Genomic DNA, 72,089 nt, shown 5'->3' on the forward strand with positions numbered 1-72,089 from the left:
CCAGTGGGTCCTGATAGATTCTCATCCTAGTGGGTCCTAGTGCTAAAAGTTTGAGAAGCACCTAGAACATCTCCAGCAGATGACAGATGTCATCTACTCTGATAGATGACAAAGTGCTGTGGAAAGAATTGTAAGATTCTAGGACAAGCTACCTACTCCTTGGTCTTCAAGGGCTATGGACACACATGCAGCAGTCTTTGGATAAGTCTATGGACTTATCCATATCCAAGTCTATGGACTTATCCATCCATAGACTTTGGATAAGTCTATGGACTTATCTATGGACAGCAGTCCCTTTGCATAAAGGTAGATCTGACCTTATCTGGATAATTATATAGCAGTTGAATTATGGGCGAAATGGATTTATCACTCTGTTTATGTATTTTTTAAACCTTTAGATAATTATGGCTGTTTATGCATTACTTTAGCTTTAGTGTGTGAAGGAATACGAATTCTGAATTTTCGTAAGCTGGCTATACATGCATAAAGCCTTTGGGGCACTGCCAACAGCTTCCAGCAAAATGCTTTAGAAGCGAAAGAGATAAGACTGGCGCTCTCAAAGGGAACATTCTGTTTCCTTTCACATTCTTCTTGCCCTTGCCTGCAACACATTCATCTTTTTGGGTATTTTCCCCCTGCAATATCTCAACAAGATCTCTAAGAAAGATAGTGTGCCATTCCTAAGATACTTTAAAAAAAATACAAGGTACTAAGCTTTGGTAAAATGTAGAAAGAATCAGAGGATTTCATTAATCAAATTACCATGTAAAACTTATTTAAAAAAAAAAAAAAATCTTCATCTTCCTGATTTATTGTATACAATTCCACTAATGTGTGAGCCCATTACAAGCAAAGGTATGAGAAACAGTTTATCTTTGTTGTCTTATTTATATATGCACAGGCATGTAATTCCAGAATACATCAACTTGGATGATAGCCATATATGTTAATGCCTCATTGAATGACAGTACTCTTAATGTGATTCATTATAGTGCAGGAATGTAAGTGTTTAATTCTTCTGTACAAAGGGTCTTACGAAACAAAACCGAATAGGATCCTCATCCCCAAACCCTCCATTTCTTTTGTCTAGAAAGAAAAAAAGGAAAAAAAAACAACCACTTTTGTTTGCTTTACAAACCAACCAAACAATTGGACAAAAACAATAAATCCTCATTCAATGTCTTTGCAATGGACTTTGCCTCTTGTAAATTGTCTTTTTAATCAAGTTGACACAATCGTTAAGTGGCCTGTCTCTGTCATAAAGCATCTGAGTAGTCCTGCATTTTTCATTTAAAAAGTTCTCTGACCCCAAGCACCAAAGTCAAGGAAGAAGGAAGCAGGAAATAGGGAAACTGATACAAGTTTCTTCATTTCTTTCCCTTGTATAATGAGCATGTGCTCACCTGCCCAGAACAAGAAATGTTTCCCAATATTATTCCATAAAGCACTATAGTTTTTTAAAAGAGTTTCTCCATTTTCCTTACGCCCCAATCCTATTGGGAACTTAAGGCAGTGGATTTTGTGATCTGATGCTATAAGTCCCAACATGACACTGCAAAACATGCCATGATGTTGTGCTGCCAGACTGCTGGCACAAATGGCCAGAGGTCCCGCATGCATGCCAACAGCTCTTCCAGGCCATAACAGAGCAGGCAATGTGATGGCAGAAGCAGGTCATACACAGATCTGAGAGGAGTGAGAGCTGAACGAATTGGGGAGTTGAGTGGGAGGGGGGTCAGGTCTGAAGGTTGGTGGGTTTCTATGGTAACCATGCACACTGGTATCCTATTCCCTTTCTCCAGCTCAACACATCCCTAGACCTTTCATCTTAGCAGTAGTGAACAAGTCTATATGACTACCCTTCAGGTATTTGGAGAGTTATGTCGTGTTCTGCCTCATTCTTCTTTTCTGCATATCAGATACATACTCAGTTTCTTTCTTCACAGGTCTTGTTGCTCAGGCCCTTAACCATCTCATAAGCCCCCTGCTAAACCCATTCCAACTTGTCTGCATCCTTCTTAAAGAATTGGTCCCACAATTGGTCACAGGACTGCAGTACGTTATCCGGTTGATGCATTTTCTGGAAGCTAAATAACATCCATGGTTGAATAATGTGCTACTGTGGATGTATTTCAGTTTCCAAGAAAAGCATCAGCAAGCATCAGCAAGCATCAGCATCAGCAAGCTAAACAACATACTACAATACTGAGTCCAGTTCCGGTGCCACACTTTAAGAAGGATGTCAACAACTCCATCCCTCTGTTCCCTTTGTCAAGAAGAAACCTGGTGCATATTGAGATCTTCTAGGTAGCAGTATATATGGCAATTTAATAGCCTTGTCAGTTCCCAGTACCAGGGATGTGCTTGAGTCACTGAGCCTGAGTCCTGAGCCGAGTTTGTCATGAACAGGTTAAAATCTAGGCACAGATCTGAAACAATTTGGAAGTTGCAATGGTTTCTCTGTAGCTGTGAGAAAGGAGGCAATTAGCTGAGGAGAAGGGAAAGTGTTATCTGTCCTTCAGTGGCCAGGGAGGATAGGTAGCCAATCAGAAGGTAGAAAGTTCTCTTGATAAGAGGGTGCTCTTATCAATAGAAGATCTGCTGCAGCTGCGTGATTCCAGTCTGGGAGGGGCTGGAACAAGGATCTGTAGCATATAGCCCCCTCCAGAAGTTTCCAGTCATCGAGCACTCTGGTTATCTAGTTCAGAAGTTATTATCATAAAGGGATAAAAAGAGGACTTCAAGGGGTGTGGTGTGTCTTGGGTTCGGCCCTGCCTGATGCTTGTGTTTGGCCCTATTGTCCATCATGGGTTTCTGGCCTACCAGGTAACTCAGGAGCTAAACTGTTCTTCATTGGTTCTTCAGACTGACCCAGGTGAGAGATAATTACGGTTAAATATAGTTAGCTTTGTTATTTTAAAATGATGTATTTCCAGATGTCTGTACCTCTTGCAAATTGCTATCTTAACAAAGGGTCCAATCCTATCCAATTTTCTAGTGCTGGTGTAGTGGTGCCAAAGGGGCATGTGCTGCATCCTGTGGTGGGGAGGTAGTCACAGAGGCCTCCTCAAGGTAAGGGAACATTTGTTCTCTTACCTCAGGGCTGCATTGCAGCTGCACCAGTACTGAAAAGTTGGATAGGTTTGGGCCCTTAGTCTGTATAACCTTATTCTACTTAATAAATTAAAATAGCTTTTATAATAATAATAATAATAATAATAATAATAATAATACAGGTATTTCTATACCGCCTTTCTTGGTCCTCAGATTTCTCCTTAGACTTTATTCAAGGCGGTTTACATAGGCAGGCAATTTAAATCCCCATAGGGATTTTTACAATTTGAAAGAAGGTTTCTATCTTTCAAGAAACCACAACATTCAGATGTTTCTTTCTTGATCTGGTCACACATCCTGGCCTCCATCCTCCCACGCTCAGACCAGATAGCTCGGCTCAGCTTGTCAGCTGCTTCAAGGTCGCACAGTGCCGGTGGCCTCGAACTGGTGACCTTCAGATGTTATCTTCAGGCAAATGGAGGCTCTACCCTAAGTCTGAGTAATTGTGCTACTAGGAACATGGGTCAGAACCTAGCCTAGCAACTTCGTCAAGCTACTAAGAAATGCACATTGCAGTCTAGAGCCTTGGGGGCTGGGTTCCAAGAGAGAAATGGAGCCCAGCACCTGCAAAGGCCAGAGCAAGCCTGGAGAGTTCTAGCATCCCTGAACTGGGGCACTGGCTGAATCAGGGTGATGGCGGTTCTACCAAGATTGGCTTAAAAATCTAATTGGACGACATCCTCTGGGCTGCTTAGAGATAAGAAGCAGAGCAAGAGGTGGCAAAAATGCCTAAAAGGGTTGGGTGTCTGGGAGGCTGCGATCCTTTTTTACCACAGAGTCCTGCGTCAGCAACCCCATGATTTGACTCAACATGCAAGTTATAGCGTGTAGCCATTGAGATTTGACCCACGGGAAATTTAGAGTCTTTCAAGTCGAACCATGAGTCATTTTGAGAAACAAGTTGAGTGCAGCAAAAAAAAAAATCTTTAAGCCTTCTCCTCTCAAACCCTGTCCTGTCCCCGCTTCCTGGAACCAAAACCTACCCTCTCACCAAGTCAGCCGCTGCAGATGGTCTAAATGCTAGCTTCTACATAGCCCATAAGGTCTTCGGCGCAATGCAAAAGCGACAAAAGAAGAAGTAAGCCAGGACACACACACACAACATAGGGACCTGGGATAGAACTTGAGTCATTTCGAGTCCCAACTCTTTTTTAGAGTCACTAGCCCTGACTTTTGAGTCTGATCAGTGACGTCCTCGACTCAAGTTGCCAAAAAACATGCATCTGCATGACTCGAATAGAGTGTCTATCCCTGCCAATATCTGTGTGGTGCCTGAATCAAAGTCAAGGATCAACAGACAACACAATGGTCCATATTTAGCCATGCTCTCAAGTAAGGATACATTTATCACTATGTATCTGTCTTTTTCTAGTGATGCACAATAGTAGAATGTCACACAATGTATTAAAGTCAACATGCCAGCCCTTCTTTTCATTACTAATAATGGTCCAAAGATAACCTCCAATATCTGAAGCTTGTATTCAGCAGTAGCCAGCAGTATTCAGCAGTAGCTGAATACAAGCAAAACGACAGCAGGTTCTTTGGGCAGTAGCATGAAACTCAATTTTCTTCATGGCCTATTTTCAGGAATGTAAAGAGGAGCTATTGCATAAAGGGCTTTGTATTTGCAGGCTAAAATGCTTCAATTTTTCTCTAGAGAGCAAACAAGGTAGAATTTGGCTTGGATATTTGACAATGACAGTAAAAAGGCTTTTCTGAAGTGTTGGAGAATGAACAACCAAGAAAAAAATAAAAAACCAATACACAGACATCGTGGAAATATCCCCAGCGTCTCAGAGATATATGTACTGTATAGGGAAGCCGTTTTCTATAGCTATTAAATTGATGCATTGCAACACTGAGAACAATAAAAATGGGTATTCCCGCTGTAAGAAGATTAATTAACTTTCCTGCCCAGCATATGAGCTACCTTGGACAGCGTGAGAACCATTTGCAATGATTTAGCACTGGGAATGAGATCATTAAACAGCAAAATGTAGCCAACACCATAGATATTACCGTTGTACTCAGAATAACAAAGCTTTGCTTGGGCAATACAGTATGCTCTGCCCCTCTACCAAACTTCCAGCAAACAGCTTGTCAATCAGGATGTCAATCAATCCCCTTCTGCTCCCTGGAGCTCTTTCAAAAGGAGAACATAGAGAATTCTCAAGCAGGAACTGTTACACAGAACATGCTGTGGCAAATTCATCTGAGTAAGTACATACAAATGAAAAGCCTTGTTCATGCAGTTATGTCAGTCAGTTGCAAGGATGTGCAAAGCCTGTCCTTCATTCTTAGAACTTCCTGCCTCATAATCTCATATATCCATGGAACCTTCACAGAGGTTGCCTTTAGGAACCATGGGCATAAACCAGATATATATTCAGAGGTGGTACAATGGAATGTGGACTACATGCATCACTTTCATTGAGATGAATTGTTGGGTGCATATTCAACAGTACATCCAATGCGCAATTCAATGCAGATTTTGGTTTCCTACTACACTGCTTTCATTGTGGTGTGTTTTCATACATATTTGGATGCACACCTGAATGTGTATTTCATAGAAGATACCCAACTACTTGCTCAAGAATTTTCACACCCAGCTACAACTTTTTCCCCTGCTTGATTAGCTTGTTTGCATTGAATGTGTGCATTCTACCAGTCGTATTTTGTTTTTCCTGATATAAAGTAACAGCCCAATCCTAACTAACATTCTGTCACCAATACAGCCATGCCAACAAAGTGCTCACTGATCCTGAGATGGGGGGGGGGGCATCACAAAAATCTCCACAAGGTAAACAAACTGTTGTTCCCTTACCACTGGGTTGCATTGCAGCTGCATTGGTGCAGAAAAGTTGGTTAGGATTGGGCTGTAAATTATATAGAACTGGACATAAGGAAGATTCCAGATCAGTGGTTCTCACATTTTTTGCATCAAGAGCCACTTTTTAGGATGAGAATCTGACAGAACCCACCAAAAGTGATGTCATAACCAGAAGTGACATCATCAAGCAGGAAAATTTTTGACAATCCTAGGCTGCAATCCTGCCCACACATACCCAAGAGTAAGCCCCATTGACAATCATTGTTAAAAGCATATACATAGTAGCCTGTTAAAAGTACGGATCTGTAATATTTCCCCAAATGCAGTCACATAGCATAGTAGCATCAAATCTAAAATATTTTTTTAAAAAATATTGAAATGAATGGGGACCCACCTGAAATTGGTTTGTGACCACCTAGTGGGTCCTGACCCACAGTCTGAGAAACACTATTCCAGATAATTGTTCATAACAAAGCTACAATATCCAGAAATCAAATCAGAGCATCCCTAGTCAATTTGATTGCATATGGTTATCAATTTTATTTGGATAAAGCAGCCATCCATATTAAACTTTCCCAGAGGAAGTAGCGCTGTACTGGAGCTTTTTGCTGTGGAAGAACAAGGCTTATTTCTCAAGGCATCCCAGTTAATGATTATGGTTTTCCCATAGCACTAACATGTTGCAAGTTTAAAAGGAAAAAAAAAAAAATCCTGCAGAGCTTCAAATAAAAGACAGAAGATTTAAACAATTAAATACATAGGCAGAAAATAGTTTTCAGTTCTCCATACAGGACTGTATGAACTGTGACAATTTAATTAGTTATTCCACTTGATACACTAGAACTCTACGCAGCAGTCAAATTATTGAAGAGGAAAAACAATCAACTGCCAGGTTAAGTGTCCACAGTACTGCATAGCCTAATAAATGAATGCTTGGTTTGGTCTGTTGCAGTGAAATAAAAATATACTTTTGGAAAGCAATAAAGTGCCCTCTTTGCCTTACAGCCAGAGTAACAGAAATATAAAGGCTTGAAGAGAGTCTTGCATCGACAACAAATATAATTATAGGAAGGGGCTTTGATTAAAATAAAAAAAAAGATGAGCAACAAGATCTGAAAATACTGATATTTTCAGTTTTAAGTTTTAGCACTTCTCATACTTGCCATCGATGAAACATGGATTAAGATCATGCAATGAATCTTAATTTTATCTTGTAGATGGAAAATCACCTCTCAGTATGACATGGAGTCATAGCCCGGTAGAACAGCACAAGCTTTGCATAAAGAAGGTCTCAGGTAGGCCTTCTGAAGTAGAAAACTTCCTGTCTGAAACTTCAAAGAGCCAGCGCCAGTCAGTGTCAACAATACTGAGCTAGACAGACCAATGATCTGACTCGGGAAAAGACACTTTCTTACATTTCTAAATAACCCATCAGCTCTTAAATGAATGCATTGTTACCAGCCAAAATCTGCCAAGAATAAAAATAAAATGCAAACACTTTAAAGCAGAACATTGCACTTATTCCAAATTAAATTCAAATTATTATAGAATGAGCCTAGACATGCCCACACAGAATTTAGCCCTATTGAGTTCATTGGACCTTACTCTTAGGAATGAGTTTATATCACTGCAACTCAGCTAGTTCTGATGTCATTGCTAAGGTACATGCCACAGTGTTTTCCATGAACCGTGTAATGATAATACCCACACGAGACATTTATCTATCCATATCAAGGCTGAAGCTTCTTCTGATCCCGACACTGATGGGGCAATTCTTGGCATTTGGAGATCCACAGGGTTTGGGATTTAAGCAGTAATATTTACAGATATCTAAATAGACAAGCAGGTAGCTACAGAACCATATTTTGGCAGTAATTTTGAGCACAAGAAGGGTTTTGGAAAGGAGCATATACAAGTACCACAACCATAAGAGACTACAATACGGAGGAAATGATTAGAAACAAATGAGGTTCTTTCTATTCACCAAGCAAATATGAATATTTGCTTATGAATATTTAACCTGACACTGAAAACCTTGGCAAACATTCACAGAATTAGACTAATAATTCCAAACTTGTAATTAGTCAGCTCAGAAAGTGACAATTCATTTCAGGGCACTTAACACTGAAGTAATTGGGAACATCATGGCAAATACCAGTTCAATGCATTCCACATATTGCATATTCTAATTATAGGTAGCTACTATATATATATATATATATATATATATATATATATATATATATATATATATATATATATATATATATATTACTCCAGCACTTTAGTCTCAAACACACTGAATTTGGTATAAGCCCAGTCGATTTCAACAGAACCTATTTCCAAAAAAAGTGTGCTCAAGATTATAACCAAAACCAGATAGCCAGATGCTAACTAATGTTATGAAAGACCCAACTTACTTTATTATACCATCTACCTCAGTGTTTCTCAAACAGTGGGTCAGGACCCACTAGGTGGGTTGCAAACCAATTTCAGGTGGGTCCCCATTCATTTCAATACAGTCATTTACCACTTAATAACAGGGATCAAGAGCGCAATCCCTGTCGTCAAGCAGCACTTGATGCAATCCGAACCCTCCACAGAGAAGGGGATGCTCTGCTCCCCTCCCCTCTGGAGGGTCGTCTGAGCTTCCCAGAGGCAGTGTGCATCCATACACTGCCTCTGCAGAGCTCAGCCTGAGGGAAATTGTGTCTCTTGTGTGATTTCCGTTTTCACAGAGGAAAGCTAAAATTGCCAGAGAGACACAATTTCCCTCAGTCTGAGCCTCTGGGAGGCTCAGAAAACCCTCCGGAGGGGAGAGGAGCAGAGTTCCCCTTGCTTTTGGAGGGTTGGGGTGTGCGCTCCCAATGACCAAGTAACCACACGTGGTCGTGAGTTATGGAATCCTAGCATAAGCCAGAACGTCGCAAAGTGGCACACACCTGTATTTTATTTTTGATATATTAGACTTGATGATACCATGGCATGTGACAGCATTGGGGAAATGTTACAGATCTGTACTTTTAATAGGCTACTCTGTATGTGCTTTTAACAATGATAGTTAATGGGCTTACTCCTGGGGGTGTGTCAGTAGAATTGCAGTTTAGGATTGCTAAAAATTTTCCTGCTTGATGATATCACTTCTGGGCAAGACATCACTTCTGGTGGGTCCTGACAGACTCTCATTCTAAAAAGTGGGTCCCAATGCTAAAAGTTTGAAAACCACTGATCTATCTCATATAAGAAATGAGTATTCACCATATAAGAAATAAGCAAAAATAGAAACGAATGTTCGCCCAGATTATGTTAGACCTAACTAGATGAGGCGTTGCAAATTCACAACTGGATTTTTTTTTTCAACTTTTTAATTTTTTTAAAAATTACAACAGGAAGGAGTATGACTGGATTAGGACAGCAGTACTTGAGCAAGTGGTTTAACCTCTTCCCCCACATCATTTTCCCAGTGTAAATTGCACAAAAGCCCACTGCTATTTGTATGCATTTTGGTATGTTTTTCCTATCAAGCAAATAGCAGCTGAAACCTATAATAGAAATCAAATCGTAAGAAAGAGACTGAAAACAGGATTGTGTAGAAGCCACATTACTTTCAATGTCCTAGGATAAGCTAGGATGGACTAGTAGTAACATAATTGGAAGTGATGGACAAAAATCATAAGAAAATGTTTTTTCCAGGCAGGGTTGCAGTATTACTCATCTAATCTGTTATTCACACATCTTAATAACTATAGCACCTATGGGTAGCATTTATATTTTCCGAAAAATGATCAGCTGGATGCAAATGGATCAGCAAGCTAAACTCAGCATAGCACTCTGAATATTTGAAGGGAAAAGCAGGATACAAATCACACACATACTATACTCAAGTCTGTCTAGCTTTTATGAGCCAGTAACCAACTTTTGGACTAGACCCCTATTCTAGCAAGTGTGGAAAGTAAAGTATTAAAACAAGATAGACATGATCCATCTCAGCCAGGCAAAAAATGCAATTCGCCTATTAGAGAAACATAGTGCATTTGAAACCCAACAGTAAAATCAGCCAAAGTTGTGGAATGGTAAATCATTGCCGACAAAGAGCTGACAAAAAACACAGAGAATGGCTGCAATTGCCTTTCTGCACCATTCCAGAAGTCGCCCCTTCCTCCGCTATTTTTTTTTAAAGCGGGGAGGAAGGGAGGGTAGGTGGCTAGGAAAGGTTCTGAGGTGGCTACAATTGCTGCTCCTCTGAGGTGACTAAAGAGGCTCCTCCTCTTTAAATAGGGGAAGGAGGGGCGGAGCTCTGAGAACCCGTTCTCCAGGTCCGTCCCCTCCTTCCCTCTATTCAAAGAGGAGAAGGCCAGGTGAGCCTTTCAGAAAGAAGAAGGAAGAGGGGGGGTCCAGAGAGGTGCAGAACTACACCAAGAATGGCTACGAGCCACCATTCTCGGTGCAGGTTGGGAAGTACTCGCAGTGACATGATGACGTACCTATGATTACTTCCAGGTGAGAGCGCAGCATTTGTTACACTGCCCCCAGGGTCACGGCAGCCACGACGCACAAGTGCTCTGATCCACATGTTCTGACAATATATATATTTAATCTTTTGCTCGCCTCAGTCTGATTTTGACCAGTTATTGATTTCTCCTACAGTGACATGTGCATGTTTGAATATGGATTCTTTTGCAATTGACTAATTAACTAATTAAATATCCTGACCCGGGGAAGAGTTTTGTGCATTGGGATCTACCAGCCACAACACTGTCTGCTAGTCCCTAGTTGCTTGTGTTGTAATTGGGTTAAAGAGTGTATTGCGTTATTGCATGTGTAGCAAACACATACAAAAGGCCAATGACTAGATAGTGAAGCAAGCTTGAAAACAATTTACAATCAATCATCATTTTGCCACATGGTCACAGAACGCACCCAGAACAGGAAATAAGCACCAGGTAGTCAAAATGATTCAATTTGTGTTTTCAGCAAAGGCAACAACTATTCAAAATGAATACATAAATTGGAAAGCTGGCCTTTATGCTCGCTCTTTGTCAAATACAGTTTTGACTGTAACACGCTACTGTTAGTTTATTACGTGGGAGTGCAGAACTAGTTTGCATATGCTATTACTTAGCAAAAGCATTTAGTAATAAGAGTCTCCAGAGAGAGCATTACCACAGATTATGGACTAATTTGGCCGAAGATGTCTCTTGAGAACTTTACTGATTGAATACTGGTGATAGATGCAGTATGTGTAAGTGTAACACAAACAGAAATGCCAAGCTAAATAGCTGAACCTAAATATAAATTACCCTCATTTTTGGCAACCTAATAGTTAATCCCTAATTATATAGTTTAGTTTACTGATCTTATCTCATTCATGCCATTATTTATTTGGAGAGAAAAAATCCAAGCATCATTTTTAACCTTACCTGGGCTGTGTTCTCTTTAGCTCTTGCAGGAAGAATTAACCTAACATGCCACTCAAATACTGTCAGGGCTGGGCCTGCGTCCTATTCAAATATTGGGTTTAGCTGTTATTTTTCAGATCATTGTGCAATGGCTTCACAGAAAGTGGAAGATAAAATGAAAGGTTAAAAGACAGAGAAAGGGTAAGTAAAAGAATGCCACTGACAAGAGAAAAAGTTCAGAAAACTTGACATTTATGCATAAACAATATTTTTAGTATAATTATATTTAGTCATAGTTATTGAGTGATTCCACCTGCTCTTAGTGTAAGCAAGAAGCATCTTGGTTGCCCTCCATGTGAGAGATGGAGCTGCTTGCCAGCCTGCGTGGGAGAACTGGAGGCCAGAATTGAGACCAAACCAGGAAGATCCATTCTGAAATGTTGTTGGTTCTTGAAAGAGAGAACCTCTATGATTGTAAAAATCCCTTTGAGGGATTTAGAAACGCCTGCCTATGTAAGCTGCCTTGAATAAAGTCAGAGGAGTAATCTAATAACCAGAAAGGCGGTATATAAATACCTTGTTGTTGTTGTTGTTGTCTTAAGTTCAATGAAAAAAAGTTATACAAGGGCTTACCTGTGCCCCATCCAATGGATCACGAACAGAGGTAATAACAGTACAAGCCTATTATGCATGTCTATGCAGAAGAAAGTCCCAGTGGGGCTTTCTTCTGTACTCAGTGGGACTTCCTCCCAGGCAAATTCATATAGAATTTAAACTTAAGAAAGGATACCAACTGGGTTAAGTGTGTCCTTTAATGTGAAAGCATGGTAGAAAAGTGCATTGAACATCCCAGATTCAATCCCTCACGTATTTTGGGTGACTGTTTTATATGTTTAATACTGTTTTCATTATTGCCATTGTTTACATTCCCAATGTTAGCTGCCCTGAGAAGTTTTACTTTAAGTATAGGACAGACATTTTATGAATAAATAAATACAATCTTCAGGCAGGACCAGAAAAAACTCCTGTCTGAAACCCTGTATTACTTGCCACTGAAACAGAATTGCATGCCACTGACAGGCAGCAGCTTGCCAGGGTATTATTCCTTGGGGGGGGGGGGGAGAGATCAGTTCCTTGGCATAATTTAAAGGGGTCAGTGTATGTTCTAATTCTGTAGTTCTGGTTTCTCCACTTTTACAGTAAGTGTCTCTGAGATATTTAAGGAAGTTAAAATTGTTGCATCATTGGTTGTTTCTACAGCCACTATTGTTAATGGATGTGCTTTAAGACGGGGTCTCCAAACCCCAGCCCTGGGGCCAGATGCAGCCCACAGTGAGCCTCTATCCAGCCTGTGGCTGGCCTCTGGTCCCCTGAGAGCCTCAGCCCCACTCAAATGAACATGACCAGAACTGTGCTCCAGTTGCGTCTGGATGGTTCTCTAGAACCAGGGAGTTTGAGTGCAGCCTCCCCGGCCCTCAGAACACACTCCGGGTGTTATCTGTGGTGTGCCAGTTCTGGAGTATTTAGTCTTGTATTTTTAAGTAAGCTACTTGGGGGGGGGGGCTCCATTTGAGTGTGTGAATTATTTCTGGCATGTGTGTTGGTGCTTGGAAATCCTGGAAATTTGAGCCCATTTATTCAGTCATCTAAGTTCTATCTCTAATGCATTTATTTAAATTTTATATTTAGCTTTTTTTTTTTTCTTGCCCTTGACATTGTGCCAGATATTTGATGTGGCCCTCTGGCCGAAAAGTTTGGAGACCCCTGCTTTAAGATATGCAACATAGCATGCACACTATGCATGGATACAGGTGTATAGAGTGTGCTTTGCAATTGGCTCATGACACCCCCCTCCCAAGGGAACCTGGAATTCAACAAGTAGGAGAGAATCCAAGATACAAGTGCAATACAATAACATGTATTATGGGGATAAATGCACAATAAAAGGAAAATGAAATCAAGATTAAATTTCAATAGAATGAATCAGCTGCTGGGTCGACAAAGGGAAACAGCCTAACTTCCTGAAAGGGAATGGAAACATGGTTGTACAAAATAGAGGAGACGGGAAAAGAGGCAAGAGGAAAGTAGGTTGTAGATGGAGGGATATTGGTCTCTATGGACATGGAGAGATTACCCAGGGGAGCAGGCAGAATGAAGGGGAATTCAAGGATCAGAGTGCATGAGGGAACAACAAAAGTAACAGAAGGTTAAGTTGCAAGGACCGAAAAAGATGAATCAAGAAGTGGAGACACTGCTGCTTCCTTGTAATTTAAAAAACAGGTCACAAAGACTAGCATAGATGTAATTAAGGCTGCAATCCTATACACACTTTCTTGAGAGTAAGCCCCACTGAACTCAATGAGACTTCTGAGCCGACACACTTAGGATTGTACTGTAATTCAGCCACATCCAAAGCAAGGAGCATGCTCCCTGTCATATTATGTTCTTAACTGATACACCAATCCCTCTGAGACTGGATTGGTTTTCACTCCTTTGTAGACAAAGGCTATGGAGCTGTGCAGACTGAAGACTCGCTGTATCAGTTAAGAGGTTTATATAAAAGGAGCAGGGAAAAAGAAGCCTGGACTTCCATCCCTGCTGGGGAAAGAACAGTATGCACAAAACACACACACGGGGGGGGGGGGGGCGAGCACACAAACTTTAGAGAGGTTTTAGAAGCAGAGAAATGTAGACAAATGAAGGAGGAAATGGTAGACCACCTCCCCACTGGGCCTCAAATTGCTCGGAAAGGAAAATAACAGATAAGAACTTTGTAGCCAAGTGTATATCGTCTTGGACTTGTTGCACTGGTTGGGACATAAAGTGATCCGCAGGCCACAGGGTTAGATAGCTGAGTTTCCATGAGCTCCTGAATACTCAGGAGAATGGATTCAAAGGAGGAGAAAGGGGAAGGAAGCTGAGGTGCTTTCCAGTAGGGAAGGCAAGCAGGATTTTTGCATGACTGGACAGTGCTGAGCTGCAACTTGTCCAGGTTCATGGACAGAAGACACAGATATCCAGAATGAACTGCATAGAAAATGCTTCTCTGTGGTGATCTCTCACGTGACTCGAGCGTGTTTGAACCTAGCAGCAATGTGAGTGGCACTAATCATGGGGGTCATTCTCATCTAAGCTGACCCCTACTGGTATGGAAGGTGCAGGCTGTGTGGGGGAAAAACCAGGGGATTAATTCTGCCCATGTGCATGCAGTATTTTTTAGGAGTGGGTGTACATAAACTGCACAGCCATAAAGTTCTCTACACCAGAGAAGTGGTCTCCTGCGGGTCAATATCCATGTGGAGGGGGGCTTCATTCAGCACATGAGTCAGTCCACAATAAACTAGTTGAGCTGGAAAGTGTGCTAAATGGGAATTTAATAAACCTAAGCCTGATCTTTTGCATGGATGCAATTACGCTTTGGGATCTCCATTTTTTATTTTATTTCTGCATTTGCAAAAATATCCACACAGCAATAAACTTATAGGAATTCTGGAAAGCTAGTTCATTTACTTTTTCTTTTAATAATGTGCATGATTCTGTATTTTAAAGTTGATTTTATTTTCCCCCAAAAGCAATTACAGGCTTTGGGTCTATCTATGTCACACGGTGTCACAATAATGCAAGTGGGACTTTCAAGGCAGTGGCAATAAAGCCGAGCAATTATATAGTATGTCAAAGCAATCTTTGCATTATTCATCATCAGATGTGCATTCACATCCACAACAATTAGGACCAGTTGCATTAAATTAAGCAATTCCCCTGCACAATAAAAAGAGACATTCATTCAAAAATAAACCCAGTGACTAATTATGCAGAGATTAGAGGGCAAACTGCAAATTCATATCCACAACTTCAAATCTATAACACTGTATTAGAAAAGAAAGGGGAAAATGTAATTCAGTGCCAAGGAGCATGTTAGAATGCCGCATTGTGTCTGGGACATCTAGTAAGTTTGACTTCAAATAAAGAGACTGTATATTAAAATGGTAATTCAAAGAAAGAGATGATTATTTTCTGAGATAGGGAGAGAAACTGCCTTTTCAGAATGCCAGAGAAATGAGCAATCCCTACTTTACAAAGGCTTCTCACAACAGCACAGGAGACAAACGCCCTGGGGGAAATCTGAGGTCATCCAGAATATCTACTGATGAAGACTGTAGCTAGAAATTTAAAAGTCCATGGAAAACACTGCATTTTACCATGAAGGCAAACACTTTCCAGCAGTCAAAGTCAGCGGTCCGCAGGGACAAGAGAAAGGGGCAGATGGGGTCTGGGAGGGGAGGGGATTGGTGGCAGATGCCCCTATCACATCCTATCCTCCCCGTCCCGGGCCTGAGCAGCTAGCATGAGGCTGCTAGGACTTGTGCCAGCAATTTTGCTGGCACAAGCCCATGTAGCCCCATAAAGGCTGCTGGGGCTTACCCTGGGACAAGGAGACAAAAGTCCCCTTGTTGCAAGGTGCAAAAACCAAGATGTTACAAGGGATCCTAGATGTTACAAGAGATCTCAGATATTGCACTGTAATCCCAGGTACCAAAGCAAACTCAGTAGACAGTGGTGATCAAATCCAGGCTTTTATTGTAAATCCATCAGCAAAAGATTGTAAATCCATCCACGTCTCCAAAGGAGACTGTGTGCATCAGAAATGGGGAGAAGAGAAACCCTAAAGGACACTGCTTGCACCAGAAGTGGGAAGAAGAGAAGCCTCAAAGGAGACTGCTTGCACCAGAAGTGGGGAGAAGAGAAGTGTGTAACGCCTCCTTTAGCTGACTTTTATTACAATCTGGGGTTCCCTCCTTGAGACACATTTGGAGACAATTCATTGGTGGGTTCAAAACATCTGTTGCTTTATAATAGGCCACCTTATACATTCATCATATACAATATACCCCCAGCAGTTAGCCAATGACACTGCACACACAAGTTACCTCACCTCATAACCATCGGATGATGTACTGTGGCCTTCGTAAGGCAACATACTTGCCATCGACGTCACGGTGTGTGTGTTCATCTAAAAACTGCTGTGAAATGATTTTCTCTGGGAATCTGACCTTTGCAATGTGTTAATCCGGAAGTGCTTTGCTGTGAACCTGGAAATAGCTTTTCATATGTTGTCTTAAACCTCTAATGCTGTTAGACTACTACAACTCATTTAAATATTACTATTTGTTAGTCACATGTGTTAATGCACCAAAACTGGTTCTGGTGTATAATACTGTTCCAGCGTGTGTGTGTACAAGTGGTGCTCTGACAAATATTATACAGCTATCTACTTATATATGCTTATATATGCGATCTCTGAGCTTAAAGCAATGATAGAGCCTGTGTGTTACAAAGCAAGACAACTGATTTTTAAAAAGCACACAGGAATGATTTTTTTTTTTCCTGTGGTCTGAAGACAAAGAGCTTCTTCACTGTGCTGGCTAGTCTTATCAGAATGTCCTGAGAACAACTGTCATGCTGCCAAGTTCCAGCCAACTGTTTGACTTGTAGGAAAAAAACTGAAACCATTTTAACATTCAGACAGAAATGGACCAGAAGGATGCTGCAAGAATGTCAGGTGAGCGTTCCTGTTGAACATACCTGACAGTCCTTTCACCTTGTATCACCCTTACCTTGGGGAGAACTTCAGCAGCCTGTGTTCTTTTGCTAGATACAGTGGGTGCCATTTTGTCACTGCTACATCCCAGCACAGGAATCTCAATAGTACAGTATTGTGCTGTACCGCATATCCCCACCCCATCAACCAATGAAAACACCATATGCCATGACGTCACACTACAAGTTCAAGTACACAGTACACGTTAAATTCTACTAGAATTTAGCAAATGCTAAAGATGTTGTTGCCATTTTCAAAGGCTGCTATGAATCAATAAGCATATCATATGCCTGATGTTTAGTTCTAGAACAGGGGCGTCAAATATGTTTTCATACAGCAGGTTGAATAGCATTCATGATGCCTGTTAAAGGCCAGAAGTGATGTCATTAAGCAGGAAGACACCAGAACCAGGGGACATCCACTAAAGTTGAGTGTTGGGAGAGTTAGGACAGACAGAAGAAAATATTTCTTTACCCAGCTTGTAATTAGTCTGTGGAACTCTTTGCCACAGGAAGTAGTGATGGCATCTTGCCTAGATGCTTTTAAGAGGGGGTTGGACAAATTTCTGGAGGAAAAGTTCATTACAGGTTACAAGTCATAGTAGGGATGTGCAAGCTCTTGGTTTTAGAGGCAGGCTGCCTCTGATTGCCAGATGCAGGGGAGGGCACTGGGACACAGATTGTGCCTGTTGCCTTGTGTGCTCCCTGAAGCATTTGGTGGGCCACTGTGAGATACAGGAAGATGGACTAGATGAGCCTATGGCCTGATCCAGCCGGGCTCTTCTTATGTTCTTAGGAAGTGACGTCATTAAGCTGGTCATGACCATAAATAAGCACTTTTATCTCACTTAGGAATTCATCAGCTGCAAAAGACAGAACAGAGAAATCTGCAAATCTTGACCATATTTCAAGATATGGGAGAACTCAGTTATCATGCAGACCCTTTCAGTAGTACAGCTCAGCAGCTGAAAACAGCTGACAGCAGTGCTGGGAGAGCCCAAGGGCTGAATAAAGACCTTCTGTGGGCCACATGCGGTCTCCAGGCCTTATGTTTGACACCTCTGTTCTAGAAGGTAATTGAACAAACAGTGTAGTTTCCCCCTCAAACAACTCAAGAATGCCTAACCAGACCATTACATGACATTCAGTAGTTAATTACTTAGCAGACTTAGGGCACAAGCCTAAGCAGGTCTACTCAGAAGTAAGTTCTATTTTGTTCAATGGGGCTTACTCTCAGGAAAGCGCGATTAGGATTGCAGACTTATATAACAATCTGATTTCTTTGTTTTTCTTTCTAGGAAACGAAACTGTTCTTGTTAGATTTGCTTGGAGGTGTCTAAAGACATGAAAATTGACTGATATCTGACTTTGAGCAGATTCTCCACAAGGAAAAATTCACCAGAAGCAAGTTTTCTTTGCAGGTACCTTTTAGAAGCAAGATATTGCACAGGATATAATACTTTGGCAGTTTGCACAAGGTTCTGCTGTGCAATCTCAAAAATATAAGAATTCTAAACGATAGCAACAAAGACAGCTACATTTTTCAATAACTGTGAATGCAGTGTAATCTTCTACTGCTTTTGAAATTCCTTCCCAAGTCAAGTTCAAAATAAAATGCATTAAATGATATCTCAGACAACACATCACTGTGTTTTTTCTGCCAAATGTTTTGTTAGTATTATTATTATTACAATTCAGAAACAGTATAATATCTTTTCTGCTTCAATTGAGAAAGAAACATTAAACAAATACGCACATCCACAATATTGGCTTACCCAGATGAACTACTGTGCAGTTGCCAGAAAGATAAGAATATATGATGAAAAGGATATTGTAAATACATGTACAATATATAAACACAAGATGCAACAAATAAAGTCAATTCCCCTTGAAATAAATAGCATTTAGGCATAATTAAGCACTACATAGTGGGCACTCCTTATACGCAGGCTTGGCATCCACTAACATTTGACTAACCGTGGCATTTAGCTAACTGTGGGTGCCTACCTGAGACTGGAGGGCCTGAGAGACCTCCCATATGCAACCAAAAGTGCTTTCCAGTCACATACAGGAGGCCTTCTGAGATACAGGGAGGTTGGGTGCCGTCTCCCCACAGCTCAAAAGGCCTCCCAGAGATCTCTGAAAGGCACCTCTGGTTTGCTGCCAGGGCCCTCCCCAAGGATTTCACTATCTCTACAGAATTCCATATCCACCGGGAGGGGGGGGTGTCCTGGAACAGATCACCCGCAGAAGCCAAGGGCCACACCTTTCTAAGCCCACTGTATGCAAAGGGACTTACTTTTGAATAGACATGTATAGGATTGTGCAGTTAAGCACTTCTTCCATGGGTATAGGTGCACCTCATTTTCTTTAGATTGTGCCTATAGTTACAATACACTTAACAAAGCTGGAAAAAGATAAACAAAGTGGGGGGGGGGAATGGGCAGAGACTGAGGTGGGGAGGGGGGCGGATTGAGACTAGGAAGGGGTATTATCAGAGGCACCAGCAATATTCTATCCTCCTTCCTGACCTTGATCCACCTTCCTGAGTCCACTTGGATTTGCATCAGTCAAATTGCTGGTACAGGTCTGAGTAGACCTAGAAAGACAGGGAAGGCTTACCCTAGGACAAGGGAATAAATGTTCCCTTACCTTGAGAAGAGCTTGATTTATGGTTCAAAACTCCTCCCCACCCTCCCCAGACCCTCCCCAGACCTGGTCAGCTGAGCTCAACTAATGCAAGTCTCCCCTTTCAAGTTGGCGCAGAGACTGGATTCAGCCACTGCTGGCTGCCGTGTGTCCCTTTGCTGGCACAGTCGACTCTTGAGGAGCCACAAACGTGCTTTACGGCACGTTTGCGACCCTCCCGGACCGGCGCAAGGGACTTGCACCGGCCCAAGGCACAGTTTGGATTATGTCCATAGTCATCCACTTCTACAGGTGGGTCTCCTAAGTCTCAACCTTTACTCCTCTATATATAAAATAGTAGTATTTCTGTTGAGCATTTTGAGCAAAAAAAAAAGAATGCAAGGTGTGTTATTACAAGATTAAACAAAGCCAGGAGAAACACATATTCTCTCTCACACACACATAAGAACACACACACTTCCCACACAATAGAGAGAGTATACCAGCATCAGTACTACTTTGCTTTGTTTTGACATTTGTTGTCACACTAAGGGGAATATAATGCATTATTTAAACATGTTGCATTTTTCATGGATTCCAAGAAGTCTCTAAGATGTAATTTCCTAACCTGCAAGCAGACAAAACATGTTGATTACCTTGTATGTTGAACAGCATAACCGAGAGAGCCAGTATTGTGTGTCTGTGTTTGTGTGTGTAGTGGTTAGAATGTTGAATCCTAGTTGGTTAAGTTCTCAGTCCAAAGCCTCACTCAGCTGTGAGACTCACTGGACTCAGGGGCCAATCTCTCTCTCTCCAGTAGAGATCCCAGCAGTGAGTCATAAATCAAGTACAGTATTCTCTGATGGGGGACAACAACTCACAATCTACCATGCACAGGAAGAACAGAAATGACCACTTCCTAGGACCTAAATTAAGAAGTTACACCTAGATGAACCAAGATATCCCTTTTCTACCACCATACCCAAACTTTAGAACAGCCGCTACTCTTTTTGGGGGGGATAATTTATCATGAGCCATGTTATGATTGTCAGTGACACCCAAGGGCTGATGTCCTAAATACATGAATAAGAAATTCACTAAGATTTAACTTCTTAGATAAATTCATTAAGGGTTAGGGTTAACAATTGGCCCATGTTTTGCTAGCCTGGAAATTCTTCCCCTTGAGATCTTTTGAAACTTGAGCACATTTTCACTTTGGTTAGTCACCTAAGGGTTCAATCCTATCCAGTTTTCCAGTGCCGGTGCAACCATGCCACTGAGGCATACGCTACATCCTGTGGAGGGGAGGCAGTCACAGAGGGCTCCTCAAGGTAACGGAACATTTGTTCCCTTACCTCGGGGCTGCATTCCGGCTGCACCAGTGCTGGAAATTCAGATAGGATTGGGTCCTAAACCTATTTTGCATTTGTCTTTTTAACACTGTTTTCAGTCTACCTCAACATCCTTTTCAGCCTTTGAATGGGTGATGTCAAGAATTCTAATACAGGTGGAGCCTATTTATACGCGTTAGTTCCTTTCCGTGACTGGGTTCGATTAACAAAAAATTGTGCTAAATTCCATAGAGTTAGGCAAATAGGCTGCAGCCTGATACTTGGGGCTGGAAGGAAACTAAGGCAGCTGTTATCAATCCCCTCCCCTCCCTTGCCTCCCTTTCACAGATGGGATGCTGAGCTTTTAAGAGTCTAGTCCTATGCGGTTTCTACTCAGAAGTAAGCCCCATTCTAGTCAATGAGGCTTACTCCCAGGAAAATGTGGATTGGATTGTAGCCTAAATTGCCTGCTTTGGCTTGCTGGGAAGACTGGCTTGCTGGGCTGTTTTGTTTCCGTAGGCTAGAGCACGGAGAGCCTGCTGCATCTCGGTGGGGGGAGGGGAATTGGGAAACACTCCCTGGGTTTTTTAAAGCAATCCCCTATGTTGCTACCACACCTGCCCCTGTGTGTGTGTGTGTGTGTGTGTGTGTGTGAGTGAGAGAGAGAGCACTCCACCTTGCTGCACGTGCTCTGGCTACAGAGGTTTTCCACCGCCCTTCGCCTCTTCAGCCTCTTTGCTGGCTCAGGGGCTCCAGGAGTGTTACTGTTCCTTTGCAAGGGGAACCTCTTCCATGACTTCAGGGCTATTTTCCTGCCTGTGCCAGGCACAGCCTTTCTGCAGTGTTTTGGGCTGCCTTGAAACAGATTGAGAGGCCAGCGCAGGGCAAAGTAGGCAAAGGTGTGTTCGACTTTCAATTCCCCCCACCTGATTCGCATTGAGACAAATCCGAAGATAAAAAATCAGTGGATAAATAGGCTGCACCTGTACATACAAATAATACCTAGAAGTATAATTCTGGCTTCACAATGAGGGTGGATAAATAAGATACAGAATAGGCAATTATTTGAAGCCTTAAGCTTATATATGATATTCAGTATTCAAACATATTTGTTTTATATATGTTTTGCTTAATTTAAAACACTTTTATTACAAAAGCAAGGACAAATTTGTCCTATCATCCTTCATCCAATTCCAACCTTTTCATTCTTCCTCGCTTCATGAAGCAAAAACAGAAAAAAAAGAAAAGTCTAAATCTCAGACTTACTTCTGAGAAAACATATATAGAAGTGCAGTGTATTTCTAAATGAGATTTTTATTACACTTAAGGGACAACATATTGTAGCTCTATTAACTTTCCCTTCTGCTCATAATGACAAATGGCCCCTATAAAACTGTAGATAATGCAATATTCCTTACAGATAGCAAGGAGTTCAATACCTTTACCGTTATGTAAGTAAGCAATAAACTTACACACTTTTGAAGGTGACGTCAATAAATTGAGACTTGTAAGTAAAACTCAAGTGTCATCTATATTGATGACATAATATCCTGCATACATAACTAGAAGTTGGCAGCAAGTATTTCATTAGCTAGCCCTCTTCAGTATACAGCTCAGGAGTTTATGTATATACACTGCAAAAAAACTTGTAGGGAAGAAAAAGCAGGCAGCTCTGGAACAATGCATCCATCTGCTATGAACTTAGGTGTTGAATAAATCCATAACAAAGATGAGACAGTGATTAAAATCAAATTTACAAATAACTGTTCTAGCATTAACAAGTGCCATCTCCTGCATCAGTTGTGAGACATCTTTAATTTTAAGGCACAGCACATTATAAAGGTATTGGATTTTCTCTGTAAACTGCTTTGTGAACTTTTTTTGGGGTTGGAAAGTAGTATATAAATATTCTTATTTTTGTCTAAAGGAAACAATTCTTTATTTCTTAATAAATAAAAAAATATTTTTGAAGCTTTGTTTCATGCTCAAACCTTGTTTCATGCACAAAATTATTTTAAAAGTATAAAATTACCTTCAGGGGAATGTGTATCGGGGTTATATGAAACATAAATGAATGTTGTGTTTAGACTTGAGCCCCATCCCCAAGCTCTCTCATTATGTATATGCAAATCTTTCAAAATACAAAAAAAAATAAGATATCCAAAATATTTCTGGTCCCAGATAAGGGATGCTGAACCTGATACTAATAATAATACTATTAATAATACAAAGCTGCTTTATACTGGCTCAGATCACTGGTCATCTGTTCCAGTGTAGACTACTCCAGCTAACAGTGGCTTTCAGGCAAAGGAGTCACTCTTATCTGCTAACTTATCCTTCCAACTTAAGATGTGAGGAATCTTTGACTGAGAATCATGTAACCAACTACAGAACTATGGCCTCTCCTATTTGAAAGATGTAACAGCAGTTACATCTAGCCCTGCACCTGTTCCTTTTCGGCCACGTGACATTTTTCAGGGCCTTGTCCTGGAAAAAACCCACTCTCAAAACATTCTGATTTTTCAGATGTTTTCCAATCCTCTCTCTCTCTCTCTCTCTCCCCCCCCTTTTTTTTGCACTATACATAATGATGGCAGCAAAAGCGGAGTCTCGCTCCAAAAGTTTAGATGCTTTCGTGCTTTGAAACTCACAATTCCAAACTGATAAATTATTTACACTTCGCATTCTCAGATCATCGTCACTCGCTCCTGTTGTCTAAGAAGAAATGCGCAGCATTTATGTGGTCCTTATGTGCTCTGTCGTGCTATCATTGAATGAAATTTCACCTTGGCCATCACTAACAAAAAGACTTGATTTGGTTTTCAAATCGGGGCACACCAAAAAGGCAGCTCCAGCCTGCAGGCTTTGAGCTGAAAATAAAGTTAAGCAAGAGAGTGTTTAATCTCAACTGAATTCTGATGAAAGTGAAATATGTATGGTACTTTGATGCTACTTGTGAAACCACGCAGTTTCACAGCCTGCTCTAATAGACAGCAAATACCAGAAAACCCAAGCTCATAGTGTCACAGGCTTAACCCTTGTTTGTCCAGTTCACAGGTGTACACATTTGGTCCCTATTGTATATATGCAACATTGGGTAGAAATGACTTAAGGCCCAATCCTATCCAACTTTCCAGCAATGATGCAGCAACGCGAATGGGGCGTGCGCTGCATCTTGTGGGGAGAGGCAGTCATGGAGGTCTCCTCAGAGACCCTCAATCCAGGGGCTGGATTGAAAGCTTTCCAGCACTGATGCAGCCTCAATGCAGCTCCAAAGTAAGGGAACTAATGTTGTCTTACCTAGAGGAGGCCTCCGTGACTGCCCACCATCACAATGCAGTGCACGCCTTGTTCCCATGGCTGCAGAGGTGCTGGAATGTTGGATGCAATTGGGCCCGGACTTTTAATTTTTTTAAGGAGTTTGATTTCAGAAGTGATGAATGATTCTTACACTAAAGAGAGAATTTAATAGTGACTGGAATTTAGAAGGCCTTGTTCACGATCTGAAAAGAGTACTTTTTTTGTATCTCTCCAATGTGAGGCAGCTAAACTGTGCTTCACATGGCAATCAAGTAAGTGCCACTGCAAACTTTGCCATTTACCTTGCTAAAGAGAAATGGCAGGCTCAGTTCCACTGCCATTGAATCTAAAACCTCTATTGGGCCATTATCTATGCAGCTCTTTTTATTGCCAACCTATCCATTGTACTTTCAGTTCATTGCTCCCATGATCCGGCAAATGCCAGAAAAATTTCTAAAACAAATCACTAACAGCATGAACTAAAACTGCTCCAACAGGTGAAAATCAGGTCCTGAGTAGAATAGACTGTGAATGATTAATGATGAGAACCAAGTTATTTTTTATTGCAGAATACCGTCACAGTGAAATCCTTCTGTAAGAAAGAGGTGTACATGTGCTTTCAGTCTGTTAAGTATGACCGCATTTAGACCCTATACAAGCTATTGGCAGCCATAACAATGGTGTACAGTGGTGTCACGAGGGAGTGCGAACTCCCTGGGGAGGGGGAGTTGAAACCACTAGAGGCCAAAAAGGCTGTTTGTATGATATTGCAATTTATTCTGCATGGTCTGATACAGGAGAAGGTCCATCATGGGAGCTCTTGCACCGGGTAATGTGAACCTTAGTGATGCCTCTGGTGCTGTAGATACCCTAAAGTACAATTTTCCAGAAAGAAGTTGAGCAGGCTGCCCTTGGAATGACCTGTGAATCTGCTTGCTCTGTAACTGTGTTTCACAAACTCCTACAAGGGAGTTGGGAGCACTGTAAGTGTATGTTGGGGTGGAGGTATGGCAGCAACACCATCCGAAGGATCACACTGCTGCTGGGGGGGGAAGGGGGTTTTAAAACTTACTTGAGGGAGTGCCGGCCTCCAGTGCATGCTGGGAGCCCTACAGATACCTCTTTGCAGGGCTCCGCTAAGCCTCCAATACAGTTAACAAAAAAAGATTGAAAACCACTTCCTGTTTTTGATTGAAAGAAGTGGTTTTTGATCATATTTTTCACTGTTTTGGAGGTTTGGGGAGCCCTGCAGATGCATTGCATTTCTGCCTTCCCCTGACAAGTGCTTTTTTGGCTGATTTGGGACCCACCAGTTTGGGAACCACTACTCTATGTTTCTATCAATGCTGTAGAGATCATCATGTAAATCGTTACACATTCCCTAGGAAGGCTGAACTCCTGCCAGATAAGAAATATTTCATAGTATATTTGAAGGTCTAGGTTTTTCCCTCCCCCATTTATGCACCAAAAAGAAATTATGCACAGGGAAGAATATCTTTGTTTCTCAGCATGTCACATGTTGGATGTGATGTCAAGTGCATCATTAGTCAGTGGTTTTTCTCACCATTCAGTAAGAGCCAAGATTTATCTTCTGATGATAGAGACACTCCAACTAACAGAGCTTTCTTCAAATGACTGGTTAAACCAGAAACTGTTTCCTCACAGTTGCATCCTTAGCATAAACAGAATTGCTCATTTTTTCAGTTGATTTTTTTCCCTCCCGTTTTCTTGGCTTGGAGCATTCTCAAACGAAAAAGGTTACAAGCCTGATCAAATGCGTGACTATCTGAAGCATCTGTCAGGTGTCTTCAAATGTTATGCAGATTGCAGAGACAGCAAAGCTATGGGGAAACTGTAGCAGGCGAAAGGCCCTGCCTATTATACTGATATTAGGGCCCAGATTCCTGAATTTAATGAGCCACTTCCATTTTGGTTGCAGGCTCTTAATAAACGCATATGCAGAAATAATTCATGCCCCATCTATTCCTAATGCAATTGGTTTTGTCCTTCCAGCACTTCACTCAACACACACTCAACAATGTATTCTAGTGGCTAAACGGTTAAAATGCACTAGTTATACTGAGCTCTATTGGACAATAGCAAAAGTACAAGCATATTAGAAAAAAAAGGTAAGTTGCAATTATATTAATGACTCATATTTGCTTTTAAACATTCTCCCCATAACAGATCAGCAATATACTGGCAACATTACATCTCAGTAAGATGACAAATAATTCCTTTATTTTTAAGGAAGGGAGCTAAATCTGTTACTTCTTGCTATATGAGATGTACTTTATCTTTCTATGTAAGTACCATTACTCAGATCAATAATAAAACTCCTTTGCCCTGACATGGGCAAGGAAATCTGTCTGGCTACATACATGATGTCCTTTCCACCAGCAAGTATCATTTCCTTGTCCAACAGCTTTTGCTTTGAGGCAATGGAAGCTGCGCTCCTCCTAAATTTACATTCTGGAACTGTTCTTGTTGTTGCATTCTGGCTGTAGCAGGGGTTCTTAAATTGTGCACTGCTGTGCCCTTGGTTGCCACAGGAAACTCATAGGGGCACAATGGGATGTCTCCAGTGGCCTCTTCTTACTGGCTGACCCAGGTGCCACCATCCTGCAATGTGCGAGATCATGCACAATCTCACAAACTCCCACATGATTCAAGATGGCAGTGCCTAGAAGAGCTGGGTGTCACCATCTTGGATCAGGCAAGATCTCGTGTGATTCAAGATGGTTAGCACCTAGGAGACACAGACGATAATACTGCCTTGATAGAACACTGTGAGCACAGGACACCATGATAGTGGTAGGCTTGGGAACCATTAGGTGGATGGGTTATTGCCTTCATATTTTGACATTTTCTTTGCATGTGTTTCTTTGGTTCTTTCAGACTTCTGCTGTGTAGCTGCACTACATGGGTTTGTGGGAAGTGTATGCACCCTCCTGAGTTATTGGCTTTGTTTACACCTTGCTTGTTGGCAAAGATAGGCAAATTATTGAATACATTCTTAGCCTGCTTTCCTGGCTTAGAAAAAACCAATTCTGTGTTGGCAGCGCAGGGTGAATAGGTAAAGATAACAGTACATTTTAATCTATTTGACATTTAAGCTATTTGACATTAGTATTGATATTTTGTGTGAGTCATGAGCACACAAGAATTTTTGAATGAAATATGCTGGTCTTATAAAAGAAACCAAGCATTGATGCTCGTAAGACCAGCTCAGTTGCCAAGATTTGGTAAGCACAGTGCACACAATGGTTGGCTTCATGGATTTTGGTTCTGTTGACTGAAAATCAGATTAATCTGGTCTGTTTTATTTGTCCACTCCTGGGAATTCTCAGTTCAGCAGTTCAAGGATGTTACCAGATGAGCTGTCTGCAAAACAAGACATTTCCTAACTGCTTTACTCATTAATTCTCAGTATATCCACTTGATGAGCAGCCCAATCCTATTTTCCCTGGTGCAGCCAGTTAAAGCAGTGCCAAAATGGCTACCGCTGTATCCAGGGAAGCCACCAGAATCTCTTTGGGGGGAAAGGGACTTTTGTTCCCTTTCCCCAAGGAAAGCCCCAGACCCTCCAATGTGGTTACTTGAGTCTTACTTGAGTCTGTGCCAGCTATTTTGCCGACACAGACTTTAAAAGCCCTGTGTCAGGCTTTGCAGCCCGACATGGGGCATAGGATCTGGCAGAGGAGGCCTCCACAGGTCCTGAGTTGGTCCCTCCCTGTTCCACCTTCCCCCCACCCCAGAATGCCTCCCCCACCCCAAAAGGCTGCACCATGATCTGGCCGCTCTTTGCCAGGATCCTCCCAGAGCTGATGCTCTGCTGCCGACTGACACTGGCCCACCTCCAGCACTCACTCCTCCCCAAGTGCTGCAAAATATACTTTACGGCATGTTTGCAACACCCAAGGCCAGCGATACAATCATACCACTGGCACGTGAGCTCTAAGTCACCAGCAAAGCTATCTGAAAATAAACCATTCCCCAACAGTTTCAAAACTGAATGGTACTGAGAAGCACAAAATTAAAAAAAAACAAACAGCACACAACTAATTCCCATAATGTAATTTAGTAGATTATTACATCAATGATAAAGTCATATCCAAAGGAGTATGAAGGCAGTCATACAAGCTATCTTCCCTGTTTCCTCTGACACCCTCCTTGAGGCCCTCAAAAAACTACTTCTAAGGATCAATGAATCCTCAGAAACAATGTGAGAAGAGGCACAGGGTCTTGCTGTGGGAACAGAAATGGCTGAAAACCACATGAATACAAATAACTCGTAAGAGGGCAGCACAAATAGCTTGTGCAAGCATGGGTGCTCTGTGCAAATCACATTTATTTCCATGAGTCTCGTGCAAGCCACATCTAGTGCATTCACTCCATTTCCACCAGAATCTCCATTTCCAAAAGTGGCCAGCTAAGTACCTTGGTCAGTTCACTGACAACAACTTTCATGATATAACAGTCATCATCTGTTATTCATTTTCCAGGCATCTAAATACCTAACTGGATAGATCAAATTATCCACATGAGATCAATAAGATTGAATTGAGAGATATAATAAATATATCCTAGAGGTAAAAGTTGCCAAAGTAATCCCAACTGGATTATTATTCATACTGCATCTCCTTTCTATTCTATCCAAGCCTCTTTCACCCTATTCATAAATACCAGCAACTATCTTCTCCTAATTATCAAAATGTTAATTCCTTCCCCCTACACACTCCCATTATGAAACTGAAGGTTACTCATACTGAAGACCTCTAATTAATTCACCCTTTAGATAACTGTATTTATTATTTGTAGCAGCATCTACAATACAGTAATTACTGCACATAAATAAAACACCCCAAGAACCCACTTGCAGCCTTTTCACAATGTGCATAAAAGTACAAAAAAGGAGGGGGAATGCACGCTAATGTGGCAAACAAGCATCAAGGAGACTTTAAAAAAAATCATACTTTCAGGCAACCCATTACATCTGACATTCACTGTCTTTACTTGAGAAAGGGTTAAAAGAATATCACCAAGGGTTTTTTAAAACACAATTTTGAGCTGTAAATTTGTAAGGCAATTCCCTGAACCGAAAAAGATGCATGTTACCTAGATCAGCCAATTTGCATATGCAAATTCTCAAGTTTTTCAAGTTTGCTCTGGCTCTTCTTAATGAATAATTATTTTAACGAGGCTCCGTTAAGTCTTCCAAAGGCTCCAGGTATTCTTATTTTTCCTTCTTGATGCATACTAGGCTACAAAGCTGTTTCTGTAATAATTCAGACTATGCATTTAAAAAATGTTTCATAGAGAACTATATCCAGCTGCAATTTTGGTTAACCCATTTCTGCCCAACGTTGCGAATACGCAACAAGGACCAAATGTGTACACTTGTGGGCCAGGCAAAAATGGGTTAAGCACCAATGGAGAGGAGGGGTGGGGGAAAGAGGAGGTATTCTATCTCTATCATAAGATCCTTATATTTCAACCAATGGTTCTAATATTGTTGGCAGTACTTTCCAGAATGGCAGGTGGTATTTGGCCCTGCTGCCATGGGGATCACATGACACTGCTCTGTCATAAGAACATAAGATAAGAAGAGCCCTGCTGGATCAGACCAAAGGTCCATCTAGTCCAACGTCCTGTATCTCACAGTGGCCCACCAGATGCCTCAGAGAACACACACATCAACAAGATACAGAAGGGCCCCCATATCCGCAGATCCCATAACCGCACTTTCACTTATCTGTGGATGCAGGGGCCCCCCACATCTTCCTGTGTGCATTAACAATGTTTAACAACTTACCTAGGACAGTGCATCTATCTTTCTTTAACAGGGCACAGGAAGCAGTTAAGCTTACAGCGCGACGCAACCCAGCTGAGCAACATGAATCCTGTGTTTAAATAAGCTCTGACACGGATCAGAAAGTGGTAAGGAACACCTTCCCATCTAGCTTCAGAGCTAGTTTAATCAAGGGATTCACACTGCTAGGAGCTGGATTGCATTGCGCCGTAAGCTTAAGTACTTACAGCAACCTATTTAAGCAAAGTGGGAGGAAGTGTGTGTATCTTGCTTAAACAGGTTGCCGGAAGTGTAAGCAATTAAGCTTACAGCACAATGCACCCTTGAATTCCCTGCACAGCAGGGCTTTTTACCTTAAAGACATTTCTGCCCAATGTTGCATATTTGCAACGGGGATCAAATATGTATACCTGTGAGCTGGGCAGAAATTGGTTAATCATAACCCTACATTTTCAATTCACTCCTGAGTAGACTCACTCATGTCTACTCAGAAGCAAGTCCCACTGAGTTCAATGGCACCTATTCCTGGGTAACCATGTATAGGACTGTGGCAGGGCCTAGGAGAGGGGGGTAAAGGGGATAATTTGTACCCAGGCCCAGGGTCATAAAGGGGGCCCAGGAGCCAAAGGAGGGGGCCCAGAAAGTTCCTGGGATCTGATATTTCCCTGTCTACTCGGACTTGTTGCCTACACGGGATGCTGGGGACCCTACCACGAGCATGTGGCTGCAGCTATTGAAGCTATTGGCAAGCCATATATGCTGGACTGAGGAATGCATACATGACACTCCTTTGCAGAGTGCCAAATCTGGGAGGAAATGGCCTGCTGCTCCTTGGCTTGTGGATAACTCCTTGGTTTGTGGATCTGTTTACCATGAAGGCGTGTATAGGAGCTCAGGGACACAGCTGCAAGACTACAGCTGCTGCAGAAGCAAGTTTTGGTATGCATAGGACACTTTCCATTCTAGAGTGAGCCTAAATATGATGATGCTAATTTTCTGCAAGATTTTCTATATTTAAAAGATTTTAGAGAGACTTAGGAGTGTGTTTGGTTTTCCATATTACTGTGTCTAGCTGCCGATGCCACATGGATGGGTAGACCTGGGCTCCAAGGACTTTTCCAGCTGTTTCCACCCTCACCCAACCCTGCTTTGTCCCTCCCTGGCCCTATTTTGCTCGCCCATCACCACCCTCCCCTGCTCTTTTCACCCCTCCCTATTTGCAAATGGTCCCAAAAGAAACTTCATACCCCCTGGAAAAATTCCTCTCAGAGGCCCTGGACCGTGGCATTAAAGTAGTATTACCAGGGTGTGTCAGCATATGGTTCTGTCAAGGCACTCCAACCAATGATTAAGCTAAACATTCTGGCATTCCAAGAACTGTGTGCACTACTGGGGCGCACCTCCAGCACAAACAGGAAAAGAAGAATCTGCTCAGTATCATGCAAACTCTCCCCCCCCCCAATTGATCCCAGTAGAAAGCCCAAAGCATGCGTTTCTGGTTCATTTGTGAACACTCTTTGTGAAAAGGTTGAAAGTTATCTTCTCGGTTACTGAAATAGCCTCTACTATCGCATTCACTTTTCTTTTTTTACTCTGCCAGAGGATATCTGAAGACTTCAAAGCAAATTATCAAGGGGAAATAGTCAATGCCAGATAACTAAGATCATTTCTCCATATGATCATATTCAAAGGACATTTTTTTGTACCAAAAAGCTTGAAAAGGAACTAAGGCCCAGACCAAGTATGCAAAAACCCATGTGCAAATGGGCATTTCTCACAGAAAAAGTACATGCTTGGATGTAAAACACACACATGTGTGGGGTGTATGTGTGTGTGTGTGTCAGTGAGAGAACTTTGCTCCCTGGCCAGGCATTTCGAATCTGGGGGGACAGAAGAAGGGAAAACCCAGCAGCGCTTTGATCCTCTTCCACAGGAGAGACAGAAGAAGGTGCAATCTAGTTGATATTGCCCTGTACATACCTCCTTGGAAGTAAATCCCATTGTTGTCAGTGGGACTTATTCCCAGGAAAGTGTTTATAGGATTGCAGGCTAACTCATATCACAGTGGCACAGGGAAGAAGGGTGAAACTGAAATATCTGTGTCTGCTTGCCTGAAAGTGGATGGGTACGGGTGGGTGGATGTTGGGTGCCTACTTTGAGCACAATCTATGCTTGTTCCTGTGTGAGCTCGTCAGCTATCTGTGTATGCTGGCACAGAAAACCAACAGCACATGAATCCTGCTGTCACTGGCAAGAGCAGGGCATTTACTGCCCTCAGTAAAGCAAACCATCATGGGGATACATGCTGGGATACACGCAAATACAGGAAGTCTGCTAAAGGTGATTGGCAGTGCCAGAAGAGGGCATAGCAAGCATCTGAGAAGAAGAAAGCCCTGGACTCCAGTGAACATGTGGATGCAAATCCCACATGAGTTGACACCCATGGATGTGACTCACAGATGTATTTTCCCATGGAATAACTGCACTTCTGGACTGGACCTAAGGTTGACTTCATAGCTTACATAACAATCAAAGTGGACATACGTCAGGAAGCTGGCTGGCAAACTTCAGTCTCGAAAGACTATGGTATAAGCCTACAGCACCCGGTATTCCCAAGCAGTCTCCCATCCAAGTACTAACCAGGCCTGACCCTGCTTAGCTTCTGAGATCAGACAAGATTGGGCATGTGCAGGGTAGCATTTGCTGTGCTACAGCTAGTTAGAACTTTCTAGAATGGGAAAATGGGAAATATCCAGTAAGGTGCCACAGGGAATCAGTATACTGTAGAGCTCCTTTCTTGTGCCATAACTAGGATGTGTTTTACAAAGCCACCTCCAAAGTATAAAGGGGAAAGGGGGCCCCTTTGAGTTTCTTGCAGTTCATCATAGGCAATTCTGTTGTGTGCTCTCATTTATAGCATGAGGCCCATGTGCTCTTTTTTATATGGCTGGACCTAGCACCAAGTGACAGAAATCAAGCGGTATTGGTTTTCAGAGGACTCCTAAAGGGATTTGGCTCTTGGCAAATCTTTGACCTTCCTGACCCACCATATGTGACTACCATGGTTTCATGTGGGGAAGCAGTGGCAGAGAAGCTGATAATCCCATAATCCCAGTGCTAGACTGCCAAAATCTGCCCGCCCCCCGTTGCCACCACCTCAATCCTCATACAGGATTTTAGCTGCTGGCTCTCTGAAAGCTTTATTTCCGCTTTATAACACACACTAACATGAGTGGTTTAAATGTTATTTATCAAATCTAGCTCTGATGTAGATATTAGCCCTATTTGCATCTGTTTCCTGTCCAAGGGCACTAACTGGACTTTGATGTTTTTATATAATCAGATCTTGTGGACCTAGATGGAGGGATTTGCTATATATTTGCTATTTATCTGCTATTTCTGAGCATCTAGTCTACTGGTTGTTTATTTTCAGTTTGTTGTACATATCACAGTTTTCTTTCTTTCACGGAATCTTTGTTGCACTTTAGGAACAATTTTATTCAATCAGTGGTCTTTGTCCCTGCAAAATTGATTTTTTTTTAATTTTAGAGAGGCAGGGATATGAAGGACTGTTCTCTGGATTCTTTTCCCCATTAACACGACCTGCTTTCCATTTCCTTGGGGCAAAAAGCCATTCCACTGAGGGCATGTAATTTGATTTCTTCATTGAATTTTTTTCCCTCTGGTGATTTGTGTTGTTGTGCTGCATATTCTTGCTGATTTTATTTTAAGTCACCTATTTTTAACATTCTCACACAGTAATCTGCAGACATGCTTATTTCAGCATCAAAATAGGATTTCAGCTTCCAATTTACTGAAAATAACACATAGCCTTTGATGGGATTTTGCTTCCCCCCCCCCCAACTGCCATCCTCTTATGTGTTTTATTCAGCATGCATAAAAAACTGTGCATAGTTATCTATTCCCTTTGCTTCTCTTTACCAGCTTGTGTATCTCTGCAACAAGAGTATGGAAAAGGCATAAGAAGCAATACGAAGACAAACAATGTGCTTGCATATGCTGATAATAATAAGTACATCCATCAAGACAATTGCTGTCAATAATAATAATAATTAATAAAGAGAATGATTGTATCTGGAGAAATGTCATATGGAAATTGATTTTACATGGTGTATTGAAGGCCTGATGGCTTTGGAGAATCATGAGGCAAGAAAGGGTCTTTTCTCTCAAGGTTATCAATTCAAATGCAGCCATGGTCGATAGTGGGTGAACGCAGCTGGGGGCTGGATTCTGACTTTCTGATCCCAGTCTACTTTCTAAAGGACAGATGCTTATGTCAGCAGAAAACTGTCATCACAGGGATGGGTTCCTTTGTTATCTGGTTTAGAAAGGATGTGGAACTGGTAAAGGGATATCAGAGTAAGTCAGTCTTCACTGCTAATAAGAGGGAGCAAGCTTACACACTGCACAGAACACTTCAAGGGGAAGGACTGGAAAATTGGGAAATTCCCAGCTGCATAGAAGGAACTGCTGGTCACAAATGTAAACATTTGCATCTTGTATGTGACAAAGTAGCCTGTCAACTTTTCTGGTTTCATCTCTATGCTGGCTTTTTTGCAACTGTAAAACTAGGGCAATATAAGCATTAATTGAAGGAGATTTTACAACCTTCTGGTGGACTGCAGCATATGAGCAGCTGAAAATGGTACCCCACATAAAACTTGCTTCCTCTGAAAACTGATGTTTGAAATCTAACTGCAGAAGGTAATAAAATAACAACAATGCAATAACAACAGTGCAATCCTATGTCTACTTAGAACTCAGTCCCATTGACCACAGTGGGGCTATTGTCAGAGATGTGTATCTAGAACAACAGCCAAAGACTACTTGTCTAGATTCAGGGAGGTAGTAGCTAAACCACCCACCCACCCACCCACACTTTGTATTAAGTATACTGACCAGTATGGGCAAATGAATAGCGCAAGAAATGCTTGGCAACCTTCAGTCTCGAAAGACTATGGTATAAGCCTACAGCACCCGGTATTCTCAGGCGGTCTCCCATCCAAGTACTAACCAGGCCTGACCCTGCTTAGCTTCCAAGATCAGACAAGATTGGGCATGTGCACAAGAAAGAAACAAGAGAATGAACTGGACCTTGACAGTGATCAATTTATAAAGTGAGAGGTGCGTCTCATCTCAGGCAGGTTTGGAAGTCACGTTTTCCTACTTGGACACATCTTCATTATCACCATCAAGAATATTTATATAGCTTTTCAACAAAACAACAAAAAAGGTTCACAAAGCAGTTTACATAAGAAAAAAAAATGATTCCCTATCTCAGGACTCACAGACTTAAAAAAGATGCAAAGGAGATACTAGCCAACAGCTACAGGAACAGTTGCTCTGTTGGGATGAACAGGGCAGTTGCTCTTCCCTGCTAGATATAAGAGAACCACCACTACAAACCCATTAGGTCTATACATCCAAGCTACCGGATCTGGATAAGAACGACTGCCACTTACTGCAGTATTAAACCATAAATCCCTCTATTGCCTACAGAAGTTACTGCCTATATGCAAGGCCTGTATCAGTTGAACACTAGACCATAACTGGGGAAATGCAATCTCTGCAGTACTAGTGCAAATACAGCAGGAGCTAAACTTGCGCCAAAATCATCCAGTCAATAATCTGAAGACTTTAGTGTTGCTGCTTTTTTTCCCTGTAGACTCTGCATCACAAGCAGAAATTCTACCTGTACAGCTTTTGCTGGCATGAAGATGCACTGATGGGGAAAGTTAAATCCCACTTCTTAATTGCACAGTCTGAATTTAGGACTGCCACACAGTTGGCAAAAACACAGTAGCTTCTGTTAGGAAAAATGGGGCTACGATTAAAAGCTAGTGGAACCACTGCAATAGTGGCTTAGTCTCCAGGAATATTATTGCAATAATCAAACTGGAAGTGGAATTAGGTATTCTGAAGAAAAATTTCTCCAAAGAGCATCAAATTTTCAATCAAAGAGATCTGGCCGTGTATTGTCAGCTGACGCTTCAACCTCAGTTAATCCCCATAGAGTGCAGATCATAAAATGCCCTTGGCTTGTTGAACTGCTTTTAAATTAACAAGATTGTTAGTATTGGTTGCAACCTCTGGCCGGAGAGGTTCATTGTCGGAATATCTATTAAACTGCCATTTAGGCTTTTCCATGGTGTCTAATATGGGTAGCAATATCTTGGGCTCAAGAATGCCAGAAATCGAGGCCAGAAACAAAATTTTTCCTTCTCCTATTTAGTTTTGCAAAACAAGTTGCTATATTAAGACTGAATTATTATGCACATGCCTACATCCTGATAGTTGCATGAGATGAAAGTTTTTGTGTGCCAAAAAAACAAACAGTCCTCCAAACCCAAAGCCCTTTCTAGCAGTTTACCAAGGCATTTTAAAAGGCAATGCTTCAGTGCTGCTATGTTAACACAATCCACTTTCATGGCTATTCCACAAGAATTGAATCCATAGATTGCTTCATCTTTACAATGCCACGCAATTCCTTTTGCCTTTTTCACTTGACCAGATACCAGCATGTGTGACCTGCAACTAATTCACTGCAGAGGCAGTATACATGAGTTCAAAAGCACAAACCAGCTCAATATTTCTTGCAGGTCATGCCTTTAATATACAATTGTAAGCAATGTACAATTCAGGATCTGCGTTGCTAATCCACTGAGTACTTGATGGGAGGTGCTGTGTCTCCTGGGGAACACTGTCCACTGAAATGAATGGTGAGAACCTCTGGGAAGCTATTGAAGGGGATAGTGGGAGGTCTTAACACCATCTGTTCCCAGTCTCTGTGGAGGACTGGCAACTGAGCATGGTTTGAAGTGACCTCTCCGTGGGACACAGATAGGTTGTATATCTGACCAGCTCCTGCTAGACAAGAACAAGACAAAAAAGTGGTATCCACTAGGGTACCATAATTCCAAAGAATCAATATCCACACAAAAAAGGTCACTACTACTACTACAGCAGCATAGCTAAAAGAATTTTATTTCAGATGTTCTTTTAAAGAAATATAAAGAAAATATATGGTATATCTCAATGTCTTACATACATCATGTACTCTCTACCTCATAGCCACCATAGCTAATCATACTTCCAAAAACACTGCTTCATCTCTTAGGCTCTGTAGACAAACAATAATATTTATATAATGTACCTATTACTTGGGACCATATTAAATGCATTAATGTCCTGGTTCAAGTATTCCCTACTTGGGTTATGACACTAAAACACAGGCAATAAGACTGAAACTTCACAAGGTAACCTCAATCAATTTAAGCTTTTGGAAACAAGAAAGGAACACTGTAACAACACTGTACATCATACTGGGCTTCACCAACAGCCTTATCAGAACCTTCCAGTGGTGGAACTTGTTTTAATCAGTGGAAGGCCCAGTGCCACTGGTACTATAGCCACACATGCACCACAGCTGCCCAGTGCAAATGGCTTTTGGCCCCAGGTGTGCACTAATGGAGCTCCCAGCCCCTTCTGGAGTAGGTAAGTAGGAAGGGGATATTCTAGAACCTTCCAGGGAAGGGTTAGGGTGGAATTGGAGCTGGCTGGGGAAGTTATGAAGGTGGATTGGAGACAGATATCAGTGGCAGCAACTCCATCAATATCCTATGCTCCAGTCTTTTCAGTCTCAACACATTCCTTTGGGCCCACTCACACTTGTGCCAGCCAAAGGGCCGATGCAGGTCCAGTTAGGCCCATTGGAGACCATGGCATGGCAGAGTAGGTAAGTCAGAAAGATGCCACAGCAGCGCAAAGATGCCAGCTGCAGCACACTATGCTGAGGAGAGGATTAGGCAGCTAATGAACAAAAGTCAAACAGGTCTTCTCCTTCTTGTAGTAGCTACTTTCTCACATCTTTTGAATACTTCCTCAAAGCCCACCTTTTCCGTGAAGACTTTGGCACACAAGCACCTAGTCCACATATCCTATACTAATAAGTCTACATAAAATAATCACATATTTCTCTGTTTACATGGACCTGTCCCCTATCCATACATGGGATTATATAAATGAATAAACATAAGAACATAAGAACAGCCCCACTGGATCAGGCCATAGGCCCATCTAGTCCAGCTTTCTGTATCTCACAGCGGCCCACCAAATGCCCCAAGGAGCACACCAGATAACAAGAGACCTCATCCTGGTGCCCTCCCTTGCATCTGGCCTTCTGACATAGCCCATTTCTAAAATCAGGAGGTTGCGCATACACATCATGGCTTGTAACCCGTAATGGATTTTTCCTCCAGAAACTTGTCCAATCCCTTTTTAAAGGCGTCCAGGCCAGATGCCATCATCACATCCTGTGGCAAGGAGTTCCACAGACCAACCACACGCTGTGTAAAGAAATATTTTCTCTTGTCTGTTCTAACTCTCCCAACACTCAATTTTAGTGGATGTCCCCTGGTTCTGGTGTTTTGTGAGAGTATAAAGAGCATCTCCCTATCCACTCTGTCCATCCCCTGCATAATTTTGTATGTCTCAATCATGTCCCCCCTCAGGCATCTCTTTTCTAGGCTGAAGAGGCCCAAACGCCGTAGTCTTTCCTCAGAAGGAAGGTGCCCCAGCCCCGTAATCATCTTAGTCGCTCTCTTTTGCACCTTTTCCATTTCCACTATGTCTTTTTTGAGATGCGGCGACCAGAACTGGACACAATACTCCAGGTGTGGCCTTACCATAGGTTTGTACAACGGTATTATAATATTAGCCGTTTTGTTCTCAATACCCTTCCTAATGATCCCAAGCATAGAATTGGCCTTCTTCACTGCCGCCACACATTGGGTCGACACTTTCATTTACCTGTCCACCACCACCCCAAGATCTCTCTCCTGACCTGTCACAGACAGCTCAGAACCCATCAGCTTATATCTAAAGCTTACATCTTTGCTAACATTAAAAGAACCAATAAACATTTTTTAAAGGCTCATATATGTTCGGCTGCCATGTGACTGACTGGCTTGCAGTTCAGTGTGTCATTGATAAGAGAGCCAATAATGAGAGCACCGCCTTGCTTATTTGCTTCGGCAAGGGAAAGATGGAGTATACATTCTTCAACAAATTAAATAAATCACCAGGTTCTTTCACCACAAAACCAAGAGGAGATTGTAAAGATGAACATGTTTTAATACTGCCGGGCCCTTCACAGATACTTGCATAAAATGAGTGACCTTCGAATTCATTTGCAAAGGACAAATGTTATTTCCCTCTCATCTAGGGGCTCTAAGACACTATGGCTAAACACAGATCTAGAAATACACCCCAGCTTGGAAGAATCTGCAGCTACCAGAATTCAACTATCAAGGACACTTGCCCTTGTGCGATGCTTTCATTAGCGTCCCATTTGTCGAGATGAGAGAACGCATGGATCAGTCTGGAGTCCTCTCTTCTTCATGCATAATGAATTAATTTATTATTACAGTTATTATAATCTTTATGAAGTGTACTGAAGCTCTATTTATCCAAGATCAGCTAATTTTTAATGAGCCATTCTATCACCCAGGCTGCTTCTGAAACCAAAGTGGACGGCTTTCTCTTCAGCATGTCAACAAAAGGCATGCTGATATTTCACGTCTGTTACTACTCCAACATGAAATATGCTTGGAATTTTTAATCATACAACTGGATGCCTCCATTTAAAACACCAAGCGCAAATAATTGCGGAAACTGATCTTTCGAGAGAAGATCGAGGGTATGAACTCGGAGTACAAGGGAAGGTTTCTGAAAGCCTGTTTCAGCACAAATAACAATTATACAAATGCTGCACTGGCCTTATTGAGAAAAGGGAGTGTTTTCAAACACAAGAGTGTATGTTTTACTATGTGCTCTGCAGTTTTATAGCACATATTTATTTGCAAGAGGGGAAAAAAAAAACCCATATGAATAATAGGACCAAGGGTTCATGCTCTGGTCAGGCAGAGCAAGGGTCACCTAAAAGGTCTCTGAAATGGGAAACTGTTTAAATACTGCTAGGAATTTACATGTAAAAGAAAGAGACAGGGAATGAATGCAAGCAAATGAACAGAATGGGGGAACAAAGTGTTCTCTGAGCTGGCTCTTGACTGAATAAACTGGACACAGAAGGAGTAGCATGGAAAATATGTATACATATGCATTTAGATCTAGCAAACAAAATATATAAGTACACTGGTTTCTTGCTAGTCACTGATTCAAGATCGCCTTGAAAACTCTCACTGCTATTACCTTTCTGTGACTGGAGTCACAGAGAAGAGGATACAATGGGCTCTTCCCTTTTGTAATGGGGGTGAAATTTAACTGATATAATTTCTCATTCATAGCCCGATCTAGTAATAATAAATAATAATAATAATAATAATACAGGTATTTATATACCGCCTTTCTAGGTCCTCAGATTTCTCCTCAGACTTTATTCAAGGCGGTTTACATAGGCAGGCTAATTTAAATCCCTGTAGGGATTTTTACAATTGAAAGAAGGCTCTATCTTTCAAGAGCTACAACAATTCAGATGTTTTGTTCTGATCTGGCCTTATCCTGGCCTCCATCCTCCCACGCTCAGAGCAGATGGAATAACTTGACGCAGCTTCAAGGTCACACGGTGCTGGTGGCCTCGAACTGGCAACCTTCAGGTGTTATCTTGGCAAACGGAGGCTCAACCCTCTAGACCAGACCTCCTGCCCGTAGCAGAACTCTTTGCTCCTAGAGATAAAATGGATATACTTCCCCTGTCAAACTCACCTGATTAACTCAGAAATCATCTGAATTCTACCCAAAAAAAAAAAAAAATCAGAAGATCTCAGGTCATTTTTCCAATACAATCCTGGAAAAATGGTACACCTCTTGGTCTCTCTTGCTCTGTACATTCAACATTAGACTCTGTACAGAAACATAAGACTCTTTAGAGGAAAAATACTGGGGGGGGTGGAAAGCCCATTTTCTTGTGGACTCATAGAAGATTTATGCTACTCTCTGTTTTTGCCTCTTCAGTTCAAAGCTAGATGACACCCATGATAACAACACTGTCAATTTGGGCAATGTCTGCCTACCAAACCAGTCTCAGAATCCCCCACAAAAAGTTTCCAAGGTTGGACTGGATGATGCCTGGCTGACCTCTGTTTTGCTGAGCTAGGAAAGTATTTGTCAGCCAGGTCACAGACAATTCTTTCTAAGAACAAGATTAGACACCACCTTGCATTTTAGAAAAAGCAGTATAGAAATATTTTCAAATAGAATTGCACTGTTAAATCACTAACCTGCCCCAGTTCTCAAAATAACCAGATTAGAAAATTCAAATCTTTATCATAATCTATTGATGGAACTTTTCACGTGGTAGACATGACTAAATTTACAATGGCATCGTCAATTTTGCTTTCTATAAAAGTGAAACTAGACAGGACAGAGCTTTCCTTTCCCATTCACTTATAAAATCAAGGGTGGTGCCTTTTTTTTTGTTTTTACATGAAAAGCCACACATGGGGGGGGGGAGGAATTAAAGTTGCCCTGTCTCCACCAATATTTCACTGTACTCCTTTGTTTTATGCCAGTGTTTCTCAAACTGTGGGTCGGGACCCACTAGGTGGGTCGCAAGCCAATTTCAGGTGGGTTCCCATTCATTTAAATATTTAATATATGAGACTTGATGGAATGTGACTGAATTTGGGGATATGTTACAGACCTGTACTTTTAACAAGCTACTATGTATATTTTTTCAACAATGATAGTAAATGGAACTTACTCCTGGATAAGTGTGGGTAAGATTGTAGCCTAGGATTGTTAAAAATTTTCCTGCTTGATGATTTCACTTCCAGTCATGACATCACTTCTGGTGGGTCCTGACCACATTCTCTTTCTAAAAAGTGGGTCCCAGTGCTAAATGTGTGAGAACCACTGTTTTAAGCAGTTTTCTCCCAACCTGATTGAATGGTGCTGATGACACAGAGACTCACAGAAGAATACCCATCTTCATAGAGGTTGACTGGAAGAAGGAATAGTCAGATATGCAGAGAAACAGCATGGAATCTACCTCTGCAGGTGGTTACTTGGTTCATACGTGACTTCTAAGTTGCTGTTGTTTTAAATTACAGTGGTACCACAGATAGTGAGGGGGGGCAAAGTCAAGCTCTGGGTGAAGCAGACCTATCAAAGACATTGTTGGAATAGGCAGGAAACAGACACTGATTGGCTCAGAAAGTGCTGTCGATCACGCTGGGACAAAGAATGTCCTGAGAAATCAGCACTAAGGAAGCCACGTTATTGCGGGATGGCTGTAATGTATAAGAAATGGCACATGAGCCGTCATGGTATACTGGTGAGCTCAAGCAAACGGTTTTCTAACTGCATTGTCCTAATGTTTGGCATTCTGAATTCTGCAGCTGGCTAAAGCTGGCAAAGGAAACTTCAGTCGCATAAATACGAATAGCAATTTTTTGGCCTGCATTCCTCTGCAGTTGTTGTTTGCCTTATAAATGGCTGACAAGTGGAATAAAAGAAACCTAATAAATGACATCTTAAAAGCAAGTTGCAGCGTAAATAATCAGCAAGGATTTAGCAATATTATTGTGACTGGACATTATACTATTGATATCTCTTATTGAAAAGAAGACTTAAACTTCGCTCCCCAATTCCTTGTTGTGTAATTATTCACAGTGTAATAATCATGAAGTCCATGATAAATAGGCTTTGTCATGATGAGAAGGACCGTTGTTGTAATTTGTGTTTCTACTGTAAAACGGCCAGACAGACTTGGACACTATTGTGAAGGATGTTGCGGGGGGGGGGGAAGCATTAATTTCAAATAAATAATTTGTGTCAGGACTCTTCTTTTATTCAACAGCGGTTTTTGGCAATGTCCTCACCAAGACAAAGCCTTGTATATGTGAATGGGCTTTGAAGACAAAATTGGAAGGTTTTCCAGAAATCTTCCAAGCCAAATCTTCTTATATGTTCAGAATAATGCAAATGTCTTTCAATTTCTCTACATGGCAACCACTACCAGATTTTTTTATTAAGGAACAGAGATAGAAAAGAGGATTACATATATTATTTTTCAAACAAATCTCCCGTTCTCTTCACTTGACCAGAACTAAGCAGAAGCCTAAACTGCCGCTTTATTTACTGAATGCCTCATAGAAGGGCCAGCCCAAGACCTCCTGACACCTGAGGCAGCCTGCCAAAAGCTGCCCCTTTACCCGATGATTTGCCAGCCTCTATGTCTCCCACACTCCAGTGTGGGAAAGCTCAACAATCTCCTCCTCTCCACATTTCCTCTTCCTCTCTGTTCCCCTCTTTCTTTTCCAAGTTCAGGTAGTGGAAGGGGAATGAGCGGTAGCAGAAAGTAAGTGAACAAAGATGGCAACTCCCACTAATCTACTGCATGAGGCAACCACTTCAGTTGGTCTCACTGATGGGCCAGCCCTGCTCCATAGTCTAAGAAGGCATCAATTTATTGATCTTTTTCTCTGTGGATATAATCATATAGTACAATGCATGAGTGTTCACACAGTCAAAAAACCAGGTCAGACCAATGTGGGCCAAGCTCCCTGGCCTCGCAAAGCCTCTCATGAGGCTGAGATGGAGCGCAAGGGTGTGGCCATGTTGGAGGGAGTTTGGAGGCTGGTTGTTGCAGGCACAAGTGAGGGTTAACACCAGAGGCCTCCTCCCATTTCCAAAGGAGGCAATGGAGGGGGAAAAAGGTGGAGTGGGTGGGTTAGAAAGGAGTTGGAGCAGGAAGAGGCAGGGGCAGGCCAGGAAATGACAGAGATTCATTAAGGCAGAGCCAACAATGGGAAGAATTGCAAGAGGGCTGCCAGGGTCTCTGGCTCTCTGCAGATGTAGAAAAAAACCTGAGGCCCAAGGAAGGAGCATCTTGGGAGATGGAGCAGGCTCCTGTCATGAACCCCTACAGCAGTAAAATGAAAGGGAGAGAAAAATCTAGCCCAGGAAGTAGGGCTGAACTCTCTAAGCCTTAGGTGTCACATCACTGCAGAGAGGGGAAGGAGCTTGTATTAAAAATCTGCCTTATACTAAGCCATCAGCTGGCTTCACTTGGGTTTCAGACTGGGCCTTCCCCAGCCCTACGCTGAGGTAACACAGACAAAACCAGGGACCTTCTGCACACATATTGTCTTCCAATGAATACAGCCTCCCTCCAAGATACATCCCCTTTGATTCAAGTGTTATCCTACCTAATTCAACCTCAAAATCCATTCCAACATTTAAAAAGACAGAAACAGCAGACAGAAATGGCTGGATTGAAATGTTCAACAATGACTCACTGACAACTTTCTGCACGGCATGATGTATTTCAATGTGACCATGTTTCAAGAGAGAAAGATTTTTAGAGTTTGTCTCCCATGGGGCCGAACTCCCAATTCCACAGAGTTTCCACCACATATTCATTACAAATGTTACAGTGACATAGAATGAAAAACAGTTGTCCGATGCTGGTTAACTCAGAACCAATTCCTACTGTATTCAGTGGGGCTGATCCCATAGTAAGGGGGTTTAAGATTTCAGTCTTAATCCTCCTTTGAATGGCCTATGCCTTCAAAAAGTGATTGGAAAATGGATCCGCCTTCCCATAGTATCAGTCCCAGGATATATGAATGAATTGGATATCTGAAAAAACACATGTCAATTGCAACCAATCAAATATCTTTCCATATGCTTGACTTGTGAATGATAACAACAGGGCAAGCCCCAGCAGCAGTGGGCCCAATGCAGTACATTTGCACACACTGACACTGTGCTGTTCTTGCTGCGCCTTGTCATGGACAGTTTCATGCCATCATGGCAGCAGCAGGGCCGGACTCCTCCAAAGCACAGGGCCTAACTTGGCCAAATCATCCAAACTGCCCTAAAGTCAGCCCTAGATAACAACACACAATGGAAAACTAGCTTTGTAAAAACTCCATGATAAATTGATCTGGAATTAATGAAAGAAATCTCTGGCTGCAATTCCATCCACATTTGAGCGTAAGCCTTATTAAATATAATGAGATTTACCTTCCGAGTAGACAAACTGAATTGCACTGTGGCTTTAGCATTTTTTTTTTCTCTCTCTCTCTTAATATAAGAAAGAAAGAAAGAAAGAAAGAAAGAAAGAAAGAAAGAAAGAAAGAAAGAAAGAAAGAAAGAAAGAAAGAAAGAAAGAAAGAAAGAAAGAAAGAAAGAAAGAAAGAAAGAAAGAAAGAAAGAAAGAAAGAAAGAAAGAAAGAAAGAAAGAAAGAAAGAAAGAAAGAAAGATCTGTACCTAAAGTACAAAAAGTATTTTTCTTCAATAATTCAGACATGCACAGTATTACTACGGCCAAGTCCCACACAGAGAAATAAGAATTTTCAAGACTGTTGAGAAAAGCAAAGGAACGAATATAAATATCCTAACCAGTAAGTTCAATTTCTTCTTCCAGCCCAGGATCTTCTTCTGGCACTTTCAAATCTGATTCATTCTGCTTGCTTCACAGCATCTTAGACAAGCTGAAATATAAGTAATAAATGAGATGTTAACACCAGCCTCCCCAGCATCACTGACAGTCTCTGGATTTAGTTAGCAATGACTGTAATAGTAAATCATAGTGTTATTTTTCATTTCCCTTCTCATTTATTTATGTTGCTGCATTTGTCTGTGTACCAATACGCCCTCTGCCACGTCATCTTGCTGTCTGAATAACAGATATGTTGATATCTTTCAGAAGCGGAGAACATGATGTTGTACAAAGGGCTTCAGTTTTTCTAATGCCATATTAATGACTGAATAGCCCTGTAGGTTTGAGCTAAAGTTTAAAGAAAGATTAATTTCTTAGGACGATTGGACTATAAACATAATGGAATGGGAAAAGAGTGAACAAAATGATTAGTGGGTTGGTACACCTCCCTTATGAGGAAAGGCTACAATATTTGAAAGATACAATATCTTCATTTTAGAAAGAAGGTGCCCAAGGGGAACATGATAGAGATACCTAAAATAATGCATGAGATGGATAGAGAGAAGATCTTTTTTTTACCCCCTCTCTCACAACACCAGAACCAGTGGACATCTACTAAAACTGACTGGTGGAAGAAAAAGAATAGACCAAAGGAAATACCCAGCGCATAATTAATCTGTGGAACTTCTTGACATGGGATGTTGTGGTGGCACATGGCTAGGTGTCTTTTAAAGGGATTGGACAGATTTATGGTGAAAAAATCCATCACAAATTATAAGTCAAGATGATTATATGCAATGAGTTTTAGAGGGAGCCTATCTCTGAATGCCAGGTACAAGAGAGTGGCAACAGGATACAGATATCCTGTTTGCTTCTCAGAGGCACCTAGCTGGACACTGTGAGATACAGGAAGCTGGACTAGATGGGCTCTTGGTCTGATCCAGCAGAACTCTTTAATGTTTTTATGCTCTCAAACAGCTATTGCCTGTGACTGTTAAATCAGCTGCGGACCTTCCCAGTCCTGTGCCTGGGGCAAAGGTCCATGATGGCACCCCGTGGGCTGTCACCGCCCGCCCCCCCACAAAAATCCACTCCTCCTTACTCACCTGAGGCTCACAGAGTCTCATGCGACCCAGGGTTGCGTCGGGGAATCCTCTCTGAGGTTCCCCAACACTCAGAGAGGCTTCCGTGGGGTCCTAGCGGCTCACACCTGGGGCATTAGCCCCATCAAATGGTAGGTTCACAACTGCGTTAAATGGAACCTCAACATTCATATGCGGTATATCTCAGTGTACCATATTCTGGCAATTGAAGCATGGGCTATCACTTTCATGCCCTGTTTGTCAACTTACTGAGGCACTCAGGTGGTCAAGGATGAAAAAAAAAAATACTAGAAGTCAAGGAAGCAGAATGAGATATGATGAAGAGGCAGAATTCTGATGTGGTATAATAGACCATAAGATTTCTGACTATAGGCAGGAAAATGCATGTTTTAATGCTCCGCTATAGAAAAGTGAATTCATTTTCCCCACAAGCAATATCAGATTGTGAGAGAAGAAACTGTTTGAAATGATAGCAAACTGGGCAAAGAGAAGGCAATAGTATCTGGACCACCATGCATGATTAAAATTGAATATTAGAATAATGTTAATATTGACCAACAGCAGCTACCAGCACACCTGGACTGAGGTGAAGACTGTTTTCATCTTGCGACTCCAGCTCTTGCCGTTGCTTACAATGGCTGCAAGGAAGGACAGACATAGATTTGCAAGGAAGGTCAGAAGGACATGGATGTTCTTCTGCTGTGCCATAGATATAAGAGCATCCCCACAGATATATATCTATGGCCCAACAGAGGAAAATTCATATCCCATACACTGGCCAAGTGCTGCCAGGTTCTTAATGGTTCTTCTTAAGCTCCCATTTTGCTGGGAATTATTTACACTGAGCCTGCTCCAACATCAACCAGCAGATACTGCAAGAAACCTCATTCTTACATGTGTGGGTGTTTAAAAAAAATTGTAAACTGCTTTAAGAGGTTTTAACCTAAACTTATTAAACCTAGTGGCATGCAAACAAAACAAACAGATAATGTGTCATTTCTCCAGCCCTCTAACCTCCCATTTACTGGAAGGAAGTGATGGGGGGAAAGTGAACACCTTAGTCAGTAACTACAATGTATTCAGCAAGGAAAAAAGCCGAAGAAGAAGAAGAAGAAGAAGAAGAAGAAGAAGCAGCAGCAGCAGCAGCAGCAGCAGCAGCAGCAGCAGCAGCAGCAAGAGGAATAATAGAAATAATTGCCCAATGAATGGGATGGCCCAAAAGAGATTTGAGAGAAGCAGAAAGACAAATGATCCCATTCAGGATGCTGACTGCCTGCCTCAGGCAGCAGATTGGTGGGGGATGCCCACCCCCATCTGCCCATTCACCTCCACTGGTCCTCCCACACATGGACTGGAAAAGGAAGAGAGAGCTGGCACAGAAGAGCAAGTGTGGAAGAATGGAGAGTGTCTAATGCTCTAGCCCACTACTCTCCTTCATACTTCCTTTCCACCCCATTCTTCCTTTTCTATGCTGTAGAAAGAGAAGAGGTTGGCACATCACCAGGTTGGGGGCAGGGCAAGCATATGGGATGCGGTCTCAGGTACTGGGAGCTCTTGGGCCAACCCATAATCTCCTCATTGCAAAGTCTTCACCAATGCCGAGTTCCCTCTCTCCTTTCTAAGGAGCAACTTCTTCAGTCTCTGAAGTCTCTGAAACGCTACAGCAGGAACTCAGGGCCATAACAGAATTGCCCAGGCATCTAACAGAGGGCTACACTCACTCCCTAGGATTACGGGGGGGGGGGGGGGAACATCCCTGCAAGTAGGAGATAGGGATTGAGGTAGAACATTTCTAGGGACAGAGATTGAACAAATAGACAGACAGACAGGCAGGCAGGCAGTCAGATTCCAGTCTAGCAGTGCACTTGATTACCTATCAAAAAGACTTTGGAAGAGACTAATAAATTTCTGAAACTTCCAAACATCCTTAATTTCATGTATTTCTGTCCAACTGAACTGTGGCCATTGAACATTTTGTGGTAGGAATACTGTATTTGTCAAGACAGAAAAAAAATGATTTACATAGGGATGATGATCTGTCCAACTCCCACCTCCTCTGGTCACATCCAGATAAAATACACAAATTTCCAGGCACCATTTATGTTTGTTTGTTTGTTTGTTTGTTTGTTTGTTTGTTTGTTTGTTTGTTTGTTTGTTCGTTCGTTCGTTCGGGGGGGAGGGGTTGGCAGCCCTCCAACAGTCTCCAGTTGGTGACTGAAATCAATCCTGGATATTTAAATAAAGCATCCAGAAATGTCCAACATTACATAACGTTGGGGACAAAATGCCCAATAACAGCTTCAGCCAGAGTTTGCAACCCCACAACGTTAAAAGCTATTAATTTGCACATAAGAGCAAACAGAGGATTCTGGCTCTTTTAACATTTATTATTGCTTAGTTTTAATAGTGATTCCCCCCCCAACCAATCACTATGATAAAGCACACAGTACAGTAGCATGGGGATGGGAGGGAAGTGATGAATAGGAAAGACTGGCCTCTTTCTCCTTACTACTCTATAATCTCTTTATCTGGTCTCGGGCTAGATAAAGTTTCTATTTCCCCAGGGAGAAGCTTCCTCCCTCAACCTTTCATAGCAACAAACACATTGGTATGTCACATTGAAGTCGACAATCTCAAATGATTTTTATTTTTTTAATGGCCCTGTTCGCACAATCAAGCCTCATCCACGGTTGTAATTTGTGCGGTTATTATAGCTCAATATGCAAGTGTTAGGATCACAGAGTATTTAATCCAAAGCAATTTAATCTCAACTGCTGTAGTGCCTTCATGAACAGACACCTGGCACAGTTTAATCATGAATATTATTTCATATTTTCTTTTTTTGAAGGCCAATGTTTTAGAATATGGAAAACAATAATATTGCTGAAGGGCCGCTAACAAGAATCTCTCTGTCTGTGTAGCCTTAACCATGGATTAGTCAAGAAAGAATTCCTGGACTTCTTATTTCTGAGACATAAGAATATCACTATCTGCAAATCCCAAACAGAGAAGGTCAGTAGCATCATAACTGGCTGGTGCGGTCCACACCAGGTGTCTCCCTCGTCAGGGGGTGACACCACACTGCCTGAGCTTATGTTTGGCAATCTTTGGCCCTCTCTGGGCCCAGCTGCCTTGCACGCTGTCAACAATTGTGCATTTGCTGCTCACCGGTGAGAGCTTGAAGCAATTGGGATGAGATGGGACCAAAGATGGCCAGAAAAATCTTTTCCATGGGAATTCAGTACTGGTGTTCTCCTGGCTATCAGAAAGGGAGAGGAAGAAAGCACCAAGAAAGGAAAAGCTGTTCTGCGTCAGTAAAGTCTACCTTTAAATTGGAGTCAAGGGTTTCTATTGACTTTTTCACAGAGAGCCAAAGCAGATTACGCTGAGGTTTCCTGATGAGGCAGTAGCCACTTTCTGATGTGTGGGAGTGAAATGCTTTTTTTCATTACTGTAGACATCCATTGTCTTCCAAAGCTTCCATAAGGCCAAGTCAGGGCTGAAGTGTTTTTGCAGCTGCACCAAACTCCATCCTGCTCCCCCACCTCACCCCCAGCAGCTACATTTAGTAAGTTACTCTAAAGGGCAGCTTTCCTGAAACAATGCATCCCTTGACAGCATCCACTGCCTTCCATACTTAGCTGAAGCACTGTCATGCTGTTCTGTTGTCTGGAGGAAAGGCCGGACTGGCTTACAGTCTTATTTATATATGTTGGTCACACCATGCAGCAGCGAGGCATTGCTTCCAAACAACCCACAGTCTCACAGACCTGCAATGATCAAGCAAAGATGGCAAAAGAAAAGTGCATTCCTTGCTCTACTGAGCCTAGGCGTGGGCAGCTGTTACCAGTAATCTTGTTGCCTCTGCTTTAGTTCTCTGCTTTGCAATCATACTTGTTCTGATTAAAACAATCTTTTTCATGTCTTCAATTTTCTGGTGGGTCAACGGGTTCAGATCGGTCAGTGGCTAGGGGTATAAAGGTGGTATTAATTTTGATATAGTCACTGAGGCAGAGTCCATGTTCCTCTGACCTTGAGGATGCTCAGAAAATAATTGTGGAAGGATAGGGAAAGTGGAAAGTTAGCCGTGTGAGCAGCTAGGCAAATATAATGAGTTAGGGATACTTACAGCCACATATGATAATTCTCACGCCCCAGTTGATCCCTGTAATGGAACTTGGGTGCACTGTAGTCTAAAACAGTGGTTTGCAAACTGTGGGTTGGGACCCACCAGTGGGTCATGAGCCAATTTCTGGTGGGACATGAAAAAATCAGGATATATTGTTTCCCCTGCTTGTTAGCCTGGCTCAGACGAAGTCGAGCCCAGTCTGTCATTTACAGTTAGTTAATGAGTGCCTATTGAGAGAGAAGGAAGTGCTTATTTTTGGTAAATGATGTCACTTCCTGCTTAATGACATCACTTCCAGTCCTAGGTGGATCTCGAAAGACTGCCATTTTAAAAACTGGTTCTTGGCTCTAACATGTTTGGGGACCATTGGTCTAGAATTACTTCTGCTACTGTGAAGACAGTACACTGAGAGGGACCTTAACAGCCCAATCCTAATTAATGCTGCCTGCAGGGTTCAGCACTGCTGGCATGGGCTCCACTGCAGCCTCCAGGCAGCTGGAGACCATATCCTAGCGGCACCACACACACTCCTGCAGGAGACTTTATTAACTGCCAGGACCACATTTATGTCTACTCTAAGAGAGTAAGATTGCCTAAAAGTCATGGATGTCACTCTCTGCTTAGCAATCACACCTGTTTTTATTAAAACAAAACTTTTCCGGGCTTCATTCTGTGTTATTCATACACTGGCAGCTAACAATGAAAGAATACTCATGGCTTCACCCTGCATACACATCTGCACATGTTCTCCAAAGAGATTACACTATAAGAACATAAGAACAGCCCCACTGGATCAGGCCATAGGCCCATCTACTCCAGCTTCCTGTATTTCACAGCGGCCCACCAAATGCCCCAGGGAGCAAACCAGATAACAAGAGACCTCATCCTGGTGCCCTCCCTTGCATCCGACATAGCCCGTTTCTAAAATCAGGAGGTTGCACATACACATCATGGCTTGTAACCCGTAATGGATTTTTCCTCCAGAAACTTGTCCAATCGCCTTTTAAAGGCATCTAGGCCAGATGTCATCACCACATCCTGTGGCAAGCAGTTCCACAGACCAACCACACGTATGCAAAAGTAATGCATGACACAACATCAGCCATTGCTTACACAGTAAATTATGGTCAGGAACCAGCAACCACCTATCAAACTCATGCTATTGTCACAATTTCGTCACAGGTAGGACTTGTAAAGAAATGAAATATAGAAACAAGCATACCTGCACCTAACAGTAAATAGTGAAGGAATTTCCCTCTCACATGTTAGCTCAGGGCTTTTCAAACTGGGGCGCTGCGACACTCCAGCCTGTGGGCCCTGGCCTCTGCCCCCTTAAGGGGTGGGGGCAGCCTGGAGGCAGGGAGGAGGCAGCAGCGCGATCCTCAGGATCGCGTTGCTCAGGGGGCTGCAGGGGCTTGGGTGCACTTACCAGAACCTCCTGCAGCCTCCCGGAAGTGCCGGGAGCCCTGCACGACCTTCTGCAGGGCTCCCCGCAGCAGTGAAAGTAAAAATGAAGTGATCATGCCCCACCTCCTCTAAAGTGAAAGTGGAGCACGATTGCTCCAATTTTACTTTCACTGCTGTGGGGAGCCCTGCAGAAGGTTGCGCAGGGCTCCCCGCACTCCCAGGAGACTGCAGGAGGCTTGCTCAAGTGCACCCAAGCCCCTGCAGCCCCCCTGAGCGGCTCAATCCTGGGGATCGTGCCGCTGCCTTCCGCCCTGCCCCTGCTGCCTCCCCCCTGCCCCCGCGAGCACTTAGTGGCTCTCAAACTCTTCCAGAGTTTGAGAACCACTGTGTTAGCTGGTTGGAGCATGCTCAGTAAGGAACACAGAGAATGGTCAGATTGCACTCAAAATGTTTCAGCAGTTTGAGAAAGGAGATGCTCTTGAGAGGGGTGGAGAAGGTCTTGCAGAGTTTCCTACTTTTAACTGTTTGCAGGCTTCAGCAGTTCTTTTGCCTTTAGAATAAAGAAACACAACTGCTGACCCACAGAACTGTCCTGGGTACCAAATTTGGATTCCTGTTCATTACAACATTATGGTTTGCTAGCTGAGATATATATGTGGGATTGTTGTTTCTCTTTAGTGAACTGTACATCCCTGTGGGATACTGGAGAGATTTAGGGTGCAATCCTAACCAACTTTCCAACACTGAGGTAAAGGTAACTCAGCTCTGAGGTAAGGGAACAAACATTGCCTTACCTTGAGGAGGCCTCTGTGACTGCCTGCCAATTGCAAGATGCAGCACACGCCCCATGGGCATAGCTATGTCAGAGCTAGAAAGTTGGTTAGCATTTGGACCTTAAGCTCTTATGGAGTTGAATTGTGACACAGCTACAGATTGTAGTTATACATACTGAGGGTTGTACATATTGACTCTGTATGACAGTGACATAAAAAAATTGAACGTTGAATTGAACAGATGATATGAGCATCTGTTGTTTTATCATTTTCTTCACATGGCTAGGTCCACCACAGATAAGAGTTCTGCTGACAATAAAGATGGAACTGGCCTACTACATCAGTGGATAGTAGGTTACCAAAGCCAGCTCAAGACCTTCTGGAGCCTGAGGCAGCAAGCAAACTGCTTCCCTCCTTACCCAGTGACATGCCAGCACCTGCTCCTCCTATGTCTCCAGTGTTTTAAACTCAGCACTCTCCGCCTCATACATCCTCTTCCTCTCTGTCCCTTTCTTCCTTTTCTACTCCTTAGTTGCTGGCATCCTTCAGTCTCGGAAGACTATGGTAGCGCGCTCTGAATAGTGGTTCTGGAACAGTGCCTTCTCCAGTGCGTGAAGCCTGGGTAAAGTAGATATGGAGGATAGACTGTTACCCATGCAGCAAATCCCCCCTCTCCACGTCGCTGAAATGGTCCAATGGAAAGGCAGAGGCCAATACGGTTGGTTCCAGTGGCGTCGCAGGAGTTGCCAGAACGTGACTGTGTTCGGCCTTCTCTCGGATGAGCTGCCTTCCCAGGCTGATGAGTCCCATCTACCCGGTGGCTGTTTAGTCGCCTCTTATGACAAGTACAGCCAAACTGAGGGCCTATTCTTATCCCCCAGCCCCCAGGGGTCTACTCCTTACAGAGAGTGGAAGAAGGAACAGTGAAGTCAAGTAGGTGGACAGAGATGAGAGGGCCACCTCCCAGCACACTGCTGCCTGAGACAACTGTCCCCCATTGGCCTCACGCATGGACCAGCCCTGTAGGTTACATACACATATGCCTTTTTATGAGAATTTTGTTTATTCCAGGTGAGTATTAGGCATAGTTTAAAAAAGAAAAAAAGAGAGAACAGCAACTGCTCTATTAATATCTGTAAAAGCAGGATCCTGCCTTTAGCATGCAAAGCAGGCACCTGCATTTCTAAATGCTATTTTCTTTTTTCAAAAATTCCATAGTATTTACCAACAAAGGTAGATTTTACAAAGCCACATGAATAAACCCGTCTTTTGAAAAAGGTTAACGTCCTTGAAACATCAAGTGTGTGAGCAAAGCGACAGGGATGCGAACTCGCACCCTTGTCATCAAGTGAGGCTTGATGCTATATCAAGGCTCTGAAAACAAGGGGAAGCTGCACTCCCTTCACCTCTGGAGGCTTGGGAGGGTGCAGGCACCAGCAGTGTGCAGGGACTAGCAGCAGCGTCACATATGCGGCCCATCGCTGGTCACAGCATTGCAAAGCAGCAATCAGGTACACACCCTGACTCCAGACTTCCCCCTCCCCTCCAGACTCCAGACTTCCCCCTCCCCTCCCAAATGAATCACTGCCTAAGGAGGGGACAAAAGATGAACAAGGCAGTCTCAGAAACCAGCAGCTCACATTTACATTACGAATGCAAACTATAATTGTAGAGCTGCCACTCTGCTGACAAGATTTTCATATCTTTAAATATTATGATGACTCAGTCTTTAATAATTGCAGCTGGTAAGGTCTATCACTGTGAAAAGGCAAATAAAAATGAATTTATCATTTTTCATTGCCATATTATAAGAAACCAGAATGCATTAGAAATCCTAATTACTTGAACCAGTTACCTTAGAAAAAAGTCATTTTTGTTCTTTGGCTACAGCTCTTTTCCAGACTAGCTTTTATGTGAAATAACCAATCACAGTATGAAAAATTAAAGTAGGCATTGAATGAAACAAATGAATTAGGATACAATTCAGCCCAAGTTAAACACTTGGTTACAATAAGAGGGTTAAGCACATGCCTGACAGCCCAATCCTAACTAAATGCCCACGCAGAGATGCAGTAGCAGCACCAGCACAGATTCCACTGCATCCTGTGAAGGACTTTTGGCTACTGGAGGTCTCCTGGGGGTAAGGAGACTTTTGTCCCCTTGCCCAGGGTCAGCTCCAACAGCTGCAATGGGTTAACTCGGACCTGCACCAGCAAAATTGATCGCTGGTACGATCTGTACAAACCGGATCTCCCTATCTAGAGAGGAAGTAGGACCTTCAACACACAAAGGACATGCTCTACCACCAAACATTTCTGCATTTTGCCCCTTCCACCAAACATATTTGTACTGTATTGTAAGAATATTCTCATCGTATGATTAAAGGAAGTGCTATTTAAGAAATCTAAAGCTGCAATCCTATACACCATTTCTAAGAGTAAGTTCTATTGAAAACAATTGGCCTTACTTTTGAGTAGACAATGCAAGGATTGTGTGCTCCTATGGATATATACAACTAGTTGTGCAGGTCTTTCAATTCAGGTCCTTATAAAATATGCATTCTGTGTGGCTTAGCAGCCTATCCTGGAAGTTCCTTATTTCACTGACAATTTAATTAATTTAAATTATCCGTATTAACTGATGGCTTCTATCTTGAACGTTGGAGTATTAAGGAAAAGGAAGTGATTACATATTATTAATGAGAGGGTCAGGCTGGAAAGTTAAGCTGTATTCAAATTCTAAGGGTTATAAATTAGCTGGAGGCAGACATATATTCCACAAGTTCTCAAATCCAAAGCTTCACTGCAGCATCTGTCTGGGAGGGGAAAATATGCATGCATACTGTGAGGGTTTCCTGATACAGGGATTTATCTCCAACATTTACCTTTTCCAAACCTTCAAGCTACAGAGGGGGGAAGGAAGAGAAATGATATGTGGAGCATACGTGGCAGTCATCTCATCTCATATATTTCAAAACAAGAATCCTGGGCCACTTGAACTCATAAAGAAGGACTATCCATCTTAGATTGCCATTGAAATCACTCTCAAGCCCCTTTTGAATAAAGATGTGCTAAGAACATTTCCATATATAAATTATTCAGATATATTCAAATGCTTAGGGCAAGTAGTGTGTTGCATTCTCCACATTGAATGCCAGGTACCTAGACAGCAGGCTAGCCTTCTGTCACATTCCTTGGCTTAGGTCTGCTTTAAGAACCGAATAAAACCCTGTTAGTAAAGTTAGTTACTAACTAACCCTGTTAGTTAGAATAAGACCCTGTTAGGTCTGCTTTAAGAACCGAATAAAACCCTGTTAGTAAATCAGATAAGTTTCCAGCCGCTGGGTGGATGCTATAATTAAGCTTGAGAAGCTGCAGAAGAAGGCTAATGGGGGAGGGGCAAGATCCTCTGCCAATGAACTGTTTTCATAACCAGGAGGGCAATATGAACTCTTTAGATGAGACTGAAAGCCAGTGTGATTTAGGCTGCAATCCTAACCACACTTTCCTGAGAGGAAGCCCCATTGAACTAAATAGGACTTACTTCTGAGTAGACCTGGTTAGGCTTGTGCCCTTAATTTTAGTGTCATCCTATGCACACTTTCCTGGGAGTAAGTCCCACTGAGCACAGTGGAAGGAAGAACACATTCATAGGATTGTGAAGTTTGGACAAGATTACACATGGAGGTGCAAGCTCCCTGGTGCGCCATTTTCCTTACTCCTAAGAGATCTCCAGCAGCTGCAAAGCCCTCACTGGATGCAGTGAAGGCAGCACAGGTGCAGCTGCATCACAGTGTGGGGCTTCTGTTAGGATTGGGCTGTAAAAGCAGTATTTGACCACTAAGACATTCTACCACCAACCCATGTGATTATGTAGTAATAAGACTGTACAGCAGGGGAAGATGTGGATGAATACACACCTCATTGGTCAATATCTTCCACCTGGGCCAGTGCTGGTCTTAGAGCAGAGACTCCCAGATCCAAACTGCCTTAACCAAGATGCTAAGTCCTACCAGTAATTTTCTGCCTAAAAAACCTATACCTAAGACTGTGAAGTGCTGTTGCCTGTTACAGTCAACAGTAATGGGCTATATGTTCTGGCTCACTATAAGGAAGTTCACTACATAGTTGATAAAATTCATATGTAGTTTTGAACACAAACTTCTAGTCCTCATGCTTTTAAGAAATCTCAGCAACTACTTGACAACGGTGAATGCTGAAGACCCAGAAAGCAGAATAATGATGAAAATACAAATTAGACGTCCAAGGGCCCAATCCTATCCAACTTTCTAGCACCCGCATAGCTGCAAGGCAGCCCTGAGGTAAGGTAGCAAATGTTCCCATACTTTGAGGAGGCCTCTGTGTTTGCCTCCCCACCACAGGATGCAGTGCATGCCCCATTGGCACAGCTGCACGGGCACTGGAAAATTGGAAAAGATTGGGCCCCAAATCCCTTTATTTAAAAGGAAACCCAATCTGTATCAGATATGAGAATGGTTAGTGCACATAAACATAACTCCTTTCAAAAGCCTATATAATGATACATACATATTTATGTACATGTCAACTTGTAATATGCTCAGATCAAAAACAACCCTAACCCCACCCATCCTCTTAACCTTCTTTCCAATATTATAGTAACTCATATAAATTTATGTATATGCAACAGATTATGTTTTTTTTTTCAAATCAACGAATGTTGTCTCAACATGTATTTAAAGGGAGGCATAGATTTACCAACCACAGTCTTGAAGTTTGAATCTTCTCCAAAAGATTCTAAGTGTAATGCCAACAGATCCTCTTTCAGGTTTGTTTACTTTCCTAACTATCGAAAGCTATCATTTTCTATATCAAAACCTGTCTTTTAAAATAATTTACACAGTATAATTCTATGCATGTTTACTCAGAAGTAAGCACTCATTGCATTTAATGAGTTTTTCCCAGGTAAATTTGTAAAGGATTGCAGCCTAAGGCCTAAGCCTAATAAATACTGTTAATAATAATAAGGGTGCAATCCTAACCCCTTATGTCAGCATTTTCCAGCACTGACTTAAGGGCAATGCAGCTCTGAAGTTAGGGAACAAACATTCCCTTACTTTGAGGAGGCCTCTGTGAGTGACACCCAACTGCAGGATGCAGCACACGTCCCATTGGCACCACTATGCCAGTGCTGGAAAGTACTGACATAAGGGGTTAGGATAGCACCCTAAATTTGTAATCCACCCTACCTTCAGTGACCCTATGCAGTGCAGCAGCATTTCTGTCAACTTCCCTTTCTTATGTACCATATATCACCCAGCATCCCCTACAGTCACATGAATGAGTCCCTAGACATGGACTTAATCCACTTGGCCAGAATCTGATCAAGGCTGGAAGCCAGGAATGCTTAATTGCTCGGCCTGCAGGTGTACACATTTGGTCCCTGTTGTGTATATTTCCCTGTTGCGAAAATGGCTTAACCAAGCAGCTGTGGAAGGAAAGAGGAATCCTTTTCTCCAACACAAATATTTTTTCCCCTCTGGATTGGTGCCACTCCACCCATAATTCCGTTCAAATTCCTTTGCCCATAAATCCAGTCACCAATGACTTCTTGGGACAATGTCAGGCTATTCAGCACTAGAATTCAAATGTCTCTTTTTCTTCTGAGAGTTATACCAGCCCATGGAACTCCCCAGACTTTGTACTCTGGCCTCCCTAGTTTTTTGCATGTACTCTGCCACTCTGCTTACCTGAACCAAGACCTCCTAGAAGACACTCAGGTAAACACTAGTCATCCCTTAACCTTAAGCACTGCAAGATTTTAGTCTATTGCAGCTACTGTTACATTTGGGTCACTTTTACATGCATTCCCTCCCTTGATTATTATAAACAATCTCATCAAAAAAACTGTGTTCTTTTTTTTTCACTCTGTTTTAGAACACATTTGCTCTTTTCCGGTGCCAGATCTGGATGGCCAGCACAACATCCAATGGTCATTATCTCACACATGTGTCTTTGCTACAGCATGACCCTGTTGGTACATCCGACCCCAAACATTTGGGGCTCATGCTTTTGCTCTGTCCCAAGCATCGTACAACTTCACTCCATAGGCCATTTCCTTTGATGTTTCAAGATTCTTTTTAAAGGTGATAAAGAGCAGAACCTTGGAGCTCTCAAGAGCTTTTCTAGACATTCTTAATTGAAATCAGATACGCAAAGCGCCTGACACAAGGTGCAAACTGAGTGTGTCACTTGCTCTTGTTAGATTAGCCATGCCTGGCTTTGATTCTATCCAGATCCCACTTGCTTTTAATCGATTCCAGCAGGGACAGATATTACTTTCCCCAGAGCATAGGAGTCATCTATTTAACTTACCTAGATTAATGTGACAGATGACATGGCTAAAACCTCTGACAGGTACACTTGCAAAAATAATTTATGGTACAGTAACTTGTAATAGCACCACTAACAAGCATACCTTAAATCTTCCACTTATTCCTGACAAAGAAAGCAGTAAAAATGAAAGGAACTTCACAGTTAAATGTATTAGGATAAGGAGGAAGAATTACAACACCTGGCTTCATTCACTCTTTGTGCTAGCCTGTGCTTTGCAGTACAAAAGGCATCACTGGTCCCAGCAGTATTTACATACAGAGAGAGACACAGAATTACAGTCCTGCCATACACACGTGTCTCACTGACATCTATGGCACTTATGCATTAGTAATTTTGCAACTGTAGCCCTGAAGCTGCAGTTGCAGCTCAGACAGTGCAATCCTAACTTACGCTGGAACAGGCAGGCCTGCGCTGTGTCTGGCACAAATTTGGGATTGGCTGAGGTTCAGCCTGGAGCAAGGGGAAAAAAATTTCCCTTACCTCTGGGAGATTCCCAGCAGCCCCAATGGGTCTACTCAGATCTGCACCACCTAAACAACAATTGAGAGGAGAATGGAGAGCCTGAAGCTGCTCCACACCATCTGGGAACAGGGCTAGGATTTAGCATAACTGCCAAGTCCTGGCTCCGCCTCCTGCTCACCACCTACCCACCAATAGGCCTGCCCCACTGCTCACCCTCTTCTCACCCCCATGTCCCCCCAGACCCCTGTACCAGCCAAGCTCAGCTAGTGCAAACTCACCTGCTGCCACCGGCACAGAAGCTGGATCTGGCCTCCACGGGACGGAGCACCTCCATGCGCCAGTGCAGCTTACCGCAAGGGAGGCACAAACATGCTTTATGGCATGTTTGCAATCCTCTCCAGCTGGCACAAGAAACTTGCACCAGCCCACAGTGCACTTAGGATTGAGCCCTTAATCACTAAATAACAGGGAAAGGCTCCCATGACAGGACTTGCATCAGGTGCTAGCATTATTGGGCCAAGGGCCCTCTAAAGGACTGAGATTATCGAGACAAGTCTGTGCCCATAGCTTTTCTGGGCACAGATCGACCGTCTGGAGTCCACCTAGGTAGGAGGAGACCATGGTGGACAGGTTGTGGAACTGGGCCTGTCCCAAGGCGTTGTTCCTCAAGAGTGCTTTATGACTCCATCTGATTGCCAAAGAAGCAAGCCATATGTATGTTCATAGGTTTTCATGGCCAGCAATAATCCAACAATTTAACGTATCTGTATAAAAAATTTTAAGTTTTTAACTACTGTTTCTGGTTTGCTCTCCAGCAATGTGTCCTGTCTAGGTGTGTTTCCCTGACGACATTCTGAAAAAGTTACAGAACAAAATGTTGGACTTTTTAACAACATGGGTTTTAATTCTTTGACACAACCATGGTCTTCTCACCCGAATACAGATATGTTAAATTGTTGGATTAAAGCAAGCTATATTTGCCGAACTTTTTTCTATTATACAGATAGTAAATCCTGGCACAGGGTGAGGATCTCATAGACCTCAGAACATATGAAGCTGTAGTATGCTGTGTCAGACTGAATCCCAATCCTATTGGGCTTTATCACTGGCGAAACAGGATGGGGGAGGGTGACAGGGCATGGTGTGGGCAGATTGGGCATGAAAGGGATGGAATGGCAGCCCTGGTGCATGCCATATCCTATCCCCATTCCTGGGCCTGATCCTCTGACACAGATCAAAGCAGACTTGCACCCAGCAATATATCTGTCAGAGGTCCAAATGGACTCTTAACAGTGTCTGGGGCTTTCCCTAGAGTGAGAAGAAAAATGTCCTCTTACCCAAAGGAGACTTGCCGCTTGTTAAACTCCCCTGCAGGGTGCAACATAGCCCATGTTTGCGGCACTGTATCAAAATGGGAGAGTTTAGGTAGGATTGGGCTGTAGTTGTTCCAAGCCTAGCTGAAAGTGCTACGGAGAGGGGAATACGGATGTGCCCCCTTATCCACAAGGGTTCCATTCCAGAATGCACCATGGATACATGAATCCTCAGATACGGGGGGGGGGGGTACATCCTCACACCCTTTTGTAGGTGAGAGAAGCAAAACTCCCCTTGTCTCCGGAGGATCTTCTGAACCCAGCAGAGGTTGCGCCATTTGCCCATGGCGTCAGAATAACTGTAAGAGGTAAAACACAAACTGTTCTGGTTTTCTCGGAGTGGGCGTGTGGGAGGGTACAGACTCGACCCATGGTTAACTGAAACCGTGGATACGGGATCCATTGATAAAGAGGCCCCCTGCATTTTTCAAAACTTAATTCAGGCATGTGAGTGACTTTATAAAATCTAAAATAATTGTCATTTCTTCTTCCTGTCTACTGTTCCTTTGACACTATTTTCAATCTCTAATTAAGACTTTGTTTTCCTTTCTAGAGTGATTCCAATATAATGAACAGTCTAATTGTGTTTGCACATTAACAGTGCTATAGAAATGATCAATACAATAATAGTCATTAACTTAGCATTTATTTCCCCCCTCTGCAGTTTAAGGCATTCTGAAAATTATCCACACATTTAATGTTAGTGACCCTGACTTTAAATACTAGATTCTGTTTGTAGCAATAGATTTTTGTGGAGCAAAACACATAAATGCTGCCGCACCCAGATAATATAATGCAGCGTCAAGATTTATCATCCCTTTGCAGAAAACAGGGACTGTCAGAAGTTGCCTCTGTCAATATTTACCCCTTAGGGTCAAAGAATTCTGGCAGTCAATTAAAGTCAAGAGACTCCATTGACAGCAGGACTGCTTGGACTCACCTGAGGTTAGAATGTTGCAACATTAGTATCTGCTTATATTGACTGAAACGATTTTGAATTTAGAATCCCTCCAGCATACAGCACACCAATTTTACTAGCATGGCAGGCCATAAGTCAGTGTAACAGTCAATATTTTAAGAACAGATTCTCGGTGATACACACACAGGAAGAGTGCACAAAAGGAAGAGTGCAAGTGTTCCTATAAAGAACCAGTTTGCCCCCTTCATGTCTCCTACAAAATAGTGACAGCTTGTTTGAATATTGACTTCAGACACTATTAACTCCTGTCTTTTAGTGACTTGGAGCCCAATCCTAGGCATGTCTACTCAGAAGTAAGTCCCATTAAAGTCAGTGGGGCTTACTTCCAGGTAAATGTGAATAGGACTTCAGCCTAAATTCCAGCTATTCACTGTCACACATTTTAATGCAGCTTGAGTATCCCTTATCTGGACTATTTGGGATGGAAAAGTGTCCGGATTTTGGATTTGTCTGGATTTCAGAATAATTGCATAAATATAATGAGAAATGCTTCCTCTTGCCCTTTTCACCAAATATCCATATGGGTGCCTGCTGGCCTCTGTGAGATTTTTTCAATAATGCCCATATACGTACACAGCCCAGAGCAGAGAATAGAACTTACAGTCTGTACCTGCACTGCACCTGGGAATAAGCAAAATACCTTCTAGTGTTCAAACTACAGAAACTTTAAAAAAAAAAGTCTGAGACAAAAATGTCTGGATTTCAGATATCCAGGTAAGGGGTAATCTACCTATAATGGTTACACAAACTGAGCCCAAGTCAGGGGGAGGGGACACTTTATCCAGAACCAAAGTTTTGGGGTGGACAGGGAGCTGACCTGGATCAGAAGCTCATTACTGTAAGGAAAAAAAAACAGGCTAAACGATAGAACAAATGTGAAGAAGATTATGCCAACGTACGTCCCTGTATATATGGTCAAACTACAAATAAAGGCATTTTAAGCTCTGTTCCAATGGCAAATTGCAGCATTAGGGAGGAGATGTTTGGAGAGGATCTCCACTGAAGCCATGACCACAATCCAGGTCTACCCCTCACAGTGGCTGATTTAAAAAACAAACAACAAAAAAAAACTCAGATGAAAATGTAAACATGTGCTTAATATCATAAGTAGTCTCCCTTTATGAAGTAACTGGATCGTGTGAGATTTTCTGGAATCAATGAGAAGCATAACACTGCAAGGGACATTCTTCAAGCTGCTGTCCCAAGTGCCCCCCCCCTCCCTCCAAGGAACTGAGGGGAAAAGACCTTGTATAGGACCCGCTAGGACTTGTCATTTGTTTGTTCTTCTTTATAGGGAAATGTATGACCCCACCTTTCCTGATTGTAAACGTGATCTACACAACTAGTTTATGAGTAGTGTGGCCACTTCTGTGAAATGCTATATCATGCACTATATGCCCCAGAGTTCCTGTAGGCATTCTGCTGTACAAGAAGGAGGAACTTGCAGGGTGTAGCAACCAACCAGAAGCCTAGGAAAGAACAGCCCTGGCCAAGCTGCAGAAAATATTTTTTTCACCATTGAAATTCTCACCTCAGATTTGAGACCTGGCTTCTTTTCTCCTAGAAATGACAGAGCGGTTAGATTTTTTCTTACCATTTGAGGACTGTAACTACGATAAAAACGGTTTAAGGTCATTCTATATTTCTCTGAAATGTCAGGGCAGTGGTTCCCAAACTGGTGAGTCACAATCCACAAGCCAGGGAAGCGCTTGTCCCTGACCCCTTAGGGAAGGGGCTGGGGGATGGCAGCACTGCAATCCACAGGATCACTCCACTGCTAGGGACAGACGGTTGTTGTTTTTTGTTTGTTTTTACACTGACAGAAGCAAACACTGGCCTCCAGGGCTGGCACAGGGAGGTACAGTATGTCTTTGGGCGAGCAGAGTGATGGCAGCAACACAATCCCCAGAATAATAACGCTGCTGGCAAAGAAAGGGGGGTTTTACTTACAGAAGCAGGAGCTGGCCTCTGGGGCTCCCAAGCCTCTGAAAAGCTAAAAATCCTGATCAGAATCCACTTCCAGTTTGCAATCAGGAAACAAGAAGTGGGTTCCGATCACAATTTTTAGCCTTTTAAAGACTTGAGGGGAGTAGTAGAGGTGTCCATGAGGCTTCCCACACCCTGTAGAGAACAGCACTCGCTTCTGTAAGTATAAACCCCCCCCTTCTGTGCCCAGCAGTGGCATGATCCTGGTGATTGCATTGCTGCCATTGACCCACCCCCACAAAGACATACAGAGGTCCCAAACTGTGAATAGGACTTTGGAAACTGCTGTGTTAGGACTTCTATCTTGTATTCCTGGGCTCTTTTTAAGCAAATATGATCATCTCATCACAACCATCCCAGAATCTTGCCACAATACAAATGTGCTCATGCTACAATGCAGGCAGGGTTTTATTCTGCTCTTTCCAAACCTTGGAAGTTGACAAACCTAAAGGCAGACATTTGGAACTAGCTTTATTAGCGATGGGATTCTTCATGAACCATTGACTGCAGCATGTTCTCATCTGTAATTCTGATCAATGCAAGTTATAAAGATGGCTGTATAGATTAGATTAACAAGAGTCCAAGGTTGCATGCAGTTGCTTTTTTTCCTATTTATGGCAAGGAAAATATCTTCCCAGAGTACATTTGCTTTAGCTCAATTTTCAGATTGCACAAGTCACTTTCAAGAAAGATTTTGTTTTTTGACAGCCATCAAGTTGATCTTCCTTCCGTTCTTGTCATCCACTTGAGATGTAAAGAACAGCTCAACAGCTTGACTTGATTTGAAACTCAGGGAATTTTAGTTCTTTCTTATGAGGCGCACCTGACTACGGGTCATGAATAAGATCTACTCTGCTATGTAAAAGAGTCTGAGACTTCATTCAAGTGGGAGTGATCAGTGATAAAAAAATAACTCATTGTTCCTTCAGAACAGAAACAACCAGAGACCCATTTCATATATGCTAGCAGCAGTGTAGCTGTCAAAAGAGAGACATGTAAGTAGCCCTGTATAGCAAGTCGTTGATGTGAAGCTGCTACGTGATGACTTAGCAATTTGAACCAGAACCTTAAAAAAGAACGTTATGATGGAAATAGGTAGATCAGAGTAACCCTGCAGAATCAAAACAAGATTGTTCCATCTACAGCTTCCCAACAACTGGTATTTAGTGGTGTTTTGTCTCTGACCATGGAGGTTCTATTACAATATCATGGCTGATAGCTGTAGATAAACCTATATTTAATTAATTTTGTCTAATCCTCTTTTAAAGCCACCTAAGCTTTGTACCATGCCCGATTTCAAAATGTTGCTTGCACATCAGCATCCTATTTATTTATTTACAATATATCACATCAGCATTGGGAATTTAAATGTAGCAATCATGCTGGAAGCTTTCAGCCATATCCTCATTTATGAATATTTCAATAAATCATCAGAGTCCAATAATCCTGCTCGCCCAGTGTTACTGGCAAGTAAAAATAAAATGCTTCATGTATGCATATTTAACATCTGGACCTAAGAACAAGTGTTTCATTAGGGTGTCACACTTAAAAAAATGCTTTCCTAGAATGAATGGAGGGGGGAGGTTTAATCAAAAATGACTCTGGCTGTGGATTAAGAAGTTATGGTTTCACCCATCAGCTTGGCCTGACACAAAGTAACACAGCAGAATGGCAATAAAAATCAATTACTCAAGTGATATTTATAGCTACTGAATAATGCATTTGTTATTATTCATTTTCATTCCCACGCGGTCACAAAGAAAATAAGGAGTCTGAGAGACAGCTATGAAAAAGCTCAACATGAAACAAAAATAATGGAAAGAGGAGGCTTTGCAGTCTTGGATTATTTAGAAGGGAGAATATGCTCCTAAATCTTGCATTACAAAAAAAGATATTCTCTAGGGGTTTTTTGCGCTTGAAATTTTGTTTGAGCAAATGAACTCCAGGGTTATTAATCACAAAGATCTGCTTCCCTCTGATTCCGTCCTGATGGCAAGCTGTTCAAACTCCATTTCAGTTCAGGTTTACTGAGCTATAAAAAATGCCTACCTGTCACAGGCACCCAAAAAAAGACGCAGCCAACAAATTTCTCCCTAATTAAACCATGAAAGATGCCAACTTGTTTTTAATGACTCTGATAGAGGCATCAAGCAAGTGGGAAAACTGGTAATGAAATACATACACAAGCTTGCGTCTGTGGGTGTCCTTCCCCCTTATTGAGCTTGCTAATTTGCTGCGTCAGAAATACATGCAATGGCAGGTTTTGAATAGATCTGAGCTACTTCATTAGGTATGATCATGCTGCCACAACAGGCTACAAACACCTAGGCCAGGGCAGAGCAACTTTGAATACCACCGGATGCCAACCTGGGCATGCCCTGATGCCTACGCACAAAAAGAAGAAACCCATTACCTTGCTCTTGGTGCAGTTTCTTCAAACATAGAAGGCCAGGCCTTCCAATTTGATTTAAATGGACCACGCAAATGAAGAAGCTCCTTCATCTGTGCAGTCCCTGTAATCAAACCAAAAGTTACTGGCACTATTAAAGAAATTGTTCCAACAGCAAAGTAAGGAGGCAGATCATTTCTTTTCAGCTCGCTTTGGGTGGGTGGAAAGAGGATCAACGCAGGTTGCCTCTGCTGTGGGCTGAAGGGAGACAAGAGCACCATCTTCTCAGGGTAAAGAGAATCCTTAATCCACCACTTTCACCCTCTCCCCACATCCCACCACTGCTGCAACCTGCATCCCCTAGCCTCATTGATGAGCCGCCTCTGAACAAGAACATGGGAAATGTAATTTCCCAAGGCTCCGGAGTCTTTCTTCCCATTTCTCAAGATATAGATAAAGAAATACAGGGAAGAGAGAAGTGCAGCAGGGAATGCTTGGTATGGTGGAGTGATGATTGATTAGGAAACACCATAGCCTGGTTTTTCTTTTAGAGAACTGTTCCTGAACGGTCTCTAAGGTAAGCCCCCCCCCCCCCAAAAAAAATTCAAAGAATATTCTGAAAAAGTTTATTAAATGAGGGATTCCCAACACCTCAGATGTATTCCTAAAAGCCTCGTGTTTGACATGGCTCTGAATATAATTCCTTTTGCTGAGACCAAATATCATTTCTATTTTCCACAGCCCCTATGGATTTGAGGACATATTCTCAAACTAAATATATGAGGCACTTTAAGAAAAGCCAATGACTAGCTAAATTTCCTAAAATTAATATCCATATAACTTTCAGTGACAACATTTATAAAAGAGCCATGACTTGGTTGCCAGAAACCTCCTTTGCATGAATAGTTAGGGCATAATCCTAACCAGGTTTATTCAGAAGTAAGTCCTATTTTGTTCAATGGGGTTTACTCTCAGGAAAGTATGGTTAGGATTGCAGCCTCAGTGCCCAAGGGTGCAATCCTAACCCCTTATGTCAGTACTTTCCAGCACTGGCATAGCAGTGCCAATGGGACATGTGCTGCACCCTGCAGTTGGGTGTCACTCACAGAGGCCTCCTCAAAGTAACGGAATGTTTGTTCCCTTACCTCAGAGCTGTATTGCCCTTATATCAGTGCTGGAAAGTACTAACATAAGGGGTTAGGACTGCGCCCCAAGTTCAATACCTGGCATCTCCAGATCAGACTGGTCTAAAATTGTGGAGAGCTGCCACTACATACTGAGCTAAATGAACCAATTGTGGTTCAATGGCCTGTCAGTATAAGGAAACTTTCTAAAATGTCACAAGTTTTTACCTATCTGGAGCTGCCTGCTTAGGTGACACATCTGAAGACTTTTAGGGAAAGCAAACGAGTCCAACAGAAGCAATGAAGTTTGTCAAGGGCATTTTGCACAGTCCTGGATTCTGAAAAAGAGATGACAACCCTACGACACCTTGAGTGCTGCCAGAAATTTCTTCTCAGTCCAGCTACTTCTTATTGTGTTGCTTTAGCAGTTATTTCTGCCACACCACCTAAGGTGCATCCTGTGCGCATATGCAATAGCTTGATAGGGCTTAGGATATCAGACATACACCACGGAGCAGTGAATAGAAGCGGCCTATAAAGATACTGGATGATTAGGAATTCCCCAATTTGAGAGTTTTGCTTCATACCCAGAGCTGTGTACAAAACCCTAATTGTTTCTTGTTGACAGCTCCAGAAATGCTCAAAGCGCATTATATAAGAAAGTCGAGGCAAAGCCTTTGAACTCAGTTTATCGCTCTCCCAGGGTTTTCAGCACACACACACACATGCATGTATATGCATTCTGCCCTTCTGTTCTTCCCCACCCTTTGATCAGATTGTATTGAAGTAGCCTCTTGTTTAATACATTGGGTTTTTTTAAGACCGCAGTATGATCACATCAAACCATAAGAGAGCAGAAAACATGAAAGAACATGAAAACCAGAAGCTTGGCCTTTCTCCATACATAAATAGAACTGGTTCTTTTTTAAAGTAATGAATTACAGTATATGCTGTCTGTCTACGCTACTAGCCATCAGGATGAACAAAAGGGAAAAGGATGTCTTTTGGAATTAAGCATGATTTGAAAATATTGGATGTGGCAATCACTGGTTTTTATAGCTCACTTTTGATTTTCACTTGTTGCATGTTTGGAACTAGATCTCTATCTAAAATATAATGGTGGGAATTTTTAATGTTTAATTTTATGCAAAGAAAAAAAGATATAAAACTATCCCCTTTACGCCACCTATCTCTTCCATCCTGTTCTTCTCTACCCTGTTTTCTCCTTTCTCACCCACATCACATGGTCCTCTAGGAAGTTCCTGTAACGATAGTCCAGCACTTGCCTACCTAAAAATATTGGCTCCATCATAACTATCCTAATCTGTCCTCCCCAAGCATGGCTGGTCAAAGGTGCCTCCTTAAGTCCACCTTCCCCGTATCCATCTCTCACACTCTACCTTGAACTGTCTGGTAATATAGACCCATAGGCAGCAAGCAGGGCTGGCTGGAGACCTCCTGGCAGCTGAGGTGGTGTTCCAAATGCTGCCCCCTAACCTGGTGATATGCAGACTTCTGATCCTCCCTTTCCCTGAATTGGATAAGAAAAAGGGGGATGGAGCATAAATGTGGGGGAGAGTTGTGGGTTACAACACTGACTCCTTCATACATTCTCTTCTGCAATGTCCTCATTTTCTTTTTCCATTGAGGAAACAGAAGGAGGAGGGGCAGTGGAAAGGAGTGGGCAGATAGAGGTAGCCACCCCTCAGGAGCAGGGAGTAAATTTCCACTTCCAGAGCTTGTCAAATCAATAGCTCTGACACCCATAAAGAAAGGCTTTTTAAATGATCAGCTTAGGGGAGCAAAATGGGAAATGAACTGGACAGACAAGCAAGAAAGCATTATTGAAGCCATATTGCAGCTGACCTTGAGAAGACACTTGTGAGTTCATGGCAGAGGCAAGATTCAAAGAGGGAAAAGTTCTGATTTGCTGCTCACAACTCAGTTCTACCCAGCTTTTCAGTGCTGATGCAGCGATGCTAACAGGGCATGTGCTGAATCCTGCAGTGTGGGGGCAGGCATGAGGGCCTTCTCAAGGAAAGGGAAATGTTCCCTTACCTCAGGGCTGCATTGGAGCTGGAAAGTTGGATAGGAGTGGGCCATCCGTCTCTTTATCACTACACTGCACTAGCTCTCCAGATACATTTCTAGCTGATTTGGAACTTTGAAGATTAGACAGATCTATGTTTTGATACTCATATGAGATGAAAAACAGCAAGTTCTTGAACACAGTGACAACTGCCATAGGCAGACTAAACAGGTTTCAGTTGTGTTATGCATCAAGATGGATAGGGAGGAACAATTCATTCAATCAGCTCCTAGGAGCCAGAAAGGAGATGTCAGCCTCCAATAGCAGCCCCAGCACCAGATTGTTGGGGAAACCCAGCTTTGGGCCACCCACACCACAATAGTATATTAGATGCTACAGTTGCCATTGGGGTTCAAGGATTAACTCATAAGTGTTAAGTAACAATAAGCATTTTATAATGTATTGGCTACCTTCAGTCTCGAAAGACTATGGTATCGCGCTCTGATAGGTGGTTCTGGCACAGCGTCTAGTGTGGCTGAAAAGGCCAATCCGGGAGTGACAATCCCTTCCACACCGGGAGCAAGTGCAGTCTGTCCCTGGTCTGTCTCCCTGGCTATGGGCCTTCCTTCTTTGCCCCTTTGCCTCAAACTGCTGGCAAAGTGTCTCTTCAAACTGGGAAAGGCCATGCTGCACAGCCTGCCTCCAAGCGGGCCGCTCAGAGGCCAGGGTTTCCCACCTGTTGAGGTCCACTCCTAAGGCCTTCAGATCCCTCTTGCAGATGTCCTTGTATCGTAGCTGTGGTCTACCTGTAGGGCGCTTTCCTTGCATGAGTTCTCCATAGAGGAGATTCTTTGGGATCCGGCCATCATCCATTCTCATAACATGACCGAGCCAACACAGGTGTCTGTTTCAGCACTGCATACATGCTAAGGATTCCAGCACGTTCCAGGACTGTGTTGTTAGGAACTTTGTCCTGCCAGGTGATGCAGGATTATTATTTTATAATAATAACTCAGTATTTTATAGTTACTTTAGCATCAGAGAATGTAAAGCTGAGAATTAAAAAAAAAAATTCCACAACATTTTCCTGGCAAATAGAGTCACTGAAAGGGATTTCCTTATAGTGTGCATAAGGAACACACTATGTTCCTTATAGTGTGCATAGGAAGCATTTTGTTTCGTATAGTGTGCATTTTGAAGAGACTGTGAGGCGATGGTGCTATAGGGATCCAAGAAAATAAATTGCATTTCATAGAGGATTCTGAGCCCTAGATGTGGCATTTTCTCCCCTGACCAAAACAGAATATTGACTTTTTCAGCAAAGTAATGAAAACAATGAAGAGTTTCTATTTAAAATTGATGCTGTGGATTACAAGACGAATGCAACTGACCATCGAATTCATCACTCTCTGTCATCTTTGGTTTTAAGTTGGCTGCAGAAAGCATTGGAAAGATGGGTATTTCAGAATTCAATACAAACCCTCAATTTGACCAAAGTATTCAGCAGCTGTTGCCAGTAAATAAAACACATTGACTTGGAAGGTTCATTTTGTTCAACAAAACCTGCTCTATCCTATAAATGCTACTTTGAGATCATGCTCCACTGAAAGCAATAGGACTGAAGGTGCTCCAGGAGAAGGTGGCAATCCGCTTAGAACCTAGCTGTCGAAATTTTGCTGTCTTTGCTCAAGCTGTTGGAATCTGTCTCTTTAATCCTCAAAGACCATAGTGTGCTAGCCAAAATGGCAGTCGTCATGCATGTGGTGTACAATCTCCCTGGCTTGATGGCAATGCCAGTACTAGTTCACACTCAGCTCCAAAGACACTTTGGACATCCATTCAAAGGAAGATGAATAGCCTCATTTTAGCACTTTTTCCCTACAGCTCTGAAGAGCTGCTAATCCCAATTTATTATAAATAAAAACCCACCATTTATGGCTTTGTTTTGATCTGATTTCCAAAAATTAATCCAGTTCAATCTGACATAAAACCATATGGCAAGTGCTGGGGAAACCAGATGGGCTTTGCTTTGGCCTTCCATTGTCTAGCACAATCCATCGCTCCCTTGGTTTTCATACCGGCTTTTCTTGGCTTACTGCTTCTGTGTTAATCTGTTGAAAACATTTTGCCCACTCAGAAGGTGACATTTTGTTTCATGCCCTGTCACAGTATAGCATGGCACACTGACAAAGAGGCAGCTTCATATCCAGCTATTAATTATTTCTTTTGCCCATCATATTTCAGAGACTCCCATTGTGTTGCAGTATGACAGTCTGCCTCTGTTGAATAAAACCAGAAGAGTATATTATTCTGTAGTATTTGCAGAAAGAGGTTCTCTCTGACCCTGGGAATGTGATATTACACAGCTTATACTCTCTGCCAATAAAGCAAGTGCACTTAGCACCACAACCCCATATAAATTCCTTTCCAAGACCATGCAAATATTGTGCTTGAAATTATGCTCAATAGATTATGTGCAAATATGTTTATTTTGCATCACTGTGTTCCATTGGAAGCACAA

The sequence above is a fragment of the Tiliqua scincoides genome, chromosome 2 (assembly GCF_035046505.1).
Source record: "Tiliqua scincoides isolate rTilSci1 chromosome 2, rTilSci1.hap2, whole genome shotgun sequence".
Taxonomy (NCBI): domain Eukaryota; kingdom Metazoa; phylum Chordata; class Lepidosauria; order Squamata; family Scincidae; genus Tiliqua; species Tiliqua scincoides.